At 54.6% G+C, this 66,090-nt stretch overlaps 5 protein-coding genes across 14 annotated transcripts in view; 2 read left to right on the top strand and 3 right to left on the bottom strand.

Moving 5' to 3' along the window:
- Nucleotides 1–15,120, bottom strand: part of DMKN (dermokine) — a 16,919-nt gene extending 1,799 nt beyond the window's left edge. The window contains exons 1-15 of one of the 7 annotated variants that reach the window (XM_021931024.2): nt 14,339–15,107; nt 13,898–14,098; nt 13,729–13,785; nt 13,079–13,129; nt 11,470–11,538; nt 11,198–11,248; nt 9,497–9,532; nt 8,744–8,797; nt 7,022–7,081; nt 6,834–6,881; nt 6,620–6,667; nt 3,773–3,829; nt 3,387–3,434; nt 1,790–1,837; nt 1,212–1,283 (exon numbers count right to left, since the gene is read on the bottom strand). In XM_021931024.2, coding sequence (XP_021786716.2) covers nt 1,212–1,283; nt 1,790–1,837; nt 3,387–3,434; nt 3,773–3,829; nt 6,620–6,667; nt 6,834–6,881; nt 7,022–7,081; nt 8,744–8,797; nt 9,497–9,532; nt 11,198–11,248; nt 11,470–11,538; nt 13,079–13,129; nt 13,729–13,785; nt 13,898–14,098; nt 14,339–14,668 — 1,230 coding nt within the window. In that variant the 5' untranslated portion in view covers nt 14,669–15,107. Of the gene's footprint in view, nt 1–1,211; nt 1,284–1,789; nt 1,838–3,073; nt 3,162–3,386; nt 3,435–3,772; nt 3,830–4,245; nt 4,388–6,619; nt 6,668–6,833; nt 6,882–7,021; nt 7,082–8,743; nt 8,798–9,496; nt 9,533–11,197; nt 11,249–11,469; nt 11,539–11,656; nt 12,651–12,694; nt 12,911–13,078; nt 13,130–13,728; nt 13,786–13,897; nt 14,099–14,338 lie in introns of those variants that run through there. The other 6 variants (XM_009194156.3, XM_021931022.1, XM_009194158.3 and 3 more) reach the window with 6 other exon arrangements.
- A 9,453-nt stretch (nt 15,121–24,573) lies between these two features.
- On the bottom strand, nt 24,574–43,407 carry SBSN (suprabasin). 2 transcript variants are annotated; one of them, XR_004180324.1, is made up of 4 exons: nt 42,664–43,407; nt 26,011–26,076; nt 25,863–25,907; nt 24,574–24,740 (listed from the first exon to the last, which is right to left on the bottom strand). XR_004180324.1 is itself a non-coding variant. In XM_009194166.4 (4 exons), the coding sequence occupies exons 1-4, from the start codon at nt 29,600–29,602 to the stop codon at nt 24,717–24,719; spliced, it is 1,989 nt and encodes a 662-aa protein (XP_009192430.2). In that variant the 5' UTR covers nt 29,603–31,730; the 3' UTR covers nt 24,574–24,716. The 2 variants fall into 2 exon arrangements, 1 of the variants encoding a protein (XP_009192430.2); XM_009194166.4 differs by lacking the exon at nt 42,664–43,407 and adding an exon at nt 27,749–31,730.
- GAPDHS (glyceraldehyde-3-phosphate dehydrogenase, spermatogenic) lies at nt 34,188–46,191 on the top strand. The gene is made up of 11 exons (XM_031659639.1): nt 34,188–34,468; nt 37,705–37,885; nt 39,206–39,302; nt 39,476–39,582; nt 43,230–43,320; nt 43,401–43,519; nt 43,856–43,937; nt 44,252–44,403; nt 44,572–44,734; nt 45,785–45,882; nt 45,970–46,191. The coding sequence occupies exons 1-11, from the start codon at nt 34,402–34,404 to the stop codon at nt 46,040–46,042; spliced, it is 1,230 nt and encodes a 409-aa protein (XP_031515499.1). The 5' UTR covers nt 34,188–34,401; the 3' UTR covers nt 46,043–46,191.
- Nucleotides 46,192–46,218: 27 nt separating this feature from the next.
- TMEM147 (transmembrane protein 147) lies at nt 46,219–48,388 on the top strand. Its single transcript, XM_031659640.1, has 7 exons — nt 46,219–46,688; nt 46,760–46,829; nt 47,390–47,449; nt 47,535–47,671; nt 47,808–47,892; nt 47,981–48,102; nt 48,186–48,388. The coding sequence occupies exons 1-7, from the start codon at nt 46,612–46,614 to the stop codon at nt 48,307–48,309; spliced, it is 675 nt and encodes a 224-aa protein (XP_031515500.1). The 5' UTR covers nt 46,219–46,611; the 3' UTR covers nt 48,310–48,388.
- Nucleotides 48,389–51,393: 3,005 nt separating this feature from the next.
- Nucleotides 51,394–64,970, bottom strand: ATP4A (ATPase H+/K+ transporting subunit alpha). 3 transcript variants are annotated; one of them, XM_031659638.1, is made up of 22 exons: nt 64,928–64,970; nt 64,694–64,837; nt 64,520–64,577; nt 63,844–64,049; nt 61,939–62,052; nt 61,481–61,733; nt 60,941–61,209; nt 60,140–60,338; nt 59,724–59,833; nt 59,509–59,643; nt 58,828–59,020; nt 58,086–58,261; nt 56,844–56,980; nt 56,608–56,758; nt 56,333–56,501; nt 56,089–56,243; nt 54,893–55,016; nt 54,256–54,401; nt 52,653–52,786; nt 52,219–52,320; nt 52,043–52,134; nt 51,394–51,843 (listed from the first exon to the last, which is right to left on the bottom strand). In XM_031659638.1, the coding sequence occupies exons 1-22, from the start codon at nt 64,937–64,939 to the stop codon at nt 51,815–51,817; spliced, it is 3,108 nt and encodes a 1,035-aa protein (XP_031515498.1). In that variant the 5' UTR covers nt 64,940–64,970; the 3' UTR covers nt 51,394–51,814. The 3 variants fall into 3 exon arrangements, with proteins under 3 accessions (XP_031515498.1, XP_009192433.1, XP_031515497.1); XM_009194169.3 differs by lacking the exons at nt 64,520–64,577; nt 64,694–64,837; nt 64,928–64,970 and adding an exon at nt 64,248–64,387 and having other exon boundaries at nt 63,844–64,047; XM_031659637.1 differs by lacking the exons at nt 51,394–51,843; nt 52,043–52,134; nt 64,520–64,577; nt 64,694–64,837; nt 64,928–64,970 and adding an exon at nt 64,248–64,387 and having other exon boundaries at nt 52,223–52,381; nt 63,844–64,047.
- Between the last annotated feature and the right edge of the window lie 1,120 nt (nt 64,971–66,090).

The raw sequence follows: 66,090 nt of genomic DNA, 5'->3' as shown, positions 1-66,090 counted from the left end.
AGGTTCTCCAGTCTGACTGTGGACATTCAGACTGTGGAGTTGGTTTCACAGCACATTTATTATCCTAAGTGTACTTGATCCAAGATGATATGGAACATGATTCCTGGGCACGTACTGGCCAAGGGGGTCAAAAGAGGATAGGCCTCCCTTCGGCCTGCCAGGTGGGTCGACATTGGCCACAGATAACCCGGCAGAGTGGAAGCCACAGGCAGTAGAAGCTGCATGTCCCTCCTCTCACCGGCCTGTAGTTTCTCTCAGTGGAAGGTCCACTCCCCAAGGCGAGGACTTTATTGTCGTGAGAGATGGAGATACCCAGCCTGCTGTCGCTTTGTCAGCCGAATTTGCACTTAGCATATTCATTTACTGATGTTACGAGATTGCCTTCATTGCAACAGAATGAAACCATATTTTCACGTATTTTTTCCTTTCATTTCCTTTGTGGAATAAAGCATCCATTTTCCCACCAACCATCCACTCCCTGGCTGGCCCCTAAGCGCGAGTCTGTTTTCCTCGCCCTCCATTCCATCTTCCCCCAAAAACGTCCACAGGGAGGGAACCTGTGAGGAAGAGCTGCTCGTGTGTTTTGCAGGTGTCGTGATTTTTTTTTTTTTTTCTAGACGGAGTCTTGCTCTGTTGCTCAGGCTGGAGTGCAGTGGTGCAATCTCAGCTCACTGCAACCTCCACCTCCTGGATTCAAGCAATTATCCTGCCTCAGCCTCCCAAATAGCTAGGACTACAGGCGCCCACCACCATGCCCGGCTAATTTTTGTGTTTTTAGTAGAGACGGGGTTTCACCATGTCGGCCAGGTGGTCTTGAACTCCTGACCTCGTGATCCGCCCTCCTGGGCCTCGCAAAGTGCTGGGATTACAGGAGTGAGGCACTGCGCCCGGCCGGTGTCATGAGTTTTTAGAGCCTATATTCTTCTTGGAGAGGGTGTTGGTTCTCAGTTTTCTCTGTTGCTGCTGCTCCTTTTTAACCTTTTCTGACTGGATGGGTGTGAGGAGCATTGAACCCTCCTGCCTTTCAGTTCCAAACTGTCTCAGGGAACCCGAGTCTCCCTTGCAAAAGGGTGGGGAGGCCTGGACTCAAAGAGAGCAGGATCCAGCCTCAGGCAAGGCAACCAACCGAGAGGACCCGGGCAGTGAAAGCCTCTCTCCCCATCCCCCATGCAGAGCCCCCAGTGGGAAGACAGGGCGGTTGCAGGTCTCACCTTTGCAGGGGTCTTGACTGAGTACTGCCCACCATAGGCAGTGGGATACGCATGCTGGTTATAATTGTAGTTCTGTGGAAGAAGTGGGCGTGGGGGTTAGAACAGACGGAAGAAGGCCATTTTGCTCTGGAATAAACATCCCACCTTCCTGCCTGGACCGAACCTTTCTTAAAACGCCTGCCTTCTCCCCTCGTGTCACGTGTTTTCTTTTATAGAATCTCCTCCAGCCAGCCAGGGCCCACACCCTCACCTGCCTTTACTGTCCTAGCCCAAATGGCCACCACCTTCTCCTCCTCCTCACCCTGCCCTCGAGACCTCTCCCAACTCTTCAAGTGTTACTTGGGAGATGAGGGTAGGAGACCAAGAAAAGAAGCTCCAGGACCTAACCCAGTGGGTCCGTGGCAGATGTCTCACCTTGGAAGTTACAGCTGCCACCTCCTACCAGCCTGCACCCGGCTGAGAACGCCATTGAATGGGGTGGGGGGTGGGGGCAAAGAGAATTTCAGATTGCCCAGACCTGGGAGCAAGGCCAAGGGGGACCAAGGGCCCTGCAGGGGAACCTGAGGACAGAGACTCACCTGATCGGCGCCGCCTGCACGTTTCTGCAGTGATGACGTGTCCGCACCCTGAAAGGAAGAAGGGGCCACAGTTTTTGCCTCTGCAGTCGTGCGGGCCTTGCCGGGCTTCCGGAGCCCCAGTTTCTCCCTCACCCCACCCTTTCCACGTGCTACCTATAGAGAAGGCAGTGAGCCTGGAGAAGCTGTTGGCCCAGATAGATAGACGACAGATTTCCACACTCAGCGTTGGGAGCCAGGGAGAGAACCAGGTTTGGCAACTCCTTCCCCACCCATGCCCTGGGAGAGTTGGCAGCTCCAGCCTGAGACTGAGCTATAACAAGTGAGTTGCAGCCACGCAGGCTCCTCTGGGGCAGACCCAGGCACCGCAGCCCACCCAGTTCGCCTTCTGCCTGTACCAAGTCCTGCTGCTATGCCCGTAGGCCCTTAGTCCCTGCACACCGATGCCATGCCCCACAGGGTGCTTGAAGGAGGGGTTGTTATCTGCAGAAGCTGCATGCTTAGGTTAGCTCTGGGCTGCAGGAAGCAAAAAAAGAGAAATACAAGAAAACAGATAAAGCAACTTAAGACACTGCAGATGCGCCGGACACCCCCAGCCCCAGCACAGGAGGAGAAACTAAGCGTTGAAAAGCCATCACAGCTTCTCCACTTGGACCCTCCGCCCCGCCACACACACACACACACACACACACACAAAGTGACAGTGAAGTCCTGACTCCAGCATTAACTCTGCCTTATCCATACCTGACCTTGAACCTAAACCCCACTGCAAGCCCTAACCCTGAGGTCACAAACTGGTTGACCATGGGCCTCCAGATATTTTTTGCTTGGTCCACTTAAAAATTAAATTAGTTACAATTAGAGATCAGCATCCTGGTTCTTCGTGAAACATCAGACGACCTGCCACCCTGTTCACACACGCATGTAAGACCGCACTCAGCTGAAGTCGACCTCCCCCTTCGCAGGGCCCCACCTGTCCAGCCTCATGTGCTTGGCACATGTAGACGCGGGAGCAGGCAGCCCTTACCTCAGGGCCCACGGGTCTCGTTTCTCAAAGGCTACTGGCCATGCACAGTTGGAGTGTGATCTTTGGCATGGTCCAGAGGTCCGGCCCATCCTCCCTGACCCAGGTCTTCAGACCCTCAGCAGCTGCCTCCACTAGACAGGGTCCTGACCCCTGCATACCACCCTCCCATTCCCCCTCAGCTGTCCTCCCCATGCCCCAGCCTAGGCCCCTTCTTCCCCACAACGCGGTCTCCCCGCACCTGCGCACCCTGTGGTACCCACCCAGCCGTGGCTCCCCTGGGTCCAGGCCAGGCCCAGCAGGAGCAGGAGCAGAGCAGAGGCAGTGGCCAGCTTCATGTTCGTGTGCTTGTGGAAGCCCCAGCTCTTGGCCTTGGCTTTTATCCTAGGGAGGTCCTCCCACCCTGCTCCTCAGTGACTCACAGCTTCTCCCTCTCACCCCGCCCCCACTTGGGATTGCACAAAGCCTGGGAAAGTGGGAAGGGAGGGGAAGAAACTGGGACAGACACCTGGGTCAGCGGCTCGCCCAGGGCCCCGAACCCCGTGTCCCAGAGCTGAGAAGTCCTGCCCCCCTTACCTCAATAATTGCTTTCCAGTTGAGGAAAGGAGTGTTGTGTTTGAAATCCTGTGGGGAGAAGGAGGGCGGAGTGGGCCGGGGAGGCAGAACCCAGGGGGTGGTCTGTGCAGCAAGTTGGGGTAGTCTCCAGATCTCGGGTAGGAAGGAGCTTTTGGGTGTGGTTTGGGGTTGGAGGAAGGTAAGCACGTGGGAGATTGAGGGTGTCAGCACTTGAGATGGTATTGGTGATAAGATTTGGGCGATAAGATTTGGATGAGCTATCTCAAAAATGAAAAGAGGGGGAGTTTGGAGACAGGTGGTGGGAGCAGAGGGTGGCTGCCTTGAGGGAGGCTTGGGGAGTCGGGAGGGCCAGGCCCCCATTCTTCAAACAGCAAGAATTCTCCTACCTCCCAGAGTCGGCTGAAGTAGAGGAGGGCTCGGGTGCTGGGGGGTGGGACTTTGTTCTGTGGATGAAAGGCAGTGAGCAGGTTAGCAGAGAGCCTGGGCACGCTCACCCACCCCTCCTCCTGCTACTGCCCTTTCTCAGCCTTCAGAACGTCATTGTGACTAAGGTTTGGAACGTAAGGAGCTGGGAGTCTTTAGGGACACCAGAAAACCATGTTTGGAAACACAGGGAGAGAGAGAGGCACTAATCAACTCTCCCTGTCCCAGAGCATACAATGTTCTCTATCCCAAGTCCCCCAGCCTCCAGCAGAACCTAATTCTAGCAAAACCTCAAGACTAGGACCTGCCTCCGAGCATCCCCTTTCCACCTGCCGGGCCTCCTCCATCCCATTTCCCAAAGCTGTGGGCTGCAGTCACCCCTTCCACACCACCCCGGACAACAGCGGAGACGTAAGAAAGGAGCAGAGACCAGGAGTTTAGGGCAGCTAAGGTTTATTTCAAGGGCAAGGGCTGAGATTAGTGATGAGAGAGTGGTGTTTTAAGAAGGGAGTAGGGGGCTCCCATCCATCTGGTGGCTCCTTGTCTGGAGGTCACGGAATGCGAGAGCTCCTCTGGTCCTGGGCAAAGAAATAGGTTCTTTTTTTTTTTTTTTTGGAAATGGAGTCTCGCTCTGTCACCCAGGCTGGAGTGCAATGGCACAATCTCAGCTCACTGCAACCTCCGCCTCCTGGGTTCAAGCAATTCTCCTGCCTCGGCCTCCCAAGTAGCTGGGACTACAGGCGCACACCACCACACCTGGCTAATTTTTGTATTTTTAGTAGAGATGGGCCACATTGGCCAGGCTGGTTTCAGACTCCTGACTTCAAGTGATCCGCCAGCCTTGGCCTCCCAAAGTGCTAGGATTATAGGCGTGAGCCACCGCGTCTGGCCAGAAATAGGTTCTAAAGAGAGAGCTTGAGGAACAGGAATTCCGGGACATCGTGAGCCGATGCAAGGGTATAAAAGACCCCTGCTCCGGAAATCTACAGGGACCTTTTTGCCCCGCTATCCAAACAAACCCAGATATCCCGGCGTGGGCTTGAGAACTCCCTGCCTCGTCAGAAACATTACCCTGTGTTCCCCTCTGCTCCCTCCTCACTCTGGCTGAAGTCCTCAGCTCCCTCGCCCCACTGTGGAGAGCGGGGCTCCACCCTCTGCCCTGCCCATCTCTGCCCTGCCCCACTTTCTAGGAGATCTGCCTCCTGAGGAGCTGGCCCAGATGAATCCTGCCTCACTGCCATCACTCCATCGACTGCCACCCTAGATGGGCAAAAATGGCACAGTGTCTGTCCTGGTTCTCTGGGAAGTGTCTGTATGTGCCCTGGCTCCCCATCAGACCCTAAGTTCCCTGTGACCCGGGAAAGAGTCTTGTTTCTACCAGAAACCGTTCTCTATGAAACAGAGAGGCTGGATGCAGTGGCTCACGCCTGTAATCCCAACACTTTGGGAGGCCAAGGCGGGCAGATCACTGGAGGTCAGGAGTTCGAGACCAGCCTGGCCAACATAGTGAAACCCCATCTCTACTAAAACTACAAAAATTACCCAGGCGTGGTGGTGGGCACCTGTAAACCCAGCTACTAGAGAGGCTGAGGCAGGAGAATCGCTTGAACCCGGGAGGCAGAGGTTGCAGTGAGCCGAGATCAAACCACTGCGCTCCAACCTGGGTGACAAAGCGAGACTTGGTCTCACAAAAAAATAAATAAATAAATAAATAAAAGAGAAAGAAACAGAGAACATGAATCCACTGTAGCTGGGTGGGAACATCTGCACTCTCCTGTCTCCTCAACCTTCTTCCTAAAACGTCAGACTTCGATTTTCCTGAGCCCAGTCTTCTTTCTTTTACATTAAAGGCCAGAAACTCCACTGCTCACAGGGATCAGTTGGGTGGCTAAAATGCCTGTGACAGGTAGGGACAGTCTGGCCACTAGAGAGTGACCCTCCCACCTATTCCCAACACACCCTACCTGGGCCAAGCAGCAGCTGTTTCTCAGCTCTCGCCTAACCCCATCCCGTGGAAATGGAACCCAGTGTTGCCAAAGTTTTTGAAAGAAACCCAAAATCCAAATCGTTATGTGAAGTCTCTCCATGTTTAAACTAATTCATATTCTTTAAAAAAAAAATAGTGGCTCAAAAACCCATCCTCTCATCAGCAGTCGCAGTTTCTGCCGGGGCTGTGTCTGTATGGGTAGTCTGTCTGTCCTTCCTCCCCTCCCTTCCAGTCCAGCTCCCTCTCCTCTAGAGGTGCCTCTGCTACTCAGGTATCAAAGCAGCCTGGCCAGGGGTTCCCCTGCAGGAGGGAAGTGTGGGCAAGGAGGAAGGAGGGAGGGGTTCTGCACCCCAGCTGTGTTTTTGTTTGTGTGGGAGAGACTAATGCCTGTCACCCTTGAGGCTGTCAGCCACTGCTGGTTCCTTTCTCTGGGTGTCCATCCTCTCGGGGCGTCTTAGCTCCGCCTTACTCCTCATTCTGTGTACCCTCTAGGAGTCAACCTACTCTCCCCTTAATCTTCCCCATCTCAAAGGGGAAACTGAGGTTCGGGACCTGCTCGGGTCTATGTGTTGAAGCAGCAAAGAAGCCCATTCCCTCCGCTCATCCTCAATCCCAACTGCTCTGGATTCTCCCCCTCTTTTCAGGCCTCCTCTGTCCTCCCTCCTCCACCCACAGTGTGTTTAGTTTTTGTTTTTAGCACTGGCCTAAATGCTTCCTTAGTAGCCAGCGTCACTGTTTCCCCAGCTCACCGAGCGGAGGTTTACCTTTCTTCCCTATACCCTCTCTGATGAAGATTGGGATCACACGGCCTTCCAGCCCTTACCTTGCTTATGGCATCCCAGTTAATGAAACCCAGCTTGGATTTAAAATTCTGCGGAGGAAACAAAAAGAATGGCCAAATTGAGTCATAAGGTAATAGGCTGAGAGAGGTCAAGGGCCACTGCTGACTGTTGGTTTAGAAAGAGGACCCCAGCCTGTAGGGCCAAGGGCAGGGGTTTTCCAAATGCAAGTTAACAGGGCCATCTCGCAGAACTCACCTTCCAGAAAGTGTCAAAGTTAAACATCCCAGGAGATGTCTCAGAGTTCTATGGAATCAAGGAGAAATGGGATGAGACAAAGAACTCACTTTGTGAGCCAGAGGCGGGAGATGTGAGTGGCAGGAGGGGAGGCGAGGATTGCGTGACACCATGGTCCCAGCCCAAGGTGGAGTGTCGCCTCCACTCACCACAGTATTGACTCCACCAACAGCGTCACCTCCTCTGCTGCCCCAGTTGGACCCTTGCCCCTGGGTGGGGAAAAGGGGGACCGATGTCCAAGGCTTATGCGTCCTATCATGCCTGCCACCTGTCAACCTGCCCCAGATTGCTTCATCCCCACCTCGGTCCAGGCTTCCTGTCCTCCTCTCTGTAAAGCCGCCTTCTCTCCCTTACACAGCACCTAAGAGTTCACCTAGGAAGGCCTTCTTAGAATGGCTTGCTCCCATGGAACCCCACTCAGTCCCCTGAATCTCAATATTCAGACTCTTGCCTTCACCCTTTTCTGTCCCCAAAACACCCCAAGTAATGAGATTAGTTGGCACGCAGTCCCACGGCACGCCAAGGACCGTGCATTATGCAGCATCTGCCTCCAGAGTCTGGACTCCACAACACCGTGGTCTGGTGGTGACACAGAAAGCTGTACGGTAACTGAAGGCTGTGTGAGTCAGGCTTCACTGTCCTCATTTTACCGGAGGAAGCTCAGGCTAGAAGAGGTTAGCTGACCTGCCTGAAGATACACAGATGACATGATAGAGCTGGTGGTGTTTTTAACATATATCTTAAATTTTTGGGGGGCCGGGCGCGGTGGCTCACGCCTGCAATCCCAGCACTTTGGGAGGCCGAGATGGGCGGATCACGAGGTCAGGAGATCGAGACCATCCTGGCTAACACAGTGAAACCCCGTCTCTACTAAAAATACAAAAAAAAAAAAAAAAAAAATTAGCCAGGCGTGGTGGCGGGCGCCTGTAGTCCCAGCTACCCAGGAGGCTGAGGCAGGAGAATGGCGTGAACCCGGGAGGCGGAGCTTGCAGTGAGCCGAGATCCGGCTACTGCACTCCAGCCTGGGCCACAGAGCGAGACTCGGTCTCAAAAAAAAAAAAAAATTATTATTTTCCTTTCTTTTTTTGTTTTTGTTTGTTTGAGATGGAGTTTTGCTCTTGTTGCCCAGGCTGGAGTGCAATGGCACAATCTCGGCTCACTGCAACCTCCACCTCCCAGGTTCAAGCAATTCTCATGCCTCAGCCTCCCAAGTAGCTGGGATTACAGGCATGCGCCACCATGCCCGGCTAATTTCATATTTTTAGTAGAGATGGGATTTCACTATGTTGGCCAGGCTGTTTTCGAACTTCTGACCTCAGGTGATCCACCCGCCTCGGCCTCTCAAATCCTCGGCTGGGATTACAGGTGTGAGCCACTGTGCCCGGCCTATTATTTTCTTTTTGTAAAGTAGAGACAGGGTCTTGCTATGTTGCTCAGGCTGGAACTCCTGGGCTCAAATGATCCCCACACCTCAGCCTCCCAAAGCGCTGGGATTACAGTTATGCTGATGCCTGGTCAGAGCTGGCTTTTGAAACCCCATCTTCTACCTCAAAGCTCAGTGACTTTCTCCTTCTCAACACTGCCTCCCTAAGTATGGAAATCCCCTTGACCATTCTTCTGTTACTTTTATCTGTTTTTTCCCGTTACAAAAGTAACATGGCTCTGATCCAAATCAAAAGGAAGGAAGGAAGGAATGAACCAAAGAGGGAGATGGGGATCCAAGACCCCTGTTTTGGTCTCCTGATGGTTACTGGACACAGATTTAGAGCAGCTTGCAAGAAGAAACTGACATTTTTGTTTCTTTTCCCAGGATCTTAACATGCTTCACCATCTGTTCTCCTAAAGCCAACCCTGCCTGCCCCTAAGCTCACCGGATTATTGTCTCCAGAGCCTCCAAGGAGGTGATTGCCCTCTTTGCTTACTTCCTAGGGAGACAGAAAATGGAGAGGAATTGATAGGGAGGCAGTCGGGCAGGGGGACGAGAGGGCAGAGAAGCAGGGTGTCAGCGAGGGGTTCCTGAATCGGGGGACTGAGACATGAGCATGACAGAGGACTTCCCAGAGCCCCAAGAAAGAGGTCCTTGTCTCAGGGAAGCTCCATCTGCCCTGCGATCTCATTTCGAGCTCCTGCCGGTTGGGTGGCTGCTCACTTACAATGTCCAGAGATAACATTGCCATCTCTGTTTATGTTCATTTCTGCAAGCCACCCAAAATCCATCAGGGAGGGCTTTGCCAGCAAGACATCTGAATTCTCCCCTGGCTTGGGAGCTGGAGTGAGCCAGGCTGTTGCACTAAATTGATTCAAACTGAAGGACCCTGTCTGGGCTGATCGGCATTAGTAAGAAAAGGGGATACTAGCTGGAGAGCCAGTAGCGGCTGAGGCGGCGTAGAGTAGATTGGCTGGTCCCCTCTTAAGGGAGAGGTGGGCTCCTCTGGAGTCCTGCTTTATCTGCTGTGAAAGGTGGTGAATTCCAGACCCATCAGTACTTCCTCGTTCCCAGAGCTCTCATGTAGACCTGGCAGGGATGTGGGACCACCTGTCTGCCAGTATTGCTCCTGGAGAACCTACCTCTATCCCACTTACTACTGGTACAGTCTCTGTCCCCAGGTCTGCCATCCTCTTACCCTCGTGTTGCTGGAAACTCCCTCTCCTCTGAAGTCCTGCAGGATGAGACAAAGAAACACAGACCCCTGTTTAAGATCCTGAGGCCACCTCCAAAAATTAATGTATTGATTTAATGATTCCTCTAACAATCCTAATGGCACTGTCTTTTGGAACCGGTTCAAACACTGACTTTTTTTTTTGGAAGGACAAAAGTCTAAGAATAGGTAAGAAAACACTGGAAAAGACAAATGGTAAGTGAAGATAAGAGGAAGATAGTAACATACTCTAAAGCTACCATAAATAAAGCAGTATGGTCCTTGTCTGACAGAATTCCCAGAAGCTCCCCAAAATACTAAGGTATTTACAAGAGGCATTTTAAATCAGTGGCTGAAGTGTTTGAATACATGGGACTGGGAATATCAGTGAAGCATTTTGGAGGAAAATTTTAGTTCTAGCTCATCAGTTTCCTCCTCTCTGTTTTTAACCAGTTTTCCCCCTCATAAAGGAGCACACAGCTCGGATACAAAGTGTAGGATAAGTCTGGTTAGATGGAGGGGTGGGACTAGACAGCATACGGGAAAACAAAGTCCAGATGCATCCCAGTTAAACTGAAAAAATGAAATTACAGGACTATGCATAGTGCTAGAAGAAAATAAAAACCTTAAAGCAGTACACCAAGAGCAAAAACCATAGAGGAAAAGATGGCTGCTTTTTGACTACTTATATACTTAAAACTGTGGTATATTAAACTAGAAAAGGCCGGGTGCAGTGGCTCATACCTGTAATCCCAGCACTTTGAGAGGCAGAGGCGGACAGATCACCTGAGGTCAGGAGTTTGAGACCAGCCTGGCCAACATGGTGAAGCCCCGTCTCTACTAAAAATACAAAAAAAAAAAAAAAAAAATTAGCCAGGGGTGGTGGCAGGCGCTTGTAATCCCAGCTACTCGGGAGGCTGAGGCAAGAGAATCTTTTGAACCCCGGAGGTGGAGGTTCCAGTGAGCCGAGATCGCACCACTGCACTCCAGCCTGGGCAACAGAGTGAGACTCCATCTCAAAAAGGAAAAAGAAAAAAAAAAAAACTAGAAAAAGGGTTACAAATGGGGAGAAAGTTTTTTAAAATCCAGTTTGTTCCCATAAAAGGTTAGTATCCCTCATAGATGATCTAAAAAGAGCTGTCTCTACTCAGCCCCAGCACCTCCGGTCTGGCCTTACTCCTGGCCAGGTGGGTCCTTTCCCACCAGCCTCACCCAGGAGCTTGTTAGCAACGCGGAGCTCAGCCCTACTCAGCCCTGTTAGAGCAACCCGCACTTTCACAAGATTTCAGTAACACTAACTCTCAGCACCACGGTTGCTGACATAAAGCCTACATTTCCAACATAACTGGGGGGGAATGTTCTTTCCAAAACACTCTGAATCCCCCAGAGTTCACCACAGTCTGTTCCCTGGCTGGATAGAGAACATTTAAGACAATTGTGCCAGGATCGGTTTACATGGGATTTCTCCCAGCCCCATCTGTGGTATAAGGTGAGGTATATCACAGCAAGATTTGCAATTAATTAGTACTTTGGAAATTGTTAGCATTTTTAGGAGTGCATTTTGGTTTCTTCTGCTGAAATAGTTCCCCGCAGACAAGGCAGGAGGGGGCTGAGCGGAGTTGAGTTAGGAGGAGCGGGCACAGTCCTGGGCAGGAACTGCAGTCCCCAAGAGACTTTGGCTCTCACCTGAATCCCAGATCCCCCGGTCCCGCGGGCTTCATTCCCTGGATTTTCACACTGCCGGGGGAAGAAAGTGGAGGCTTTCTCTCAGTCCCCTCCCAAACCAGTCCCAGCCCCCAAATGGGAGCATTTTAACCCTGGGGCGAGCCTCTTCCGCTCCACTCCGCGGCCATCCAGCCCCATCTCCGCGGAGCCTTGGCTCCTCGATCCTGCAAGTGACATCAGCTGCTCTCCTTTTTCTTCCCGCGGTAGGTGGGAGATTCACGCCAGTCACTCACCCCGGGTTTACGTCCGTTTCCTCCGCCGCTCCCACCGTGGTTGCCGGAGGAGGAGCCGGTACTGGATCCCTGCAGGGGAAAACAAGATTTCAAACGCTGTCCTAAAGGACCTAAAGGGGACCCAGTCGTTCCCAGCGGTGTTGCAGATTTGTTGGAACCCCAATCAGATTCCAATCCTCTTTCCAGCCTCCACACCTTCCCCGTCTTTAGCCTGTTGGTCGCTGCAGAAAGTTATTCTGAGCATGGAGAAAGCCAGGTGTGGCCGAGGGTATTCGGAACTATGCAATGATTTGGGGAACCTAAGCTGCTGCCCACCGCAGGCCAGGGGTGGAAACCCCTGGAGCCCGGCCGCGCAGCAGCCGCGATCCTGCCACCAGGGGGCAGCAAGTGGAAGGGACCCGAGAGCCCTCACCTGGGAGCCGCTGGAGCTGCCTTGGTCACCATTCCCAGAACTGCCCTAGATGGGGGAGAAGAGGATTGTACGGGGAGCGGGGCATGAGAGCAGCTCAGGTTATTTGGCGTCTTGTGTTCACGCACCTCCTCCTGTCTGACACCTTTCCCAGACCCCCGAGGAAGCCAGATGTGGCTCCCTCTCCAGCTCGACTCCAAGACACGGGATGGGAGACGCCATCAGCCAAGGGGTTGGACAGGCCATTGGCCAGGAGGCTGGAGGGACTGCCGGCTCTGGAGTCAGTGAGGCCCGGGGCCCTGGGGTGGCAGCTGCGGGGTCACAACGCCCCTTCCTGCCCTCACACTCCTGCAGGGGCCCCGTGTGTGAAGTCGTCTGCACCGTCGCTCTGTCAGCGTCCGTGGGTCTCCCGGATCACAGTCCTGCCCCCATTCTCCTGGAAGCTTCCCAGACAAGTGTCATATTCTCCCATGTCCCCCTCTCTTCTCCACTACCCCAGGATCTCCTGAGACTTGCCAAGTGGACTTGACTGCAAGGGCTTAGACAGGCGGGATAACGTCCCCACCATCACAGAGTGGAAAATAGGGATACAGAGTCAGAAGCTGTGGGGTGGCTCTGGCAGAAATGATAGTGCGCGTGTCAGGGGCACAGCATGGGTGGGGAACAGGAGGCTGAGGGAACCCCTGAGTGACGACTGCCAGGGAGACTGCCCATCCTGGGGCAGCGGCAGCTTTCAGAGAAACTTGGAGCCCTCTCCTGGCAGCGACCACTAGGGCCTTACCCCATCTCAGTCTTCCACAGAGGTGCCAAACTCACCCAGGAGGACTCACTGCCGCTGTCACCTCTACTGCCACCATTGTTGTTGCTGCTGCCACCATTGTTGCTGTTGCTGCTGCCACCATTGTTGCTGTTGCTGCTGCCGCTGTTGCCACTGCTGCCACTGCTGCCACCACCGTTGCCACTGCTGCTGCCGCTGTTGTTGTCACTGTTGCTGCCACTGCCATTGCTGCCCGACTGTGAGCCACTGCCTCCCTGAGGGGCAGGAAGGGAGCAGGGCCAGGATTAAAGACAGAGCACCAAAACAGGCCCCACCTCTCTCCCTCTCCACCCAGGCCAAATTCCATGGTGCCCAGTCTAAGGGGAGCAGAACTTTTCCATTTCCTCCTGGTGCAAAACTCCTGGTTGCCCCTCTCCACTCACCCCAGAGTTGCTTGAGCCTCCGCCTGAGCCAGATGGTGGGGGGTTAGTGCACTGCGGAGGGAAGGGGACAGTGAGTTTGGAGATGTCGGCCTCAGGCATGGACACAGGCCAGGCCTCTCCCGTTCTTTAGGGCTTGGCTTCCTTTCTCTTAACATGTTTCTCCCACCTCCCCTTCCCATCTGCCTCCTCCCTGGGCCCAGACCCAAGCCCGTCTCTTCCTCCCTTTTTTTTTTTTTTTTTTTTTTTGAGACAGGGTCTCACTCTGTTGCCCAGGCTGGAGTGCAGTAATGCGATCTTGGCTCACTGCAACCTCCATCTCCCAGGTTCAAGTGATTCTCCTGCCTCAGCCTCCCAAGTGGCTGGGATTACAGGCGCACGCCACACGCCCAGCTGATTTTTGTATTTTTAGTGGAGACAGGGTTTCACCATGTTGGCCAGGCTGGTCTTGAACTCCTGACCTCAGGTGACCCACTTGCCTCGGCCTCCTGAAGTGCTGGGATTACAAGCGTGAGACTCCTTGCCTAGCCCCATCTCTTCCTCTCACCCCAATCCCTCCACTCCCGCATCTTGCTTTCCTCTTTCTCTTTCCCCAGCTCTCCGTAGCCTGCACCCAGTGGCTTCTTCGTTCGTTCGCAGCCCCTTCCTCTTACCCCTTCATTCTGGTTGCCGCTTCTCACTGAACCATAGCCAGGCTGGGCCACAGCTCCCTGCAGAGAGGGTGAGACTGAGTGTAGGATCCAGAGGGACCAGAGAGGCACGTGGAGTGTGTGGGCTTGGAGGGAGGGAGGTGGCAGGTAGCAGGTCTGGGGGTGACTTTACCTGAGTGTTGGTCCCAAAGTTTGGTGGCCCTCCATTGCCTCCTTGACCCCAGGGGGCTCCCTGAGGGTTGGTTCCAAAGCTGCCTGCTGAGTTTCCAGGGTATCCCTGGCTCCACGGAGTCCCCAGACCTCCAGGATTGCCCTGGCCCTGGCCTCCAAGACCACCTTGAGAGCCAAAGGTGCCATGGCCTCCAGAAGTTTCCTGCAAGAATAACAAACCGGCACTTAGTGGGACCATCTCTGACCCTGACAGAGAAGAGCCAGAGCAAATTGTAGAGAGACCGGGAGAGGGACTGGCATAGAAGGGGGGCGGAACATAGAAGAAAGCTGCCCCAGAAGGCTGCAAGTAAGAGATCCATCCATCCTTTCAACCGTTTCCCAAGAATCTCAACCCAGAAGCCCACAGCCTCCCATTTCCACACCTGGCCCCACAACCACTCACCCAAGCACCGTTGTGACCGGGTGCCCCCTGCCAGGAGCCGTGGACAGCCTCTGCTCCATGTTGAAGGACATCCTCCACCTGTCTGCCAATCTCATGCCCAGGGTTTCCCAAAGCATGGGCTGCTTCCCCGACCCTGTTGCCCAAAGCATCTGCTGTGCCAAGGCCCGGAACCTGCCTGACTCCAGTGCCGACTGCCTCTCTGGTCCCTTGGCCAAGGGCCTCCCCAGTATTTGTCCCAGCGCTTTCCCCTCCACTCTGTAGGGGGCCAGCCTCCCCACTGCCCAGGCAGAGGGCCAGCAGGAGGCAGGCCAGGGACCCCTGGAACTTCATCTCTGCCCAGCCCCCTCTCTCTCCAGAGTGTCTTCCTCCCACCAGGGTCTCCTTCTTGCCGCCCTTGCTCTGCGTCTGTGTGCCCTCCTCTGTCCTCCTCCTTCCGACTCCCTGTCCTCCCTCTCTCTGGGTCTGCAGCCTTCTGTCTCCTGTCCTCAACTTCCCAGCCTTCCCAGAGTCCACCTCCCTGTCACTACTCCTTATACTAGATTGGGAGAAGGTGACAGGGCTGGGCAACCTGAGGTCCCTCCCCTCAGTGACTCAGGGCCCAGCCACCGATAGGGTAATGAGCGGTAATTGTGAGTCTGAGAGTCTCTGTCGAAACAGAGAGTGAACTGCATCAGGGAGGGAGGGAGAAACGGATGAGGTGATGCAAAAGGGCTCCCATTTCCCAACCCCAGGCATTCGGGGCGCTGGGTGGGGGCAGGGGCATTCAAGGAGACAGGTTGTCAGTGGCTCCTGGAGGCGGTGGGGTGGGGGCAGACTTAGAAAAGAGGAGTTACTGGCAGGACCCCACCAGGGGAGTAAGGACAGGGAAGCCCCAGGGGACAGGACCCACCCAGGCTCAGCCAGCCTGGCTCAGGGGCTCCAGAGTGACAGGCATAGCCCATCGTCGGCCTTTTTTGGTTTCAGCACCTCAGCCTCTCCTCTCCCTCTCCCCTCCCGCATTGCCACCTACAGGTGACTGCCCTGTTGTTCCTCCACACCTTCCAGCCCGAGAGAGAGACTGGCTGCGTGTCAGCTTCTGACGTTCTGGGGAGATCCCCCGGGGGGACCCTCAGTGTTGGGGAGGGAGGTGGCTGTCGCCCTTTGAGTGGTCAGCAGGGTGTCTCAGCGTTCGGGCTGCTCCAGGCTGAGAAAGCTGGGCGCGGAGCAGGACAGCCGGGCGTGCCAGCCACCCCCGGGGAACGAGTGGGAGGGAAGGCCAAGGGAGGGAGCCGCTGACCCAGGCGCCCATCCTGTTTACGCAGCCCTGGAGGGGCACGTGTGAGTATGAGCACCTATGAGGGGCGGGACTGGGCCAGCTCACCCCACCCATCCCCCAGGCCAGGGGCCAGGGCAGCAGTGGGAAGCAAGGAGAGGGTAGCATAAGGTCAGAAGTCATCCGTGAGTGCCACAGCCCTCTCTCCAGTCCCAGCTCGCGATACAGAACCTGTGAGCCTCCCCCTGCCTCACCTCTGCCCAGCAAATGTGGCTGCTTCTCTATTCCCAGGGGCCACAGGTTCTCCCACTGTCTTGTATCACTGGGGTTCATCACCCAGTTAGGAGGGGCCAGTTTCCATCAGCCTTTCTCAATGTCTCTCAGTCAGTCTCTCCCTCCTCTCTCCACCCCAATATCCGCACCCCAGCTTGTAACATCCAACACTTCTTACCTTGTAAACACAATCCCCATCTGTCCTCCTCAGCTCCTACTTCCCTGTTATTCCATCTCTTACTCTAATGATGATAATAATAATGGTGGTAATAATAACAACAATAATAATAATTACAGCTCCAGCTTATCAGCGCTTCTCTATGTACCTAGCATTGGACTAAGCACAAGCAGTTTAAGAATTATACAACTCTAGGAGATAGTTCTTTTTTTTTAGAGACAGGGTCTTGCCCAGGCTGGAGTACAGTAGCACACTCGTAGCTCACTGCAGCATGGACCTCCTGGGCTCAAGCGATCCTCCGTCTCACCCTCCCAAGTAGCTGGAACTACAGATGCACACCACCACGCCCAGCTAATTTTCTTTTTTTTCTTTTTGAGACAGTCTTACTCTGTTGCCCAGGCTGGAGTGCAATGGCACAATCTTGGCTCACTGCAACCTCTGCCTCCCAAGTTCAAGCGATTCTCCTGCCTCAGCCTCCCAAGTAGCTGGGATTACAGGCGCCCGCCACCATGCCAGGCTAATTTTTGTATTTTTAGTACAGACAGCATTTCACCATGTTGGCCAGGCTGGTCTTGAACTCCTGACCTCGTGATCTGCCCGCCTCGGCCTCCCAAAGTGTTGGGATGACAGGCATGAGTAAACAGTGGTATTACATCATACTTGCTGCAGCTCCTGCACTCTTTGTTTTTTGTTGGTTTATTTGTTTTGTTTTGAGATGGAGTCTCCCTCTGTCGCCCAGGCTGGAGTGCAGTGGAGTCCACGCCTGGCCTCCAGCTAATTTTTTAATTTTTATTTTTGTGGAGATGAGATCTTGTTGTGTTGCCCAGGCTGATCTTGAACCCCTGGGCTCATAAGATCCTCCTGCCTCAGCCTCCCAAAGTGCTGGGATGACAGGCATGAGTAAACAGTGGTATTACATTATACCTGCTGCAGCTCCTGCACTCTTTGTTTTTTGTTGGTTTATTTGTTTTGTTTTGAGATGGAGTCTCCCTCTGTCGCCCAGGCTGGAGTGCAGTGGCGCGATCTCGGCTCACTGCAACCTCCACCTCCCAGGTTCAAGCAATTCTCCTTCCTCAGCCTCCCAAGTAGCTGGGATTACAGGTGCACACCACCATGCCCAATTAATTTTTGTATTTTTAGTAGAGATGGGGTTTGACCATGTTGGACAAACTGGTGGCGAACTCCTGACCTCAAGTGATCCGCCCACCTCAGAGTCCCAGAGTGCTGGGATTACAGGCGTGAGCCATCGCGCCCGGCCACGTGCCCTGTTTGTTAAGAAGGAAGATTAGCAAGGATGAAAGAGGTGTTCTGACTCACCAGCACAACTGGACACGGGGTCTTTCTCAAAGGTAGGTCCAGGCCTCAGGAGAATAACACTAATAATAAATTTTTTCAAAAAATAAACATAAATGAAGTCTTTCTCTTTAACACAGTCAGAGAGCTTAAAAGAAAATTGAGAAGAAAGTAAGTTTCTCCCTGTATGATTCAGTTATTCAAAGCTGTGTCCACGGATCACCTCAATTCTCCCACGCCACCAACAGGCCCGTGTTCTACTGCTAGGAAAAAATTGCCCTCAGACGTCGCCGGACCTGAGGAGCCATCGCAGGTCAGCCCTAGGGCATCCTTATTAAATACCTAGTGTGAACCAAATAAAATATTAGGTGCTTTCAGATACATGATCTCATTGAATCCTCAGTATGACCACAAGAGATTAATATTATTTCCATTATACAGATGAGGTAACTGAGGCCCAAGTGGCTCAGCATCACACACAAAATCATATGTGAAAAGACTGTGGTAAAATAGAGTTGTCAAAACTTGAGCCAGGCACTTTGGGAGGCTGAGGCAGGTGGATCATCTGAGGTCAGGAGTTCAAGACCAGCCTGGCCAACATGGTGAAAACCCCGTCTCTACTAAAAATACAAAAATTAACCGAGTGTGGTGACAGGCACCTATAATCCCAGCTGCTCGGGAGGCTGAGGCAAGAAAATTGCTTGAACCTGGGAAGTGGAGGTTGCAGTGAGCCAAGACTGCACCATTACACTCCAGCCTGGGCAACAGAGCGAAACTCCGTCTCAAAACAACAACAAAAACTTGAGCCGGTTCAGTCTGACTCCAAACAGCTCTCTCTCTTCCATCACCATGCCACCCGTGTTCTTACGCGTGATGGCACCCACAAATCTGACATGCCTAAGTCATGTCCAAGGCCCTCTGGTCTCAGCTCTTCTCGTTAATTCACCACATCATTCATTCAGCAAATATTTATGACTACCTGCTCCGTGACACGCCTATTCCGGACACTGGGGATACAGCCTAGAAACCATTCTCCAGCTAAGTGACACCTCGTAATCCCAGCTCATGCCTGCAATCCCAACACTTTGGGAGGCCGAGGCAGGTGGATGACTTGAGGTCAAAAGTTCGAGACCAGCCTGGGCAACACAGAGAGACCCCATCTCTAAAAAATGTTTTTGAAAAAGTAGTTGGGTGTGGTGGTACACGCCTATAGTTCTAGCTACTCCAGAGGCTGAGGTGAGAGGATCGCTTGAGCTCTAGAGGTTGAGGCTGCTATGATCGCACCTCTGCACTCCAGCCTGGGTGACAGAGTGAGACCTTGTCTCAAAAAAAGCATTCTCCTTGCAGAGTTTACATTCACGGTGAGAGAAGTTGGGCAATAGGTGACAGAGAGGTGTTTTAAATAGGGCACTCGGGAAAGGCTCTTTGAGATGTGACCTGTGAGCTGAGCCCTGCAGGGAGTGGAAGAGTGAGCCGTGGGGATTAGCTGGGGCTAGTGGATTCCAAGCAGCGGGAACAGCCATGCAAAGGCCTGGAGGCAGGAGCCTGCCTACTGTATTTGAGGACCATTGTGGCTGGAGCAGTGTCGGGATGGGAGAAGCTAAAGTCAAAGAGGGAAAGATCCTGGGGTCTTGGGGACTATTATGAAGACTGACTTTTTTCTTTTTTCTTTTTTCTTTTTTGTTGCTCAGGCTGAAGGTCAATGGCACAATCTCAGCTCACCACAACATCCACCTCCTGGGTACAAGCGATTCTTCTGCCTCAGCCTCCCAAGTAGCTGGGATTATAGGCGCCTGCCACGATGCCTGGCTAAGTTGTGTATTTTTAGTAGAGACGGGGTTTCGCCATGTTGTCTAGGCTGGTCTCAAACTCCTGATCTCAAGTGATCCACCCACCTAGGCCTCCCGAAGTGCTGGGATTACAGGTGTGAGCCACCACACCTGGCCAACTTTGACTTTTATTTTTACTCTGAATGAGGTGGAACCAGCCAAGGGTTCTGGGCTGCCATGGGTGCTAACAGCGTTCACCTAGGGAACAGATGGTTGGGGGTTGTGGAGTACAGAGACCAGGGAGGAGAGAAATTGGAGGCTGGACTCAGTCTAGTGGGAAGATAAGGCCTTGGGGGTGGGTGAGGTCTCTGCTCCCTTCTGTGGGAACCAGGTCTCAAACTGGCACCTACAGTCTCACCTCTTCCACGGGGCCTATCCCAGAGCCTACATTCAAACCCTAGCTCCACCGCTTACTAACCATGATCTTAACCCATCTGTGCAACAATTTTCTCATCTGTAAAGAGGGATGAATGTGAGAATTGAGTGAAGCAATACAAGTAAATTGCTTAGAGAAGTGTCTGCCACTCAGAAGCACTCAATATATTTCTCGGCAGTGCTGATCACATTGCTGTGGCTGGAATGCTTTCTTGGCAGTTGTTTAATCTTGAGACACACACATGCACACATCCTGAAATGCCAGATACATGGCTCACGCCTGTAATCCCAGAACCTTGGGAGGCCAAGGAGGGAAGATTGCTTGAGCCCAAGAGTTCCCAACCACGCTGGGCAACATGGTGAGACCCCGTCTCTACAAAAAATACAAAAATTACCAGGGTGTAGTGACATGTGCCTGTAGTCCCAGCCACTTGAGAAGCTGAGGCACGTGGATCGCTTGAACCCTGGAAGCAGAGGTTGCAGTGAGCCATGATTACGCCACTGCACTCCAGCCTGGATGACAGGGCGAGACCCTGCCTCAATTAAAAAAAAAAAAGTGCCAGATACAGAAACTTACTTTTAAAGAACACTCATTTGGCACCACAACAGGGTGGCTCACACCTGTAATCCCAGCACTTTGGGAGGCCAAGGCGGGCAGATCACCTAAGGTCAGGAGTTCGAGACCAGCCTGGCCAACATGGTGAAACCCCATCGCTACTACAAATACAAAAATTAGCCAGGCGTGGTGTGCGCCTGTAATCCCAGCTACTTGGGAGGCTGAGGCAGGAGAATCTCCTGAACCCGGGATTTGGAGGTTGCAGTGAGCCAAGATCGTGTCACTGCACTCTAGCCTGGGCAACAGAACAAGATTCTGTCAAAAAAACAAACAAACAAGACAACATTCATTTGGATGTAGCCCCCTCCCCGTTCCTGGGAGTCGCAAGGGCAGCAGGCCACTTCACTGCTAGAGATGTCCAGCAGGGAAGTGCCCTTGAACAGGAGCCTGGCCTTCACCACTTACTAGCTGGGTGGCCTCAGGCAACACGCTCCCTTCTGTGCACCTCTTCTTCAACATCTGTGAGGGCGATGATCATGGTACTTGCCTCCTAGGTGGTTGTGGGGATGAAATGAATCATGCCTGTAAGTGCTTAGCACAGACCCTATAAAAGATGCCCAGTGAGAGCCACACCCAAACTCCTCTCCCTGTTCTTCAACATCTTCAGAAACCGGCCCTTCCTCTCCGTGTTTCTCCCTAGCCTGGCTCCACCCGTCTCAGGCAAAGCAGCCTGTGTCTTGCTCACGTTCATTCCATGGCCCTTCCCAACCTGCTCAAGCCAGTGGCTTCCCTTCTGCTTTTGGCAGACATTGACGCCTGGCCTTGACATCACTGCTTGAACCTCTTCGTCTGGGGGAAAATGGATAGGATATTTGTAATATGATTACAGATTGTCGTAACCAACAGGAAAAACAAGATCAGGGCTATGAGAGAGAGTGACAGGGTGGCCGTAGCTCAGGTTGAGCGGTCAAGGTAGCTGAGATGCATAGGGTCGGGAAGAGCCAGTATGGGGGGCCGAGGGGCATGGAAAGTGTTGCTAGCAGAGGGAGCAGCATGCAAGACCTTCAGACAGGAGAGAGCCCAGCCTCTTTTACCCTCAAAACAGACTCAAAGCTCTGCTTTTTCAGAGGCCTCCCAGGACTGACTCAGTGTCTATCAATTATCTTGTATCTCTTTGGTATTTTCAGGACCCCCATCCAAGCAAACCCAGCAAGAAAATGTGCCTGAAAAATAGTCAATCAGCCGGGCGATGGCCAGGCACGGTGGTTCACACCTGTAATCCCAACACTTTGGGAGGCCGAGGCGGGCGGATCACCTGAAGTCAGGAGTTTGAGACCAGCCTGGCCAACATGGTGAAACCCCATCTCTACTGAAAATACAAAAATTTAGCTGGATGTGGTGGCGCGCACCTGTAAAGGAGGCTGAGGCAGGAGAATTGCTTGAGCCCGGGAGGCAGAGGTTGCAGTGAGCTGATATTACCCACTGCAATCCAGCCTGGATAACAGAGTGAGACCCTGTCTCCAAAAAAAAAAAAAAAAAAAATATATATATATATATATATATGTGTGTGTATACATATATGTATGTATATGTTTTTTAAATAAAAATAAATAAAGTCAATGAAAGCTTTCATTTCACAAAAGAAAGAGTCCCTTGAACTTTGCCTTTTCAAAAGCCGCCACTGTAGGATTCCTTTAAGTAGAGCCTCCCCCAATACCTGTGAAACGAAGTCCAGCACAGAGCAGACCCTCACTCAGTATGTGACATGAATGGAAGGTTCTATTTACATCAGTGCAGCAAGCAGGTGGGTGCCGTGGCTCACACCTGTATTCCCAGCACTTTGGGAGGCTGAGGCGGAAGGATTGCTTGAGCTCAGGAGTTCAGGACCAGCCTGGGCAACATAATGAGGCCCCCATCTCTACAAAAAAAAATTTAAAAATTAGCCAGGCATGGTGGTGTGTGCTTGTAGTCCCAGCTACTTGAGAGGCTGAAGTGGGAGGATTCCTTGAGCCCAGGAGATTGAGGCTGCAGTTAGCCGTGACCCTGCTACTGAACTCCAGCCTGAACAACAGACCAAGACTCTGTCTCAAAAAATAAAGAAGACAAAATGCAGCAAACATAATGTTTACAGTTTACTTTGAAATGCATCAAAAATGTCTAATATGGGGCTAAATGGACAGATGTGTGATCAAGCAAGTATGGTAAAATCTAAGTGGTGAGAATGTTGGTGTTCACTATAAAACTCATCTTTTCATGATGTTTGAAATGTTTTCAAAATAAAATATCACAGGGGGAGGGAAGGAGCATATGTAACGAAATTATGGTATTCCACAGAATAAGGGAAAACGCAGTGACTATAAAGTGAGGAACCTCACGTTTTTTGCACAAATGTAGGCCCCTCCCCTTGCCAGTCATTGAGCTCTTATTGATGCGTGGCTTTGTGTGTTTGCATTCACATTCTGTTTATAGGCCTTGCCTCCGAGGAAAGCTGTGAATTCCCTAAGGGCAAGAACACTGTCTCTTAGTTCCAGTCCCCCACTGACGGAATTTTGGAGCTGGAAGCAACAGCTGTGGAATCCCTGCCTCCGGGAAATACGCTGCCTTCAGGCATCTTGCTCCTGGTTGGAACGCAAGTCTCCCAGCGCCCAGGCTAGTGCCTGGGAGTGTTATACAGAGACTTCACGGGGAACCATGAGAAGTCAGGTGCTGGCGATAGACGGAGCCAGACCCAGGCCTGCTGTTTTCTCTGTGGGTGCCCTTGTCCCACTGAGCTGCAGCGTCCTCATCCATACAGTGTTGACGAGAAGAGGGCTTCTGCCTTTGGGTTGTGGGAGACTTAAAGAACATGAACGGGCCAGACGACGTGGCCTTGCCTGTAATCCCACCACTTCGGGAGGCCAAGGCGGGAGAATCCCCTGAGCCCAGGAGTTTGAGAACAGCCTGGGCAATATAGTGAGGCCTTGTTTTTTTTGTTGTTGTTGTTGTTTTTGCGACGGAGTCTCGCCTTGTCGTTCAGGCTGGAGTGCAGAGGTACAATCTCAGCTCACTGCAACCTCCACTTTCCAGGTTCAAGTGATTCTCCTGCCTCAACCTCCTGAGTAGCTGGGATTACAGGCACCCACCACCACACCCAGCTAATTTTTTTTTTTTTTTTTGTATTTTTAGTAGAGACAGGATTTCACCATGTTGGTCAGGCTAGTCTCGAACTCTTGACCTCGTGATCCGCCAGCCTTGGCCTCCCAAAGTACTGGGATTACAGGCGTGAGCCACTGCACCTGGCCAAAAAAATAATTTTTAATTAGCCAAGTGTGGTGGTGCATGCCTATAGTTCCAGCTACTTAAGAGGCTGAGGCGGGAGACTCCCTTGAGCCTAGGAGTTTGAGAACAGCCTGGACAATATAGTGAGACTAGTGAGACCCCATCTCTAAAAAAAAAAAAAAAAATTTAATTAGCTGAATGTGGTGGTGCGTGCCTGTAGTAGTTCCAGCTACTCAGGAGGCTGAGGTGGGAGGATTGCTTGAGCCCAGGAGGTCGAGGCTGCAGTGAGCCATGATCGCATCTCTGCACTCCAGCCTGGATGAAAGAGCAAGACTCTGTCTCAAAAAAAAAAAAAAAAAGAGAGAGAATATGAACAACTCTGTACCTGGTACCTTGAGTCTAGCAAGTGCTCTATACTCAGTAATTGTAATCGTTGTTCCTCTGGGCTTTGAATGGTGCACAGATCTGAAAATGGGGCCTTCTGTGCCCCCACTCAGGTGGCTCCTGTCACCAACATGTCTTCCACCTGAGCCTTCCATCCTTCCCCTTCCTTCCCCTGAGAGGATCCCCGGGCCCATCCCATGTCTCACTTTTCCTGTTCACCGATTCCCCCTCTCCGCTGCTGCCAAAGGGCAAAGACCTCTGTTTTTCCAGAATATCCTTTGTAGCTCTTCACTGTCTGTCTCCCTCCACTCACTGACTGTGTAAACTTGGTCATGTTTCTTAATGTGTGCAAGCCCCCACGTGCTTCTCTATAAAATGGGGCAATAACAGTCCCTTTCACCTAACTGGGTGGTTGGGAGGAGTCAATGATGTCATGCAGGTAACGCACCTGGCAGGCAGCCTGGCATGTCTTAACTGCACAATAAATACAAGTTATTGTTGTTATTCTTTTGGCACCCCACCCCCTTGACTGAGGATGCTACCTCCTGGACCCAGACCATTCTCTCCCGGTGTGTCTGTCCCCACCAGTGGCCGGCAGTGCTTTTCCCTGCACGAGTCCTCCTGCCATTAGCCAGCACGAACTTTGCGCCCCAGTAAAGTGTAGTTTGCACCCATTACCTGCCCTTTTATGGCTGATCAGCCTGAAATCTCCAGCTCAACCCACGCTGTGCATCAGACACCCCGACTCCTTCAGCAAAGTAACAAGACAAGACAAGCCCCTCCCGCCTCCCGGTCCATCCCTCCTTAGGGAGCCCAGGGGACCACGATGAGACAGCATAGTGTATCGAGTTTATTCACAAATCCCAGTACAACCCCCTTCAGGGACTCCAGAAACCTGTCCCCCACCCCCAGACCCTCCAGGTCATGTCAGCTGACGTGACAACGGCAACATTAGTCTCCCAGCAAGGGCAGGTGCCCGTTTAGGGCATGATGTTGGCGACGCTCTGGAAGAGAGAAGGACAGCAGGGTGAATGCTGGGTCCACAGTCATGACGAGGGCCTGAGACCTCAGCCCCATCCCTCAGGAGAAGCGTAAGAGGCACTGGCTGCTCTGGCCCCGGAGTTAGGTTCTGAGGAACAGCTTTAGGAAGACAGCATCTAAACTTAAGAACATGAGGAAGCCAGCTCCCGCAGCCAGAGGGGCTGGGGCCTCTGCAGGAACAAGCAAGCCTCGTGTGTTTAACCTCAGAGGATGCTCTGCAGCCCCCATAGCCCCGGATGCACAAGGTGTCCTCCTCCGTGACACACCCTCACCCTGGCCTGCACCTGGTCTCAGGCAGCAGATATAATAAATGCAAAAAAAGCCTGGGCACAGTGGCTTATGCCTGTAATCCCAGCACTTTGTGAGGCCGAGGAAGGGGGGATCACTTGAGATCAGGAGTTCGAGACCAGCCTGGCCAATATGGTGAAACCCCCATCTCTACTAAAAATACAAAAATTAGCTGGGCATGTTGGCGCACATCTGTTAATCCCAGCTACTCAGGAGGCTGAGATAGGAGAATCACTTGAACCCAGGAGGTGACGGTTGCAGCGAGCTGAGATTGCGCCACTGCACTCCAGCCTGGGAGATAGAGTGAGACTCTGTCTCAATAAATTAAAATAAAGAAAGAGAGTCAGGAGGTTACTTTGAGCCCCAAGTGGGAACAAGGATTCCACAGGAGCCTCTACACTGGGGTGACCTTGCACCAGGGAGAGGACAAAGCCACAGGCTCCCCCTCCCAGCATGAAGCAAAGGCATTTGCAGCAGGGTGGGGACAGGAGGGAAGCCAGTCAGGAATGAGGACAGGGAGAGAGAGGGAATGAGAACAGTCAGCAGCCCCTCCCTGCTCCCTGGCTCCCAGGGGCACCAGGGCCCTGGAGGTCTTCTCTGCCAGCTTGTGTTTGCCTTGGTGGAAATGAAAAGCACCCAAAAGATGAAGGCAGGGTGCAAAGGGGAGGGAGCGGGTGGAGAGAGGGAAGCCCAGGACTGGGTATCAGGTTGGAGGGTCCAACAGACACTGGGAAGGGATCAGGGTGAGAGTGTCTATCAGGACGCAGAGCAGAAAGGAGACACCGTGTGACACTCACCCTCCACAGTGCGGGAAGGTTGATGAAAGGCGTGTTGACCGAGGCCTGCAATCCAAGGACAAGAAGGTCAGTTTCCAGCGTCCGACCCACAGCCACGCTAGGGAACTCCCAGGGGCCTTCTCTCCCCTACCCCGGAGTCCGCACTTACCCCAGAGGCTAACGGCGTGGTTGTGGCCCCTCCTTGATGGCCGGAAGATCCGCCTTGATGTTTGCCCTGTGGACAAAGCCCAGACTCTTGTTACAAACCCTTAATCCTGGGGGTCTCCCAGTTCCCTTTCCCCAGTGACCTGGTCCCCTCCAGGGTGACTGGGGCTGGGGTGGGAGGCACAGCTTAACCCACTGCCTCCTCACTATCCAGAAGAAAACCCAAAGCCCGTGCTCCCGTGGGCATTCTGCCTCCTGCTACCTTTTCCTCCCCAAAGCCCCTTTTCATTTCCTTAACGAAGTGCCCTCAGTCACGGAGGAGGGGCTGGCGGAAAGGGAAGGTAGAGGACCCATGCCATTAGCAGGACCTAGTTTCACCTCAGCCCTGACCTCACATCTACCCTTCTATGCCCTGTCTAGCTGCATCCCTAACTCCACTGATCCTCATCCTTAACCCAGCCCCAGACACTCAGCCATGCACCCCAGCAGCGCCCCCAACCCCGGTTGCTGTTGCGAGCCCCAACTCCCACAGTGCACCTCTGCTCGCGGCACCCTGCAGCCTGCCGTGCCCACTCCTCTACTGCACCGTTCCTCCCCACCCTGGCTCTGTCTGGCGGCAGATGCGGCTCTGGGCTTTGAGTTCGGAGCCAGTCACATCTTGCAGATCCCAGGACCCCTCATGGAGCCTGGAAAGTGAGGGCGCACAGGAGTCCACCCTCTCCTGCTCCCCACGCTCCCTTCTTGGTGTCTGTTCTGTTGTGAGTGGCGCTATTTGCCTGCCTCCAATCTCTGTTCCCTCTACATATTTTATTATTATTATTTTTTGAGACAGAGTCTCACTCTGTTGCCCAGGCTGGGGTGCAATGGCACGATCTTGGCTCACTGCAACCTCCGCTTCCCGGGTTCAAGGGATTCTCCTGCCTCAGCCTCCTGAGTAGCTGGGATTAGAGGCGCCTGCCACCACACCCGGCTAATTTTTGTATTTTTAGTAGAGACAGGGTTTCACCATGTTGGCCAGGCTTGCTCTTGAACTCCTGACCTCAAGCGATCCACCTGTCTCGGCCTCCCAAAGTGCTGGGATTACAGGCATGAACCACTGAACTCGGCTTCTGTTCCCTCTACATAAATGGGTGAGAGAAACCTTCCAGAAAAACTCTCCTGGCTGGGCAGTGTAAGGGGAGAAAACGCTGGCCTGCCCTCCGCCAAAGCTGGGCACTAGCCACAGGACCTTGGCATGTCCCCTAACTTCTCTGAGCCTTTGTTTCCTTATCTGAGAATCAGGGCGCCAGCAGCCTCATCTTGACCACATCAGAGGGTAGTTACGAAGATTGCACAGGCCAAGGCTCATCTGCAAAAGCTGTTCCTCATGCTCACTCTCCTCACCAGGTTTTCTCAACACTCAATGCCTTTGCAGTGAGTGCCTATACTTGATCTTGATCTCAGGAACTGTTTCCCATTCCCCAGGAGGGGCTTCACGGTCCCCACTTGAGGCCCCCCTAACCAGGAGTGCCCACCACCCTGTCTGATACATGCTTTGCAGATAAGGTGGCTCACCCTATCTGACCAGCTACCACCAGCTCCTTTGTAAGGGAGATGGGGAAAGGGGAGAAGTACAGTGATACAGCTGCCCAAGCTTCTTTCACCAAACGAAGACTACATGGAGCCCCTCAAATGTCCCAGGGGTTTAACCTTTCCCTCCCCCAACCCCCATGTCCCCCATTTCCCCATCCCTGTTCACCTACATTCAGCAGCTGGTTGGCCTCCTTGCTGGCTTGGTTGACCCCATTATGAGCATTCTGCAGCTCCTTCCCGGCCTGGCCAGCAGCATGGTGGGCACCTTGGCCAAGCTTCTCCACTTCCTTTCCAGCCTGGTCAGCAGCATGGTTGACCCCTTGACCAAGTTTCTCTGCTTCCTTCCCAGCCTGGTGGACCCCAGTGTGGAACCCTTGGACCGCTTTGTCTGCTTCTTTTCCGGCCTGTTCAAGGGTATGGTGAACTCCCTGGCCAAACTGCTCTGCCTCCTTCCCAGCCTCGTGAACCCCGGTGTGGAACCCTTGGACCGCTTTGTCTGCTTCCTTTCCAGCCTGGTCAGCAGCATGGTTGACCCCTTGGCCAAGTTTCTCTGCTTCCTTCCCAGCCTGGTGGACCCCAGTGTGGAACCCTTGGACCGCTTTGTCTGCTTCCTTTCCGGCCTGTTCAAGGGTGTGGTGAACTCCCTGGCCAAATTGCCCAGCCTCCTTCCCCGCCTCATGGACCCCGGGTTGGACACCGTGGACTGCTATGTCTCCCTCTTTCCCAGCCTGCCCTGCTGCATAGTGAATGTCGTGGCCAAACTGCCCCGCCTCCCTTCCAGCCTGACTAATGCCATGATGGAGGCCTTGGACCGCTCCGTCTCCCTCCTTCCCCACCTGCGAGGCAGCATGGTGGACTCCCTGGCCAAACTTCTCTGCTTCCTTCCAGGCCTCATTAACCCCGTGGTGGATCCCATGGCCGAGCTTCTCTGTTTCCTTCCCAAACTGACTGGCAGCATGGTGGACCCCCTGGCCTAACTTCTCTGCCTCCTTCCCAACCTGACCAGCAGTATGGTGGATTCCCTGGCCAAACTTCTCTGTCTCCTTCCAGCCCTCACTGAGACCATGATGGACTCCCTGGCCAAACCTCCCTGCCTCATTTCCCGCCTGCCCTGCAGCATGGTGGATACCCTGGCCAAACCTCCCTGCCTCATTTCCGGCCTGCCCCACAGCGTGGTGGGCCCCCTGGCCAAACCTCCCTGCCTCATTTCCGGCCTGCCCCGCAGCATGGTGGGCCCCCTGGCCAACCTTCTCTGCCTCCTTCCCAACCTGACCAGCAGCATGGTGGGCCCCCTGGCCAAACTTCTCTGCCTCCTTCCCAACCTGACCAGCAGCATGGTGGATCCCCTGGCCAAACTTCTCTGCCTCCTTCCCAACCTGACCAGCAGTATGGTGGATCCCCTGGCCAAACTTCTCTGTTTCCTTCCAGCCCTCACTGAGACCATGGTGGGCCCCCTGGCCAAACCTCCCTGCCTCATTTCCTGCCTGCCCTGCAGCATGGTGGATACCCTGGCCAAACCTCCCAGCCTCATTTCCAGCCTGCCCTGCAGCATGGTGGGCCCCCTGGCCAAACCTCCCTGCCTCACTTCCCGCCTGGTTGGCCCCGTGATGGACCCCATGGTGGATCAGTTTGTCTGCCTCCTTCCCAACCTGTCCAGCAGCGTTGTTGACCCCATGGCCAAACTTCTCTGCTTCCTTTCCTGCTTGTCCAATACCATGGTTGATCTCATGGGCTACCTTGTCCATTCCGTGGTTGAGCCCCTGGACGCCTTTGTCCAACTCCTTGCCGGTGTGGCTCCCCATGTTGCTAAGTCCGTTGAAAACCTTCTCCACTTCCCTTCCAGCGTGCGTGATTCCACTGTTGATGCCATCCAGGGCCTTGCCCACCTCTCTCTCTGCATTGCTCAGCCCTCGGTTGATCCCTTCAATGACCTTCTCAATGGGGTCATCGCTGGCCGCCCATCCAGGCAGGGCCCCCAGTAGCAGAAGGAGGGAGCAGGAGCTGACCAGATGTGCAAGATGCATATTGCTGGGAAGGTCGGGGAGGACGCAGAGAGGAGCCTGGGAAGCCACACTGCTATTTATTCTCTCTCCCTCTAGCCCTCTTCTCCACCCCTCATGACTCAATTACCCCTGTGAGGCACTGACTTGGTCCTCAGTCAAGGAGGTGTTTCCCAGGGAGATTTGGAGTTGAGCAATGGAGAGGAGGAGGAAGAGAGGGTGAGTCATGGATGGAGAAGAACTCTGGCATCTTTGCTTCTTGCCCTCCACCCCAGAGATGGGTGTCTGCCCTTCCAACCACCTCCTCTTTTCATTCCTCACCCACTGTCCAGGACTCCTCTCTCTCAAACCCACCTTCCACCACTCTCTGTCCCTGGGATGCAGGGGATTCCTCAACACCTCACTCCTCTCAGGCATCTAAGCCTCCAGCTCCCCCAGCAGTGAGGGGCTACAATGATGGGAGGCACCGTCTGGAGAGGGAAGAACCCTAGGGGGTTTGAGGGAGTCATCAGACCTCATTCTTGTGGGCCGGCCCCTGCCCTTCACTCATTCCATTCCAGCCACACAGGCCTTCTCCCTGTTCCACAAACACACCAAGCTCATTCTTGCTGCAGGGCCTTTGCACATGCTCCTCTCTCTGCCTGGAATGCAGAACCCAGATCTTTACATGGCTGGCTCCTCCTCATCCGTACTTGACTTAAATGCCAACTTTGAAAGAAAACCTCCCCTGACCATAACATGACATTAATTATACTCTGTAGTATCACCCTTTTGTTTTCACAGCAAAAAAAAAAAAAAAAAAATTCTGAAATTATCTTTATTTTTTATTGCTTGTCTCACCTACTAGGAATGTAAATTGGTCATGTTGGTCACTGCTGTATTCATAGCTTCTTGAACACTGCCTGGGGTTCAGTAAATATTTATTGACTGGACAAATGGATAGATTCAAGGAAGCCAAAGGAAGAGACTCCAAGCCCAAGTCTGGGTTTCACAGGGTGCTGGAGGGAAGGGCGCCTGGGTCGCCAGGACAGCATAGGGTCTCTTGGGGAGTGTTGCGGATTTTGGAGGCGGGATCCCATTCCTGTCACAGAACCCAGACCGCCTGCCTCCCAGCCCTTGGGCAAGGGCAGGGGGCTGATTGCCATGAGCTGGAACAGGACGCAGTGTCTCCTGAAAAGCCGGTCGAGGCAGCCACGGGGAGGGGCCGAAGACCCGGGGCAGCAGGAGCCTGTGAGACAGAACCTGGGCTGGGGCCAGGCGCTCATCCTTCCTGCCCTCCCTGCATGGGCCCTCCTAAGCCCCAACCTGAAGCTCCAAGCGTTGACATTTTGGCTCAGGTTGGAGGGGAAACAGCTGAGAGTCTGACCTTGGGCATGAAAAGGGCATCAGAAGGAAGGGCAGGTGGTGGTGGGCAGGCTTGGGGCAGCAGATGGATCTAGGAGCCAGTTTGGAGGAGGCTAAGACCAGAACAAGAGCCAGTGGGTGGCTACAGTGGGTGCAAGGGTGAAAGATATTTGGGTTTTGGTGCCAAGGGGAGAGACTGAGAGAGGGGTGGAGGTGGGATTGCTGGTGGGAAGGCCAGGCAGGAAGGAATGTGCAGGGTGTGAGCAGCTGGAGGTGGCAGAGCTATGTGTGTGGGTGCCCAGGTGTGGCGAGCATCTGCACGTGTTTTCAGGCTTTGCTCAAACAAGAGTGCTAAGGCCCACTCCCCTCAGAGGACCCAGGGTTCCTCTCCAGCTCCTGGACACTTGACTCCACCCAAAGACAGGCATCTCAGGACAGATACCCAGAAGCTTCTGCCTTCTCTGGGCTCTGCCTATAGAGGGTGACTAAGTGTGCCACCTCTCCAAGCTTGAGTTCATCAAATCTGTTTCCCGGTTTCACACTCCAGGGAAAAAGCCAACTTCCTGGGCAAACTCAGGTGTGGTTTTTCTGCCCTGGTCCAGGGCCGAAATGATGGAGTTTCCTACACCAGGAGGTGGCTGGGCAGAGAAGAGTGGGTGATGAGTGTCAGAATCCTAATCCACCCGGAGATCAAGAGGTGGCGTTTCTCCCACTTTGAACTGTGTTCCATCTTCTTTTTGTTTTTTTGGAGGCACAGTCTCGCTCTATCCCCCAGGCTGGAGTGCAGCGGCGTGATCTCAGCTCACTGCAACCTCTGCCTCCCAGGTTCAAGTGATTCTCCTGCCTCAGCCTCCTGAGTAGCTGGGATTACAGGTACACGCCACCACACCTGGGTAATTTTTGTATATTTAGTAGAGACGGAGTTTCACCATGTTGGCCAGGGTGGTCTCAGACTCCTGACCTCAGGTGATCCACCTGCCTCGGCCTCCCAAAGTGCTGGGATTACAAGCGTGAGCCACTGCACCCAGCCAAAATCAGCCCTTTTTTAATCCTGGTTTTGTCGATGTTATATTTTTCACCTCCTTGATTGTACACCAAAATGTAGCCCCCTTTGTTTAATTAATCATCTGTGTTTTGGTCTCAGTTCATTAAAACCTCCTCACCTGTACACCCAGTTTACTTTCTTCTCCCAGGCTATCAAAGAAGGAGAACCTCCCCCTGCCCCAGTCCCATGGCAGGTGCTTGGCAAATGAATTTCCCATGGATGTTGGCGGAAGGAAGAGGTTATATCATTCTGCCCCTTCTTGCATCCATCCCTCTCTAGGATGGTGACTCCTTCCTGGCGCAAACCCCGACTCCCCCTGAATCTTGGTCACAGCTGCGTGTCAACCTGCTGTGCGGGTGAGGGTGCCTGCCTGTGAGTCACTGAGGTGCAAGCAAACCCCTACCCCGGGGCTGCAGGGGAGGGAGCTGTTTGTCCACTTGTTGTTTGTCAGATGTTTATTGAAAACCTGCTTTGTGTTGTTCTAAGCGCTGGAGGCACAGTTGTGAACAAACAAACAAGAACGGGAGCCCTGTGAGGGGCTTAGAGCCCAAGGGGGAGACATTGAACAAACAAACCAATCAATAGATCATGACAAACGACATGAAAAGCTGCAAGGAAAAGAATGGGTGCTGCGAGAAGATGTGACGTGAAGAGTGTGATAAGATTGGCAATCAGGGCCGGGCAAGGTGGCTCACGCCTGTAATCCCAGCACTTTGGGAGGCCCAGGCAGATGGATCGCCTGAGGTCAGGAGTTTGAGATCAGCCTGGCCAACATGGTGAAACCCTATCTCTACTAAAAATACAAAAAAAAAAAAAAAAAAAAAAAAAATTAGCCAGGTGTAGTGGCGCATGCCTGTAGTCCCAGCTACTGAGGAGGCCGAGGCGGGAGAATCACTTGGATCCAGGAGGCAGCGGTTGTGCTGAGCCAATATCACATCATTGCACTTCAGCCCAGGCAACAAGAGAGAAACTCTGTCTCAAAAAAAGAAAAGAAAAGAAAAGATGAGCGACCAGATGAAACCTCAGGAATTGACATGTATTCATGCAGGCATAGTTTATTGGGCTAATGCCTTTTTCTGATTTTCAGACAGGGTCTTGCTCTGTCGCCTGGCTGGAGTGCAGTGACACAATCACAGCCCACTGCAGCCTTGACCTCCCAGGCTCAAGTGATCCTCCCACCTCAGTCTCCCTAATAACTGGGGCGACAGGTGTGCACCAACACACCTGGCTAATTTTTTTATTTTTTGTAGATACAGGGTTTTGCCACGTTGCCCATGTTGGTCTCAAACTCATGGGCTCAAGTGATCCTCCCACCTCGGCCTCCCAAAGTGTTGAGATTACAGGCATGAGCCACTGTGCCCAGCTCACAAACACCTTTTAAGTGCCAAACACTTCTCTTGTCAAGGGGATATAGAAGTGACAGAGATGACGTCCCTGGTCTCTCAGAGCTTACAGTCTAGTGGGCAAAGACAGTTGGCAAGAAAACAATTTTTAGAGAGACATGTGTTCTAAGGAAAATAAAAACATAGACAGTGTAGCCCTAGAGAAATTTTGCACATTGGAACATAACCCAGAATGGAGAAGTCAGACAAGGCTTCCTGGAAGATGGGCAGAGATTGGGGGGAAGGGGGTGACGGCTGACAGTGACAGAGAAAGGAGGGAACTTAGATGGGGAGTCTAGAAAGCCTCTCTTAAAGGGTGGGAAACCAAGAGGCAGCCAAGGGAAGCCCTGGGTGGGTTTTCCAGGCATATGGAGGCAGCTAGAGTCACCCCGGGGGGAGAAGCCAAGGAACAGTATGGAGCCTGTGTACTTCAGGAGACAGAGGAGGAAAAGGCTTTCAGGACGGTGTAAAAGGTGCAATTCCAGGCTGGGTGTGGTGGCTCACTCCTGCAATCCTAGCATTTTGGAAGGCTGAGGTGGGAGGATCGCTTGAGCCCAATTGTTCTAGACCAGCCTGAGCAAAAGAGTGAGACTCTCTCTCTACAAAAAAATAAAAAATAAAAATAGCCTGCCGTGAAGGCTGCACATGTAGTCCCAGCTACTCAGGAGGCCGAGGTGGGAGGATCGCTTGAGCCCAGGAGTTCAAGGCTGCAGTGAGCCATGATTGCACCACTACACTCCGCCTAGGAGACAGAGTGACACCCTGTCTCAAAATAAATAAACAAATGATAATTTGAAAAAGTGGGATTCCATGCTGATATCCCATGCCTCTACGGAGATGAGACGCGGTGGTCTCAGGCCTCTGGCTTGGGCACCGCCTCCTGGGTGGCGTCACTGGATACTGTGACGTCACTGGGTACTGTGACATCACTGGGCATTGTGACATCACGGCAAGAAGCCCCGGACCCACCAGCCCTGGCGCTCCGCACGCACCTCAGTAACATCGCGGCAGGTCCCGGGGCAGCCAGGCCAATGATAACCTTATAAGAGACCATGTCGAAGCGAGACATCGTCCTCACTAATGTCACTGTTGTCCAGTTGCTGCGACAGCCGTGCCCGGGTGAGGGAAGCAGCGGAGGGCGCGGGGGAGGGGTGGAAAGGGTAATGGGGAGCATCTGCACCCTCACACCTGTGCCGCATCCCAACCGCCCTTCCTGGCGTGTGCACCATCTAGGGACAAGGGGTATCGTCTGCCCTCCCTCCCTCCACACCCGCCAGTGTGCTGGCAGACTGGGGTCTACCGCGATGGCGGGGAGACCGGGCCACCGCCCGCAGGGCTGGGTGGGCTTTGCGCCGCTATGAGGCGGTGGAAAGAGCAGAAACCAGCGCGCATCGGAGGCTGCAGCCTGAAAGTGGCGGAAAGTGGGAGGGCTTAGGAGGGGCTTATGGAGAACCCAGGGGTGCTGGGCTTCCACGTAAAAGTGATGTTCATGGTGCTTTGCGTGAGGTGGGCTTTGCCCTCCCTGTGATGCACAAAACAAGGACACTTGCAACCTTGCCGGGGACGTACTGACCACTTCGCAGGCGAGAGCTCAGGGAAGCCTCACCACCACTTGAGAAGGCCAGTGTGTGCCCGCAGTTTGCAGAGCGGACAACAGAGGTTAAGAGAGGGCAAACTACTTCCTCAGTCTCTCAACTAGGGCGGCGCTCGCACACACACATACACTCACTCATTCTAGCCGGAGGAACCAGGTCTTCCGGGTGGGCTGCCCCCATTCCCACACTGTTCCCTCACTTCCCAGGGGCGGGGGCCGCAGGGGTAGGTGTGGCCGGGATGGGGGCAGGGCTTGGGTCCAGGAGACCCTGGAAGACATAGGAGCAGACAGGCTTAACAGCCATAACAGCCATGAGACTTGAACCCCTGCCCTGCGCATCACTGCTCCGTGGCCTCGGGCTTTATTTTCCCCTCTGTAAAGTGGGTTTCTAGCGCATGCCTCTCGGGACTCAGTGGGAGGACAGCAGTGAGGAGCTCCGCACAGCACCCAGCTAGCCCCCAGGCTTTTCTCTAACCCAGGGACCCCACCCCTACAGTGGAGGGGAAGAAAGTGCAAGGCTGGGGGTGCTGAGAGAGGAGGAGCATCTGAGTTTTCTTCGGAAAGGTCACCCATTGGGCTCCGATTCCCACCCTGAACCAGATGTACAAATCCCCTTCCTCCGATAGCAGAAACAACCCCCAGGGATTCTAACATCCTCAAGGTCACCGATAAACACTAACACCTTCATGAACTTGGACAGCCACTGGAAACACCCACAGTCCAGCCTCAGGCCACAAGGTCTGTGGCAGCAGGGAGAGGTCAGGGAGACAGACAGGCCAGCTGGCCCCCAGCTCCCAGCCCCACCACCTCCCAGATGCCTTTGATGTGGTGCCAAAAACTTGGACTCCCACTATCCCCTTCCAGCCCCTCTCTACCCTCTGCTGTCTCCCTTTCCTCGTGAATCTGCGTAGGATCAGACTTCCCTCCTCTATTAAAATCAGCTCCTATGTGTGGGCCTCGAGATCTCACTGAGCCCCAACGTGGAGGATCAGCCCCGAGAGGTTCATTAACTTGCTCAAGTCCACAGAGGAGCAGGTCTGTGTGGACTGAGCCAGGCTTGACTTACCAGCTTGAAACTCTCTGCCACCAGGACCCCTGAGTCTCCACTTCTCCCCTCTTCTCAAGCCCTCCTCTGTAGCTCAGGTGGCTGCTACCTCCAGGCGCAGGTGTTTATAAGTGCAGTCTGGGAGTGGGAGTGTGTGTGGAGAGGTGGGAGCCAATGCGAGCTTCCATGGGCTTCACAGAGTATGATACACGGCACTCTCTAAGCTTGCCTGGGGATAAGAAATGCCTGGAGTGCTTATTTTATTTATTTATTTGTGTGTGTGAGACAGAGTTTCACTCTTGTTGCCCAGGATGGAGTGCAATGGTGCAATCTCGGCTCACCGCAACCTCCTACTCCCGGGTTCAAGCGATTCTCCTGCCTCAGCCTCCTGAGTAGCTGGGATTACAGGCATGTGCCACCACACCTGGCTAATTTTTTTTGTATTTTTAGAAGAGACAGGGTTTCTCCATGTTGTTCAGGCTGGTCTCGAACTCCTGATCTCAGGTGATCCACCCACCTCGGCCTCCCAAAGTGCTGGGATTACAGGTGTGAGCCACTGCTCCTGGCCTGGAGTGCTTATTAAAAACAGAATTTCTGGGCCTCCATACAGACCTACGGAGTCCGATTTTTCTAGGAAGAGCCCTCCTCAGGTGATTTTTTTTTTTTTTTTTTTTTTTTTGAGACAGAGTCTCACTCTGTCGCCCAGGCTAGTGTGCAGTGGCACAATCTCGGCTCACTGCAACCTCTGCCTCCCAGGTTCAAGAGATTCTCTTGCCTCAGCCCCGCTAGGAGCTGGGATTACAGTATTTTTAGTAGAGAATGGGTTTCTCCACGTTGGTCAGGCTGGTCTTGAACTCCTGACCTCAAGTGATCCACCCACCTTGGCCTCCCAAAGTGCCAGGATTACAGGCGTGAGCCACCACGCCTGGCCACTCTGATGATTCCTATCGTTGGAACAGTTTGGGGACCACTGGGCTAAATCAATTATTGGACAAGTTCGGGGAACAATCTCCAAAATACTAATGCATGTCAAACGTTTCCTGGGCTTGGTCATAAGCACTCCATGTATTACCTCATTTAATCCTCACAACAACCGTCTAAGAAAAGTACTATTATCTCACCTTACAGAGGAGGAAACTGAGGCACACAGAATGTCACCCCAAGCGATCTATGTTGAAAGTACATACCCAGGCCGGGTGCGGTGGTTCACACCTGTAATCCTAGCACGTTGGGAGGCCGAGGTGGGTGGATCACCTAAGGTCAGGAGTTCGAGACCAGCCTGGCCAACATGGTGAAACACCACCTCTACTAAAAATACAAAAATTAGCCAGGCGCCATGGCAGGTGCCTATAATCCCAGCTACTCGGGAGGCTGAGGCAGGAGAATCGCCTGAAGCCAGGAGGCGGAGGTTGCAGTGAGCCGAGATCAGGCCACTGCACTCCAGCCTGGGTGACAGAGCAATACTCCGTCTCAGGAAAAAAAAAAAAAAGAAAACGAAAGTACATACCCAGTGAATTAGAATCTCAGGAAAGAGCCCTTGGGGTTGATATTTTAAACAAGTTTATTCTGTAGAGAAAGTGGGTTTGGGAAACACTGGGCTAAATAGTTGGTCACTAGGGGCCAGGAACCAGCAACAGATTCTGGGCAGCGAAGACAGTTTGTTCTCTTTCACTTTGGTGGTCGCGCAACCCATTTTCCCTCCCTTTCCCTGCATAGTGACCAGACCACCGCCTCCACCTGAGCCCAAGGTTGAAATAGAGCCCCAGCCACAACCAGAGCCTATACCAGTCAGGGAGGAAATAAAGCCGCCGCCGCCACCATCGCCGCCTCCTCGCCCTGCTACTCCTCCTCCTAAGATGGGGCCTGCGCCCCGGGAGCTGACTGTGGGCATCAATGGGTGAGTCTACTCCAGCCCCTGATCAGTCTGAAGCCTTAGAGCCCAGCCCTTCCTCTGGCTGCTAACTGGAGGCACCTCCACATTGCCCCCCATCAATGCTTTCATTCCGACAACCCTGGAGAAATAGCCCAGAGTAAGGCAGACAGGGCCCCACGCCCAGCCCACATTCTGGTGGGGAAGACAGTAATCAAATAAAGAAACGACATTGTTCAGTAGAGTGTGCTGGGAACAGCGCAGAACCCAGTGGAAAAGTAAGGCTGGAGAGGGCAGCCTTTGCCAGTGATCAGGGAAGGCCTCAGGGAGAAGGTGTCATTGGAGTTGGATCAGAGTGATGAGGCGCAGCCAGCTCTCAGGACACCTTGCCAGGGAAGGAGTCTTCCACACAGCGGGACAAGCAATGATTCTGGGGCATAGGCAAGTTCCGTGCGTTCAGGGACAGCCAGGAAGTCACAGTGGCTGGTGTCCACCAAGCAAAGGAAAAAGGAGGGAGGCCGGTGGGAAGCCCAGCAGGGCAGCTGCTACACCACAGTGAGGAATGTGGATCTTGTTTTACTAATGGACAGTCGTGGATGTTTTCATGCCAAGAGACGTAATCTGTCTTGAAGCTTTAAAAGATCCATCCAGGCTCACACCTGTAAACCCAGCACTTTGGAAGGCCAAGGCAGGAGAATCCTTTGAGACCAGGAGTTTGAGACCAGGTGTTTGAGGCCAGTGTGGGCAACATAGCGAGACCCTGTTTCTACAAAAAAAAAATATTTTTAATTGTTTAATGAAAAAATAAAAGATCCATCCAGCTACAAGGTTAAGAATAGGGGTTAGGAGCCAGGCACGGTAGCTCAGGCCTGTAATCCCAGTACTTTGGGAGGCTAAGGCGGGTCTATCAACTTTAGGTCAGGAGTTCGAGACCAGCCTGGCCAACATGGCGAAATCCCGTCTCTATAAAAAATATAAAAATTAGCCAGGTGTGGTGGTATGTGCCTGTAGTCCCAGCTATTTGGGACGCTGAGGTAGGAGAATCACTTGAACCCAGGAGGTAGAGGTTGCAATAAGCCCAGATAGCACCACTGCACTCCAGCCTGGGCAAAAGAGCTAAACTCCGTCCCCCCAAAAAAAAAAAAAAAAAAAAAAAAATAGGGGTTAGGGAATGGATTGGGAGAGGGAGCTGAAAAAGCAGTGAAGGGGCTGGTGAGGTCATCTTAGCAAGAGATGACCATGGCTGGCACAGAGGTGGTTGCCTTCTTCCCCTGGATTAAGGATTCCCGACCAGCCTCCTCTCCATTACCCCCTCTCCCATCCCTTCCTCTGTCTGTCCTCGGCCAGATTTGGACGCATCGGTCGCCTGGTCCTGCGCGCCTGCATGGAGAAGGGTGTTAAGGTGGTGGCTGTGAATGATCCATTCATTGACCCGGAATACATGGTCAGTAGCTGGCAGGGGGCAGGAACAGCAGGGTGGGACTAGGGTGGGAAGGGGGCTCAGGGAAGCCATATGGAAGGCTCTCAGCTGCAATGTGAGGCCTTCACCAAAGAGGGGACTCTCTAGGGATCCTCGCCTTGCCACCCCAAGACTGGGAGCCATTCCATCGCCCACAGGTGTACATGTTTAAGTATGACTCCACCCACGGCCGATACAAGGGAAGTGTGGAATTCAGGAACGGACAGCTGGTCGTGGACAACCATGAGATCTCTGTCTACCAGTGGTAAGGAGAGCATCTGTCTGATGCACGGCTGTGACATAGTGAGACAGGGGAGGTGGAGGTGGCTAAAATGGGATTCCAGCCTCTCACATGGGGCTCTGAAACCACCCCCAAAATTGCATGTGCATGCCTCTAGGTACTAATTTGAAGAGGGGAAGTCTCAGATAGGTCCTTCACCCCTAAAATGGTTAAGAAGCACTAATCTAAAAAGATGTTTCACTGTACTCAAGAATGCTTTTTATTTTTATTTTTTTTAGGGACGAGGTATCACTCTCTTGCCCAGTATGGAATGCAGTGGTGTAATCATAGCTCACCGCAGCCTTGACCTCCCGGGCTCAAGTGATCTTCCCACCTCGGCCTCCTGAGTAGCTGACACAAGCCACCATACCTGGCAAATTTTCTGTAGAGACGAGGTCTTGCCATTTGGCCCAGGCTAGTCTCAAACTCCTGGCCCCAAGCAATCCTCCCACCTTGGCTTCCCAGAGTGCTGGGATTACAGGCACGAGCCATCACATTTTGCTTTAACACACATTGGTATGTTTTCTCGTGGGCATATCAATATGTCCAGAACTCAACTCTTGATTCTCCTTCAACCCCACACCTATTCAGCTCCCACTGACCACTGTTGGTCAACTGTGCCTGAATTCTAAAGGGAAGAAGGTATAATGAGGCTTGTGCGAACATCCGAACATCCATTCCCATCATGGCCTGAACCAGTGTTTCAGGTTTACTCTAGAATGCCCTGGGCCGAGAGAAGGGCTGCATTCGGTTAGTTGGGGGAGCTTAGAATTTTATTTTTGGCTGACATTCACCTTTCTAATGTAAACTATTAGCCACACCTGGCTCTGTGGCTGCCTGGGGCTTTTACACACACACACCCACAGGCACGCACACATGCACATACACACAGGCACACTAGTGAACCCTGTCTGGGCCCAGGCAGGGTCTGCAGCCTTCCCAGCGCCCCTCCCCACAGATCTAATCTCAGCCCTTCTGCTTGTAGTTACTGGGGGTAGGGTGAGTGATAAAGAAGCAGGGATGGGTGCAGGAAGTTTGCGGGTCGGGGGCAGAGACTGGAGAGTCAGTGAAAACGGAAGAAAGCTGCTTAATCCAAGTTTGAAATCAAGACAGCAGAAACAACTCCAGCACCATAGTTATCACGCAGACTTCAACGTGGCCACCACCATTCCTGCCACTTGGAGTCATCCCCCTTCCCCACCTAGCTGCCCCCTCCATCCACGGCCCCAACCCGGGTGGTGCCTTCTCTGGTCACTCGTGCAATGCAATGCGGTTCCCCACCCCTCCAGCCCCCTCTCCACCCCTGCACTGTTGGGCTGCACAAGCCAAGCTGTGTGCCTGCACTCTGCCCTGCGCTGCCGCTAGCTGGCTGGGTGACCTTGGGCAAGGGACCAAACTCGCCTGAGCCTCAGTTCCCCGATGTGATGGGGAACCCACCACAGCGGTAGCTGGGAGCACGAGTGGAGTGAACACATGTTTGTGGACACTTAAACAGGCACTTCCCACAAGGCCATGGCCTTGCAGGGAGGGCTCTGTCAACTGGTGCCACCACAGTTGCTCTGGCATTAGCAGGTACAGGCCCTGGTAGACATTCAGAACTTCCTTTGAATAAACAAATGGAATCCTCAAAACAGCCGGTGGGCAGGAGGCTGGGGCCCATGGCAGCCTTGGGGAGGGCCTGGGGTCTTCTGGGGCACATTCCTTGCCTCAGGCCAAGTCAGCAATTGCTGCAGAGGAATCAGAAGTGTCCCTAATTTGGAAGGCAGGAAAGGGGGGTAGCTGAGAAGAGCTAGTTGGGCCAGATGATGGAAGGCAGACTGACAGAGCAGGAGACAGGAAGAGGATAACCATGTACTATGGCCTTGCGGGGCGGCCGATTCATCCATTCATTCAGGCAGTGGAAACAGGAGTGCAGACCCGAGCTGGGGCCAGCCACCTGCACTCCAGCAGGCTCTCCCTCTCACTCCCCTCCCCTCCGCCCCGACAGCGGTAAAAAAATGCAAAAAATGACAGTGGTAGCACTTCCTCATTGGGTTGTGAAGGTTACGTGAGTTTAATACAGGTAAGGCACTTAGAATATGGGCACCGGACAGGTGTTCAGTAAACACGTATAAAATGGCTGACTTAAAAAAAAAAAAACATGAGGCCAGGTGCAGCAGCTCATGCCTGTCATCCCAGCATTTTGGGAGGCTGAAGTGGGCGGATCACTTCAGGTCAGGAGTTTGAGACCAGCCTGGCAAACACAGCAAAACCCGTGACCATTAAAAATACAAAAAACAACAAAAAACTAGCCAGGTGTGGTGGCAGGTGCCTGTAACCCCAGCTACTCAGGAGGCGGAGGCAGGAGAATTGCTTGAACCTGGAAGGTGGAGGTTGTAGTGAGCCAAGATCGTGCCACTGCACTCCAGCCTGGGTGACAGAGTGAGACTCTGTCTCAAAAACAAAACGAAACAAAACAAAACAAACAAATAAAGAAAACCCATGAGGCCAGGCACGGTGGCTTACACTTGTAATCCCAGCACTGTGGGAGGCCAAGGATCACTTGAGCCCAGGGGTTCTAAAGCACCCTGGGAAACAAAAGTGAGAGCCCATCTCTACAAAAAAAATTAAAATTTAGCTGGGCATGGTGGTGTGCGCCTGTAGTCCCAAGCTGCTCGGGAGGCCAAGGCAGGAGGATGGCTTGAGCCAGGAAGATCAAGGCAGCAGTGAGCTCTGATTGCACCACTGCACTCCAGCCTGGGCGATAGAAGAAGACCCTGTCTCAAAACAAACAAACAAACCCCACAAACATTGATTGAACCCCCCATTGAGGGGAGCAGGCTCAAGGGCAAAAGAAACAGACCCACACGACCGAGAATCACAGAAGGAAAGCGCTCGGTTACTCGCGATAAACCTGGGAAGGAAGAAAGTGGAATACAGTTTATTCACTTAATGCTTGTTTGCTAAAGCCAAGTAGGTAACGGCAATACTAGATGTTTAATGTGTTTCAAATACAAACGTTTGTCAAAATACCAAGTAAAAACGTAAATTTATAAAACAGGAAACCAGAAACCTCCCCCCACTTACCTTTCTAATGTAAACCATGAGCCACTGCTGCCCCAAGGCTGCCTCAGGCTTCAGGCGTCCTCCAGGAGCTTTCTCTTTAATGCAGTGTCTGTTTTCAGGGACTCTCCTGGCCCTTGGCAGCCAGCTTCCTATTGCAGGAACTGAGGATCTAGGAGGGTTCGTGGCGAGGTTGTCGGGGTTGGGGACCAGAAAGCAGCCGGGCAGGCCTCACAGTCACAGAGTCCACATCCCGGGCAGCATACGGAGAAAGGGTCTGAGCTGGCTGCCAGCAGTCAGGGTTGGCGCCTCTGAGGAGGTTGAGGGCTGAGTTGGGGAGGTCACCGCCTGTACCCAGGCATAGCAGAGGTGGTGCAATCAACAAAGGGAAGCTGGTCCGAAGCGGGGCAGTGGTGAAAAGCCAGGCCAGCGGGGTGGAGCTCATCTGGAGCAAGTAGGTATGTCGGTGGGGGACGCAGGTAGTTGCAGGTGGCCGGCATCTGCTCAACCTTTCAAATGGTGAAGGCCGTGGACTATGAAGGTGGGGCTCAAGCAGGGGAGACTGACTCAGCCCTGCCACTACCCCACAGCAAGGAGCCCAAACAGATCCCCTGGAGGGATGTCGGGAGCCCCTACGTGGTGGAGTCCACAGGCGTGTACCTCTCCATAGAGGCAGCTTCGGTAAGCCGGGGAGAGGTGTCCAGGGCCAGCTGGGGGGATGATGGCACCAGAAGCACCTGACACCCGCGCTTCCTCCCCAGAACCACATCTCAGCAGGTGCTCAACGTGTGGTCATCTCCGCGCCCTCGCCGGACGCACCAACGTTCGTCATGGGTGTGAATGAAAACAACTATAACCCTGGCTCCATGAACATTGTGAGGTAAGGGGGGCAGCGACATCCTGCAATGTGTGGAAGGGAGGGTAGACTCGTCCTCCCCACTCTCAGCTCCACTGGATTCCTGGTCACTCGGCTTCTACTTCTCCTTCCCGAAACTATCTGCTAAACATGCATGACTTCTGGAGGAGAAGCTTGGGGAGCCTCCCCAGCTGCATCTCGGTGCCTCCTTCAGTCTGACGGCGTCTGCACAGATCCCTCTCACCCTCATCCTGACGTTTCACAAAACCAAGTCTGCGTGCATACCCCAAGAGGGGTAAGGGTGGAGGGGTGGCTCTGCAACTCACCTCACAGTGCCCGTGCACACCTTGGCTGTTGCAGCAACGCGTCCTGCACCACCAACTGCTTGGCCCCCCTTGCCAAGGTCATCCACGAGCGATTTGGGATCGTGGAAGGGTTGATGGTGAGTTGAGGATGAGGGGCTGGGGCAGGATGGCAGGGAAACCCCAACCTTTTCTTCCCAGGCCTTGCTTACTATATGGAGTTAAGAGGGAGAGATTGGTTTCGGGAGGAGAGGCCCACCAGTGCGGAAGTCTTTTAAAACACTGTACAACCCTCAGTCAAGGCTGGACCCTGGCCTGCACACGTCCCCTCCTGTGGTCTGTGGTGGTGGCCCCACCAGCCTCCACACCTAGGCCACTACCCTAGTCCTGGAAAAAAAGAGGTATGGGAGCTTAGGACCATGAAGGCCTCATCTTGGTCCTTCTCTTCCCCAAGACCACGGTCCATTCCTACACGGCCACCCAGAAGACAGTGGATGGGCCATCAAAGAAGGCCTGGAGAGATGGGCGGGGTGCCCACCAGAACATCATCCCAGCCTCCACTGGGGCTGCGAAAGCCGTGACCAAAGTCATCCCAGAGCTCAAAGGGTATGAGGACAAGAAGCTGCAACCAGGGTGGGAGCATACCCCGGGAGGACTGGACTGGCCCTCAGTCCTTAAGGGGAAAGCAGGAGCCTGGCCCGGCCACAGGGCAAGGGGGATTGGAGGGCAACGTCCCTAAGTTCCGACTCCTGTTCTTCATGGGGGATTCTCCAGGAAGCTGACAGGGATGGCATTCCGGGTACCAACCCCGGATGTGTCTGTTGTGGACCTGACCTGCCGTCTCGCCCAGCCTGCCCCCTACTCAGCCATCAAGGAGGCTATAAAAGCAGCAGCCAAGGGGCCCATGGCTGGCATCCTTGCCTACACCGAGGATGAGGTAGGGGCTGAGGAGAGGAGACCCTGGGAGGAGCCCTCTGGGGAGGGACATGATTTCCACTTGCCAGGGAGCTGCTCTCAATGTGTCAGGACAGAAACTGCAGGGCGGGAAGGGAGATCTCCCTGCCTCAGGGCCTTTGCACTTGCTGTTCCTTTGGTCTGGAATGCTTGCCCTCCCAGATGACCACACAGTCTGTCCTTACTTCCTCCAAGTCTCTACTTCAACATCCCTCTTCAGCAAGGCACCCCCTCAAAAGACGTTCTTTCTGTGGCCCTATTCCTCACCTGAAATTTCTTGTCAGTCACTGTTGACCCCAATAGTGTGTGCATTCCAAGAAACCAGGGATTTAGGGGCTGCGTTTTCACTTTTCTGGCTCCAACCTGGCAGACAGCAGGTGACCAATACATGCTTAGTGAACAAAAGACAACAGTTCTCATTTTTTTCAATACTTGTTCAGGGCCAGGCCATGGCCAGGTGCCTTCTCTGTGAGGAGTGGATGCCATGGTCATGGTGGACCCCGTACGTCTACCTTGGTGCTGTCTCCCTGCATTAACTCCTGCAGGTCCACTTTCCCACAGTCGCCAGGATCTTTTGTTTTAATGGAATCACACTGCATCACCCATTTTCAGGAGTGAAAACACTCCTGTGGCCTTTCCTGACACTAGGGCTAAAACCCTCAGGTTCTCCGTTCCTGCAGCTCCTTCCACCTCAGACACTGTGTTGAGGGCCAGAGCCAGTGAGATCTTCCTAGTCATCTAGACCCAGGCTCATGGCCACCCCTCAGAGAGGCCCTCCATACTGGCCCATTTCAAATGCTTGCATTATTCCTAGGAAAGGGATGTACTGGTACAGCATGAGGGTGTCTGTGACCTGTGCCCTCCGGTCAGACCCCAGTAGAGTGCCTTGGTCCCTGTCCCCAGAGACTGAACACAGTAGGGCTACATCAAATATAGATGAATGCATGGATGGGCGATAGAGCTAAGAGCACTGTCAGCTCCTGGAGGTCCTTGCTCTGCCGGACACACTTATCTTTGAAATTCTAACGCCCAGGTCGTCTCTACGGACTTCGTCGGTGATAGCCACTCGTCCATCTTCGATGCTAAGGCCGGCATTGCGCTCAATGACAATTTCGTGAAGCTAATTTCATGGTAAGGGGAAAGGAGCTGGAGACTTGCAGGGGAACTAAGGGGTGGTCGGAAGGAACCCCCTTGAGCCTACGAATCCCTCCTCCACAGGTACGACAACGAATATGGCTACAGTCACCGGGTGGTCGACCTCCTCCGCTACATGTTCAGCCGAGACAAGTGAAACGGAAAGGTCCCTTCTTTCCTTCCCAGGGGCCAGGGCCGGTACATGTGCCTCCCGTTCCTGCATCTGGCTGCCCGGGGGAGGAAGGGCACCCGGGGCGGACGCCCCACGCCGCTGGGTCCATGGTGAAATAAAAAACAGTGCTCACAGCTGCGTCCCGTATTTCTGCGCCGGTCACGGCGGGTTCTGATCCGGGTTTGAGGCCCGCCCCACCCTTACTCGATCGCCTGCGCCCACGGGCGAGGGGTCGCGCTTGACGTCAAGCCGGGTTCCACTTCGGGAGACAGGGACAGCGATGGTAGCGGGAGAGGCCCCGCATGGCCGGAAGTCACTCCCCACAGCGCTGGGCCGGGAGCGCTGGCAACCGGGCCCGGCCACGGGCGCTCTGACGTCACTGGGCGCGACGCCCCGCGCCGGGACTACCGATCCCAGAAGGTCGCGCGCGGGCCCCCGCCAGTCAGGTGGGCGCCAGGCCCTGGCCGTGGCGAAAGTACCGGCGGAGCCGGAGACCCGCTGCCGGAGACGCCGCCTCGCGATCCCCGCGCGGGCGGGACGGGGCGGCCGGCGTCATGACCCTGTTTCACTTCGGGAACTGCTTCGCTCTCGCCTACTTCCCCTACTTCATCACCTACAAGTGCAGCGGCCTGTGAGTGCGGGAAGGGCGCGGGGCGGAGAGGGCGCGGGGCCCGGGCCGAGCCTCACCTCCCGCTTCTCCAGGTCCGAGTACAACGCCTTCTGGAAATGCGTCCAGGCTGGAGTCACCTACCTCTTTGTCCAACTCTGCAAGGTAAGGGCCGCCGGACTCCACGTGTTCTGGCCCCCAGGCTCTGCAGACCCAGGGACCCGCCCCCGTTGCGTATCCCCCGCCACGGTGGGACCGCCCTCGGGACTCAGCGTAGGGAGGCGTCAGGATACCTAGAAAGGATAGACTTTAAAGAGGGCACGACCTGAGAAGAGGCCTAAAAGCAACTTTTGCGTCGCACTTAGTAAAACTGAGAAAACGTCAGTAGTGTGGTTGGCTAAGAGGTGGGTTTTTTTGGTGCGATTAAGAGTGATCACTGATTCCCTACATGCTGTTAACACTGCCCAAGGAGCAGCACCTTCAGACCTGACTCAGATGCCCTATGATCACCCAGAACTCCAACTTCCAGCCCCCTCGGGGACCCGGGGACCTATCCTCTATCTCCCCCATTCCTGTAATCTTGCCACCATCTGGTGGTTCCTCTTCCAGATGGGTCCCCAGAACCTGTCCTGCCCTCCTCATACCCACGAACTTCCCACAAATCCCACGTGGTTTATCTTGATCCCCTCACCTTGAAGTGACCTCTTTCTGCTTTCTCTTCTCAGATGCTGTTCTTGGCCACTTTCTTTCCCACCTGGGAAGGCGGCATCTATGACTTCATTGGGGTGAGAGGGGCCAGGGAAGGGCAGGGCATGCAGGAGTGGGGCTTCCTGTCCCCTGTGCTTACTTAAGCCTCAACCTGACCCGCAGGAGTTCATGAAGGCCAGCGTGGATGTGGCAGACCTGATAGGTCTAAACCTTGTCATGTCCCGGAATGCCGGCAAGGGGGAGTACAAGATCATGGTTGCTGCCCTGGGCTGGGCCACCGCCGAGCTTATTATGTCCCGGTGCGTGCAGCAGCCTGGAACCCAGACACCTGAGAAGGGACACCTGGGTTCCACGGGGGTGCTGGAGGGCAGGGGCTCACAGCCTGGTACTGAAGGTGTCTGGGTACTGGAGAATCCCATCCTTTGCCTTCCTCAGCTGCATTCCCCTATGGGTCGGAGCCCGGGGCATTGAGTTTGACTGGAAGTACATCCAGATGAGCATAGACTCCAACATCAGTCTGGTAGGCAGTCCTGCTCTCCCACACACACATTTCTGCTGGCGGCCATACTCCTATCGAGGCCTGGCCCCAACTTTCCGCCTCCCTCCAGGTCCATTACATCGTCGCATCTGCTCAGGTCTGGATGATAACACGCTATGATTTGTACCACACCTTCCGGCCGGCTGTCCTCCTACTGATGTTCCTCAGTGTCTACAAGGCCTTCGTGATGGAGTGAGCTGGGTGGGGTTTAGGGCTGGGTCCAAAGTGGGGTGGGTTATCTAGTCTCCCTCCCTCATGGTGACATTTTCCTGCAGGACCTTCGTCCACCTCTGCTCACTGGGCAGCTGGACAGCCCTACTGGCCCGAGCAGTGGTAACGGGGCTGCTGGCCCTCAGCACCTTGGCCCTGTACGTCGCCGTTGTCAATGTGCACTCCTAGGCTTGGTGTCTCAGATATTGATGTACCCTTTCCCTGCCTCGCTTCAGGTTTTAGTGAAGTAAACAGTATTTAGAAAGTTGCTGCTGCCTCCATTTCTCTCTCTCTTGGGAACTGTCTCCCAATACCGTGCCCACCTGGGTCCCAGAGGCCCTGGTTCTGGCTTAGGAGCCAGGTAGACAAGCTGGAAGCTAGCCAGTCACTGGCTTGTCCCATGTCCTGTTCCTCAGGCTCCTAGTTTGTCAGGAGTAGACAATGTTTGGATGATCTTTGAGCAATGGCAGAGGCCAGGGCCCTCAGGGAACAGGTGATAGAGGGGAGCTAGAATCCAAGAGAAGGCCCTTGGGGGCTCTTCCTCTCCTCACAGCCTCAACCTAGGCCTCCCCACACAGGTCCTTCCCGGGCTGGTTACCTCTGAGGCTCCTGGCCCCAGTGTCCCCCTCCAATCCATCCTCTGTATGGCAGCCAGGGGATCTATCTGAAACCTATCTAACCGGGTCATCCTCCCGTTTGCAACCACTTGCAACCCCTTGTTACACAGCGGACAGTCCAATTGCTCGGCCTTTGGTTTTATCCAACCAGCAAAACCAGCTTTTCTGAAACTGCTCCCTAGAATAATTTGCCCAGCCAGATTCTTAACGTCGTTCAAGCCATGGGGTCAGCATGGGGCTAGGGGGAGAGTTGTGACTGTGAGCTCCTCAGTTCTATGGCCCTCAGCTCAGATCCCAGCCTGAGCCTTCTCAGGGTGGAGTGGAGAGACAGCTGCAGCCAAGGAGCAGAGCAGTGGGGCCCCCAGCTTCGACATTGTCCTGGATGTCCCCCTCCACCCTCAGCCTTCCTTGGTCCACTGAAGCCAGCTCCCCGCCTCTCTCTGAGGGGGATGTGTCAGAAGTTTTGAATGTCATGTTTAAGCTCCACTTTGATGCACACCTTCCCCACTCAGGAAGATGTTCCCTAGCCCTGATGTTCCCAGTGGGGTGCCCCAGGGAGTAGGTTAGGGCAGTTGCCCCTCCTCTTCCTCCAGGCTGTTGAGGTTCCATATGATTTTTTTTTTCTTTTTTTTTTTTTTTTTTGAGACGAGTTCTGCTCTGTCGCCAGGGGCTAGAGTGCAGTGGCCATCTCGGCCCACTGCAAGCTCAGCCTCCCCGGTTCACGCATTCTCCTGCCTCAGCCTCCCGAGTAGCTAGGACTACCGGCGCCCGCTACCTCGCCTGGCTAGGCATATTTTTTAGTAGAGACGGGGTTTCACCGTGTTAGCCAGGATGGTCTCGATCTCCTGACCTTGTGATCTGTCCGCCTCAGCCTCCCAAAGTGCTGGGATTATAGGCATGAGCCACCGTGCCCGGCCCATGATTTTTTTTTTAAGGTTAGGCCTAGGAAAGCTCGCTATGACTGTCTCAGTGTTTCCGGAGGGAGCATTTGCCCTCAGACAGGGCAGCCGCCATCTAGGCCCACTCTTTCTCATTGTTTGGAGTAAAGACAGGGTCCACGGGTCTCTTGGGAGCTGGGAGTGATTGATCGCTTTGACTTTGATGTGGAAACGAAGTAGATGGGGCAGTCTATCTGGGTGGACTTGTGACAAGGTCACTTTCTCCCACACTTCCATGCCCCACATAGCTCTTCACATACATTGAGATAAGTGTAGGTTGCAGAAATTACCAGCTGGAATAATCCCAGCTTACATGGGGTTCAGGGAGAGAGACTGGAGTGGTTAGGGCTGAGTTGGCAGAAGACGGTGAAGCCTGGGCAGTTGGACTGTGGGGAGCCAGGCTGCAGGTGATCAGGGTTATGATGGGAAAACACCGGGTTGTGGGGATCCAGAGGAGCCGCCTGGCCTGCCGTGGAAGCAGTGCGGGCTCCCCTGAGCAGAGGACATGTGAGCTGAGACCTAAAGAATGAGTGACTGGGGCAAGGCAGAGGTAATGGTCTTGAGGTCATAGAGGAGGCCTGTTTTTCCCAAGGGAACATAACTGCTTGGAATGAGTTCAAGGAGGCTTGTGAGACTACAGAAGCTGGCAGGGGTCAGATCACAGAAGGCTTTGGGAACCATGGAGAGCTCTAGGCAGAGGAAGGACAGGGTCAGATTTGGCTTTAGGAAGCTCTGCATGGCTGTTGTCTGGAGTGGGAAGGCTGAGGCCAGGAGGCCAGGGCTGGACGAGAGCGGGGCTGGTGGGGTTAGGGTAGCGACTGGAAGCCAAGCGGAGGTGTTGGTGATCAGTGGGCTGTGTGTATTTATTTACCGGCAGGGGGCGCCGTGGGGTGGTAACAGGTAAGGGAGGAGCAAAGAGTTCCAGGATAACTGGAGTTTGGGGCCTGTAAGCCCGAGGGTTTACCACGTTTCCAAGGGAGAAGGGACCACACTGATGAGACAGTGGGACTATCAGATTGGGTCAGTGCATGGGTACAGGTATGGGGGGTATGGAGGATGATGAAGAGGCCAGTGTAGGTCACCTCCGACGCTGGGGGAAGCTGGGGACAGATGTGGACCTCACGGCAGAAACAACTGAAGCCACGCGGGTCTGGGGGGCTGTGGTCACAAGGAAGGAGAAGCCCAGGACCTAGCCAGAGAAAGCTACATAAGAAAGAGGAAGAGAAGTGAACAGAGGGGCTGGGAAAGGAGCAGCAGAGGTGGGAGGTGGGGGGATGGGGTTAACCTTTCAGGTGAGGGGTGTGAGGAGGGGACCTCCAGGAGTTGTTCAGGAACTGGCCATTTCTGGGACAGAGGAGTAAGCAGGTAGACTCAGAGAGGAGACACTGGTGGGGGGTGGGGGATGCTTGATGTGGAAATGACTTGGGCCCCCTTGTGTATGGGAGCCCCCAGGAGGGAGAAGGGTGCTAAGAACAGAGAAAGCCCAGAGGTGATGGGGGGTGCCTGTGGTCACGGCCCAGCTTGCCTTTAGATGCCATGACCCTGGGCAAAGAAATAGGAATCATTTCCCCCAAGGCAGGTTTATTGAGCACCTACTGTGTGCCAGGCTGTGTCCTAGGCACTGAAGGTATAGCCCTGAATAAACAGCCCCCATGTGTAGGACTGTGGAAGATCACAAGTACTAATGAGAGACGCTGAGGACAGTGCCTGGCACCGGATACAGCACAGTCAGCGTGAGCTGGTTTTATTACCATCGCCCAGGACACAAGCATGTCTTTAACGAAGGGCCCCCGGGCAGCCCTCCTGCCTGGACTGGAGTCCTGAGGACAGAAACACCCTGCAGGAGCGGCCAGCTGTACTCCCTGTCAGAGCCCCACCGCCACCGCAGGTGGGGGCTTTCCCAAGGCCAGCTCAGAGGACTGCCCAGGTGCTGCTGCTCCGGGAGGTGCAAACTTGGGGATGGGGGAGGGGAGTGGGCAGGTCCCTCCAAATGTGGGGTGCCATGGGCTGCAGAAGCAGATACTGGTGGGGCTGGGACTCTTGGTTGCTCAGATGACTTGGTGGCTGTCCAGAGGCTCCCACGAGCCCTGCCCCCACCTGCTGTGGCAGTTGCAGGGATGCTTGAAGGCAGCCGTCCCTCTAATAGTAGAGTTCCTGGTCCCACCAGCCTGGGAGAGAGAGGGAGAAAGGAGACTCAGTGCTGGGGGTGCCACTTAGGCAGGGCCAGGGGCTGAGAGGTCGGAGATTGGTGCTGGTTGCTATGGAGGGTCAAGGGCTTGGAGGCCAAGTCTTGAGGATCAGAGGTGGGTGCAGCTGCTCGAAAACGTTTCAGTCCCCTGCCCCCAGGCCCTCAGTCTCCACACTCACTCCCTGGGCAACAGCGAACTCCAAGCTTCCGGATCTCATCATAGACGAAGATGAGGATGCCGTAGGGCAGGGGGACCAGCCACCACTGGAACCTGAAGGCACATGGCAAGGTGAAGGCCATCCCAGGCCTGTGCCCCACAGCCCCCTCCCTCTCCTGGCCCCTCACAGCCTCTCACCGAATGGGCATGAAGTTGAAGATGTTGGGCATGCCGGGGCAGTAGCACAGGAAGCAGCCGATGCAGACCTGGAACACGATGGCGATCACCAGGATCTTATTCCTGGGGATGGGCAGGATAGGACAGGCCATTAGGAATTGGGGACGTGATGCCAATCAGGATACTGTGGGTCAAAGTAGGTCAGATGTCAGCAGCAGCAGGGAGGTGTTCTACACACTGAACACTGGAGTGGCCCGGGCCTCTCAGCACCACCCCTTTAGTGAAATGAGGGGGCCATTGGGAGGAGCTGTTGGTCAGTTAGAAAAGTTTTTTGGCATGTCAGCGTCTGGCACCGGCACCCGCTAGCATTTGCCGGCTGTTCTGAACCACAGTCAGGATCTGATGGGAGTTGGGACCAGGGGTTGGAGGGCAGGAATGGGGCCCGCCAGGGACACCTGAAGAAGCCTTGCTGGAAGGCAGAGAGGCGGCGCGTCTTGCGGATGAGGACATCGGCGATCTGGCACACCTCGATGCTGATGAAGAACACGGTATAGCAGGTGTACTGCTGGTACAGGCGCTGCCCGAATGTCTGCAGGCCAGGGGCAAACAGAAACAGCCTGAGTCCAGCCTGAGTCTCGGCGGAGAGCCTCTGCAGCCCACCGGGCATAGGGTCCCAGGGCCGTGAACCCCTAAATGCTGTCTCTGCCTTGCATCAGAGGGTGGGAGGTGGGGGGAAGGCGAGAGGCAGAGTCTGTCAGGTGTGCAGGACCCCAGACTGGGGCCCAGAAACCTCAGCCTAGCAGAGCTTAGATGACAGTGCCGGGGAAAACAGTAGGCTGGGCCGACTGCTTTCATAGTGGAAGTGGGAAGGCACCCAAAAGAAAGGGCCTGGGAAAGGGGAATTGAAATCCTCAGATGGGATTTGCAAAGTCCAGTGACTCCAGGGGCCAGGCGGATGGCAAACATAGGTGAGGCAGGCACCGCAGGCCTTTGGGGAACAGAGGGCACGTGCCCCATTTAAAGGGGGCAGCCACTATGCAGCCCATTTCTTCAACACAGCTACTTCTTTTTTTTTTTTTTTTTTTTTTTTTCTGAGATGGAGTCTTCGCTGTATCACCCAGGCTGGAGTGCACTGGTGCGATCTTAGCTCACTGCAACCTCCAAATCCCAGGTTCAGGAGATTCTCCTGCCTTAGCCTCCCAAGTAGCTGGAATTACAAGCATGCGCCACCATGCCTGGCAACACAGCTCCTTCTAATACCAGCTAACTGTGGGGATCCCCGACTGCTCCAGTGTTGCACGTGCATTAGCTCATTTAATCCTCTGGGTAACCCTAGGAGGTAGATCAGTGGTGCTGGAACTTGAACATGCATGAGAATCCCCGCAAGGGCTCCCAGAGGGCTGGGATAGAGCCTGAGAATTTGCGTTTCAAACAAGTTCCCAGGTGATGCTGATGCTGCTGGTCTGGGAACAAACTGAAAACCACTGCAGTAGACTTTGGTATTCTCTCCACTTTGCAGGTGAAAAAACAGGCACAGCGAGGCAAAGCAACCTGCCCAGGGTTACACAGCTTGTGAGGAGCAGTACCAGACCATGAGTTCAAGCGGTCTGGCTTCAATGTCTATCTTAACCATGACAGAAAATGTTTAAGGGAAATATCCTCATCTGTATGGAACTCTACAGCTGAACTAAACACATCTGCTGGCCAAATCTAGCCTCACTGTGCTCCACACCTTCATTAAAATGGGCCACATGTGCAAATACCCTGTGGAGTGATGCTGTAGGGAAAATAGCAGACTAGAGGCCTGGTCCCACATCTGAGATGATGCATTAGTGTCAAGGCAGAGACACCCATCTGCAGTTGCCATCATCAGAAGCAGGAGTTTGCAGCTGGAGATGGTGGGAAAGGTCCTGGCCTCCAGAACTGGCAGGGAGTCTGGGTGTCCGGGATACTGTGGCTGAACTCAGTCACATGTGGAGGAACAAGTGGGCTGCACATAAGGCAAGTGGCCCTGGGAAGGAGGGAGCCCAGGGATGGGAGGGGTGGGGCGAGGCTCACCCACTCCTGGCCGTAGCTGTCCTGCAGATCTTGTAGGTGGTGGTCCTCCCACTGCGCCCGCAGCCCCACGCACAGCAGTGGGAACCAGCCCTCCTGGGCCATGGCCGTGAAGTAGTCAGTGAAGCCAGCAAAGGACTGAATGGCACCTGGAGAGAGGCAAGGGGACACAGGGAGACAGAGATGGACACAGAGACAGGGACATGGGAGGAGAGGGACATGGAGAGACAGGGACACAGATACACAAAGGTCAAGGACATACAGAGACGGACACGGGAAGAGAGACAAGGATATGAAGAGACAGGGACACAGATACACAAAGAAGGTCAAGGACACAGAGACAGGAACGCAGAAACAGAAAGAGACACAGAGGCAGAGAGAGACAGAAGCAGGGACAGAGAGAAAAAGATACATCCAGGACCCAAAAAGACAGAAATAGGCAATGACTCAGAGACAGAGCAGGGACACAGTGGAACCAGAGAGATCGTCACAGACAGAGACATGGAGGACAATGGAGACCCAGGACCAAATGCAGACACCGAGATCCAGAACCAGCCAGAGCCCAAGGCAGAGCCTGGGCAGGCGAGCAGCCCAGCGCAGAGCCCCCCACCTCCAGGCTCCCTGGCCCATGGGCACCCACCAATCTGGAAGTAGGAGTAGGCAGCCAGAGGCTCGTTGACCAATCTGTCGCGCTTTGGGTTGCGTGGACGCAGGTGCATGATGTCGCTCTCGGCTTTTTCATACGCCAGGGACACAGATGGGAACTGGCCAGGAGTGGAAGGAACTGGGACTGAGGGTTTGGCTGGGCCCCTGTCCCCTCCACTGCGGGTCCCCCTTCCCCCACTTGTGGGCAGGAACAGGACTGAGGTTAGCAGGCAGGACCTGCAGGGACGGCACAGCCACACCAGCCTGGACAGCCTGGGCCCCTGGTGTCCATCTTCATAAGAACATCTGCTTTTATCTTCTCCCTCTGTCTCCCTCTCTGTCTTTTTCTGTTCCTCACTCTGTTTCTCCGTCCCTGTCTCCGGTGTAATTCTCTTGTGACTGTCTCTGCTTTTGTGCGTTTCTGCGTTACTCCCTATCTCTGTGTATCTTCAGTCTCTTGGTGTCACTGTGCCCCCTTATCTGCTTGTGCCTAGAGTGGCAGCAGAGCATACTGACAACGACCACAGGCTGTGGGACCTGTGACTGCCCGGACTCAAGGCACAGCCAGGCCACTTATTTGCCCAGTGACCTAGGACAAGCCACTCTACCTGTCTATGCCTTGATGAGCTCATCAGTAAAGTAGGGGTGATAGTAACAAAACTCATCTCATAGCGTGGTTAGGAGTACAATATTAAGGAAATGATTGTGTGTCTGGCCCAGAAAAAGCACTATGTAAATGTTACCGAATAAATACCTGTCAACCCAGCCATACCTCTGTCTGCATTCATGACCGTATCTGTGGCTCTTTTCCATCTGTCTGCCATGGGGTCTATCTGAGGGCATTTATTTGTCCATGTCTGTTTAGGGGCACGTGTCTGTGATTCAGGTTAGGCTAGATACCTGTTCTGTTTCCATCTCTGTCTGCGTATCTGTATCTGAGTCCCCGTGTGTGCATGTCGGCCCGGGCCTACCTGAGTGTCCGCCTGTGTGTGCATGGCTGTAGGTCTGTCCATTTAGGTCTGTCCACCTGCCTGCCACCCATGTGTCCTGCACTGGCTGTCATTGCACACACAGGTCTTGTCTGTCACTCTGTGCCCAAGAGTGTCTGTGGTGGTCTCTGTCCCTCCTGTCCATCTGTGGGCAAGTGTCTCTGGGCACCCTGTGGATGGGTACCCTGGGCTATGGACTCACAATGTCAGTGCAGAGTTCGATGAAGAGGATGGTGATGCACCCGAGGGGCAGGGGCACGCTGACGGTGATGTAGATGAGGTAGGGCGTCAGCTCCGGGATGTTCTTGGTCAACGTGTAGGCAATAGACTTCTTCAGGTTGTCAAAGATCAGTCGACCTGTGGGGTCGGGCAGGCACCTCAGCCTCCTCACAGCCCTCTCCCTCCTGTGCCCACACCGCCTACCCCCTCCCTGGCCTGGCCCGGACCCTGCTCCACGCCTGTCACAATGGAGGCGAAGTTGTCATCCAGCAGGATCATGTCAGCTGCATTTTTGGCAGCATCCGAGCCAGCGATGCCCATGGCTACTCCGATGTCTGCCTTCTTCAGAGCTGGGGAGTCATTCACACCATCCCCTGTGACGGCCACAATCGCACCCTGCAGGCAGCAGGTGCAGGCGGGTGGGCGGGTGGTCAGTGAGAGGCCGGCCCAGGACCAGCCCCGCCCCTCTGCCCGCCTGTCCGCCCTCATCAGCAGGGCTCACCAGCCGCTGGCAGCTCTCCACGATCACCAGCTTCTGCTGGGGGCTGGTGCGCGCAAACACCATCTCAGGGTGGGTGCGCAGGGCTTCGACCAGCTCCGATGGGTCCATGTCCTTCAGCTGCATGCCATTGATCACACAGGCACGGGCGTCCCTGGGGAGGAGATGGGAAGACCTCACTGGGACCTTAGTCTGTGCCAGATGTGGGGAGAACCCCGAGAGGTCTGGGGGGGGCTTACTTGCGATTAACCTGGTCCACAGGCACACGGAGGCGGGCAGCGATGTCCTCCACCGTCTCACTGCCTTCCGAGATGATGCCCACACTGGCTGCAATGGCCTTGGCGGTGATAGGGTGGTCACCCGTCACCATGATCACCTGTAGGTGGAACCAGTGGATCCCTGACCCCTTCAGATCAGCCCAATCCCCCGTCCTCCCTGGGAGACATCTGCTGATACACGTGTTCATTTACTTGACCAAGCGTGACCACCTGCTACATGTCTGGGATATAGCAGAGACAAAAGAGACAAAAATCCCCGTCCTTGAGGAGCTGACATTCTAGTGCGGGTGACAGAAAATAAAGAAATGAATTATATAGTATGTTACAAGGTGGGAAAAACATATTAAGCTTGGTGGAGAAAATGGTGACTCGATTTTAAGTGTACCCAGGGAAGGGCTTATTGAGAAGGTGACATCTGAGCAGAGACCTGTAAGAGGCGAGAGAGTTGGCCACATGGAAAGCTGGGGGAAGAGTGCTCCCGGGAGAGGGAACAGCAGGTGCAAAGGCCCTGAGGTGAGGACAGGCCCAAACTGTCGGAGGAACAGCAGGGAGGACAGCATAACTGCAGAGGAGTGAACAAGCAAAGAGGGCTAAGGAACGAGCTTAGAAAGGTAACAAGGCCCTGATCTAACAGGGCCTTAGAGACATAGGAAGGGCTTGGGCACTGCCTGCCTGGCCTTGGGTTTCCCACCCTTGTTTTGTGTTTGGGGAACCACTCCTCTCCCCTAGACCATCGGTTGCAGTGAAGTCCCTGGCTAAGACTGGGCAAGAAAGCCCAGATCTGGCCAATCAAGGTCTTCCATCCCCCAGCCACAGTGACTGGCTCAGGGATGAACGAGTGACCCAATCTGGTGCTACTGAAAAAGAGGCACTCTCTTTTTATGGGGTGGCTAAACAGGTGGGAGTTAAGTTCGAGCTGCTTGAGCAGGGGTGTGTGTGTCCCCAAGTGGAGGGAGTGCTTGCAAATAAAGCCAGCAGAGCGAAGAGCAGAGCTGAGACATGGAGAAAGGAAAATTCCTAATGACCCTGAGCTCCTGGATCCAGCTATACCTGAAGCTTAATTCCCCAGAATTTTTCAGTATCATAAACCAATGCATTTTTGCTCAAGCCAGTTTCAGGTGGGTTTGTCATGGGGTTCTTCAACCCAAATCCTGCTGCCATCTTCTGTCCTCACCCCACTTGTTCCTCCCCACAGTGGCATACCCGGATGCCTGCCGTGCGACACTTGAGCACAGCATCAGGGACGGTGGCCCGGGGTGGGTCAATCATGGATACAAGTCCCGCAAAGCAGAGGCCGCTAGATGGAAAGTTCATGTCCTCCACATCGAAGGCATAGCCGGGCGGGTAGTCCTTCTCATTCAGGTAGAGCTGGCAAAAGCCTGGCCAGAAACAGGGAAGTCAGGGAGGAGCCCTGGGCAGACCCTTCCTTAGCAGGGCCAGGAAATGAGTAAAATAACCAGGTCCCTTGCACCAAACATCTATGGATGCCTGACCCTGTGCTAACCCCTTCACTCACATTATCTGAATCTACCCTCACAACCACCCTTGAGGCCCATTCTCATCTTACAGATGAGGAAACTGAGGCTCAGAGAGGGGACATTTCTTGCCAGAGGTCACACAGCAAGTAAAAGGCCCAGAATTGGACCACAGATCTGTTTTCTAGGGTAGAGGCAGGGAAGTTTAAGGCGTCAGGACAAAAATTGGGAGAGGTCAGAGGTCAGGATAAGGATGAAAAGTCCAGGTGAGGACTGGGGTCAAGGTAGAAAGTGAGGACAGACAGGGGTCAGGACTGGTACAAGGAAAGTCAAGGGTGAGGCTGTGGACTGGGACAGATCAGCCAGCAGCCAGGGATGCGGACGGTCAGGACTGGGCCTGGCGGGGTGGGCAGGGTCTGTGCTAGCTCCTCCTCCCACCTAGAGTCTCCTCCCCTGCCCAGGGATCTCACCGAGCACGCGTTCGCCCAGGCCTCCCAGGCTGAGGTAGGCGGTCTGGAAGGCTTCGCGCCACTGCTCGTCCAGCGGCAGTTCCTGGCCCTTGATAAGGATGGAGCTGCAGCGCTCCAGCACGCGCTCGGGGGCGCCCTTCATCACCAGCAAGTGTCGCGGGTCCCGCGGGTCCTCCAGAGTATGGATGGACAGCTGTGGGCGGGGAGGGGCGGGGATATGGGCGGAGGAACGGGGCGGGGCTGAGGAGAGGGGCGGGGCCGAGAGCTTGGTGCGGGGCCTGAGAGCTGCGGGCAAGGGTGAAGGTGGAAGATGGGGGCCTTGTGTAGAGAGGTCCTTGGTAGAAGGTGAGCTTTAAGGCGGGGCTAGGCGCATATTTGGGGTCCTGGGCACAGGGAATGAACAGAATTAGGGTGCGGAGTTGCGGGCTGGGGGCGGGATTTAGAGAGCGAGGTGCTCCTCATGGAGAGTCCCGCCGAGGAGAAGCTGTGGGCGGGGCTGGGTGGTGAGCGGGACCTTGCCTCTGGTGGGCGGGGCCATAGGCAGAGCGGGAGATGGGGTGGGGTTTGGCTGCGGAGAGAGGAAACTGGGAGCGAAGCCCCGTGTGGCCCGCCTGATGTGGGTGTGGCCTGGGGCGGGGCCCGAGATGCGGGACCAGGCCGTGGGCGGGGCCGGCTGCGCACCTGGAACTTGTTGGTGGAGTTGAAGGGGATCTCGCAGACTTTTGGGAAGCGGTCGCGGTAGCCCATGGCGTTGCCCAGCGTCAGCTCCGAGAACTTGAGCAGCGCCGTCTCCGACGCGTCTCCGATCACGATGCGCTGGAAGCGGGGACCGGTGTCAGGGGCGAAGCCGGCTACACTTGCCTCCCGGGATTCCCTGGAGGCCCCCTGGCTCTCACCTTGGGCACGGGCACTGCATCCTGGCCGGACTTGAAGGCAGCGCGGTTGCACAGGGTGAGCACCCGGCACAGCGCCCGCCACGTCTCCGAGGACTGGTCAAACGTCTGCCCTGCAGACCAGGCGTCCAGGCTGGGTCCCGCATGGCGGCTCTCCCGGACCAGAACAGAGCCCCCTCCTCCTAGGCTCATGTCGCGGGCCCCCTCCCTAGACCTGGGTGGGATTGGGTTCCACCCAACCCTGAGGGACCCAACCCCAGGATGACCCTTCCCTCTAGACCCAGTAGCGAGTCTCCTTTGAGACCTGGAGCCGAGCCGCCCTGCCTTCGTACAAAGCCCTCACTACCTCCCTAGCCCCCTTCAGGTCTCCACCATCCACCAGATCCTGCCCTGGCGCCTGTGCCCTCCCTGCCCCACACCTGACTGGTCTTCTGTGGTGTCAGCTGTGTGGATGTGGTTGTCAAACCACAGATGGGACACAGTCATGCGGTTCTGAGTGAGAGTCCCTGTCTTGTCTGAGCAGATCACTGAGGTGGAGCCCAATGTCTCCACCGCCTCCAGGTTCTTGACCACGCAGTTCTTACTGGCCAGGCGCTTGGCTGTCAGGGACAGGCAGACCTGGGGAAGGGGTGAGCACCGCAGGCTGGGGATCCACCCTTGCTTCCAGTCCTCTTCCCCACCTCACAGAACCTGGAAGGCTTTACCCCAGCCGCGGGATTGCGTGTGCAACGTGCTTCTGCAAAAACCAGGTGTTTGTTTCTTGGCCCCAGCTTTTGTTGAGCCTGTGCTTTGTTTGGGACTCCTTTCCCAGTCTGCCCAGATACAGTAGCCAGGCCCCTCTCTGAGCTGTCCCAGCTGAGGTTCTGAAAATTCTCTTCACACAATCAAAATGAGAAGAGGAACCTTCCCCGCCCCTTCCCGGGGGCTGGTCTGGGGCTGGGTGCTGACTGTGGAAGGTCCTGTGACATGCTGGCTGCCTGCACAGGACCTCAGCCTCTTCCAGTTAAGGACCTGGCCTCATCGTCTCTGTACCCTCCATGTGTGGCAGGCTTGCATCAGGATGCACTTGCTGAATGAGTGGATGATGGGAAGGTGGGAGAGTGGATGGGAGCTGAGTGAACAGATGGACAGGCAGGGAGGTGATGGGGGAAGTGTGGAGGAAAGAACAGATGGTTGGGTAGGCCCCTCAGCTCCCTGCATTCCCACCTGCCCGCACTCACTGTGACAGTGGCCAGCAGCCCCTCAGGCACATAGGCCACCACGATGGCCATGAAGAAGACCATGGCCCGCAGGAAGGTGTAGCCAATGCACATGGCCACGATAAAAAACGTAGCACCGAAGAGAATGGCCAGGCCCGCGATGATGTCCACAAAATGCTCGATCTCGATAGCGATGGGCGTCTTCTCGTTTTCCACCCCCGACGCCAGCGACGCGATACGCCCAATGATGGTGCGGTCGCCTGTGTTCACCACCAGGCCCTGCGCGGTGCCTGCAGCGGGGCCAAGGAGTGACTCAGGCATAGGGGGCAGCAGTGGGGTGTGCACTGCCGTGTGAGCTGACGGACAGTCAGTCACCACCAGTGGAGGATGTGACCTGGGGAGAAGGGAGCGACAGTGGGAGACAGAGAAGCAGTGTGCCCCGGGGAGGTGGCAGTCATGCGGGGGAAAGACAGGGAGGCAGAAGCCCCCTGTCCTAGAAGGTAGCAGGAGAGGGACCGGTGGAGGCAGCAGTTACTGGGCAGGCACGCCCAATAGACAGACCCTCAAGGCACATGGTGGAGAAGAAGGCGATGTTGCGGGTCTCCAAGGGGCTCTCGTGCGTGCACTCGGGTGAGCGGGTCTGCGGCTCGGACTCCCCCGTCAGTGAGGAGTTGTCCACCTTGCAGCCCTGGGCCGCCAGGATGCGGATGTCGGCGGGCACTCTGTCCCCGCCTTTCATCTCCACCAGGTCGCCCACCACCAGCTGGTCAGCGTTGATCTGGAACTTGTCTCCATCGCGGATGACAGTGGCTTGCTGTGGGGCAGGGATGCCAAAGTTGAGGTGGACTTTGAGGGGGTGGGAGCTGCTGCACATGGGGAGGTAGAGGATGGAGAGAACTGGGACCCATGGGGAAAGATGGAAGCCACGGATGAGGGGCAGGTTGAGCCTGATGGGAGGAGGCTACCCGAGCAGTCTGGAGTCTCTGGGATCTGGAGTGGCTGGGTGCTGGGGAACCCACCTGTGGCACAAGGTTCTTAAAGCTGGCGATGATATTGGTGCTCTTGAATTCCTGGTAGTAGCCAAAGCAGCCGGTGACGACAACCACAGCAATGAGAGCGATTGCCAGGTACAGCTGGGGACAGGGACAGGGCTGGGGTTATTCAGAGGGGCTGGAAGCTGCCTACCTGAGGCCACCCGCCTGCTCCCTGGGGCTCTGGTGTTCTTGGTTTTCCCCATGCTTTTCCCCGCCTACTAGGAAGCTCATGCACCATTCCCTGTAGCCTTTAGCCCCCTTCCCACGTCCCTCATACCCCACACTCGGCCTGCCCTGTCTTCTCAGTGTCTTGTGTTCCTGTGTATATTTCATATCCTCTGGCCCTGAATCCTCAATCTTCCGTGTCCCCATATCTGTGACTTGTGCCCCATATCACTGTGTGCCTTGGTCTGACACATTCCCTTCTCCTGTGTCCCCAAGCCTTGCATTCCCCATGTCCACTGTCCCATGTCTCCTCCTGTCCCCATGGCCTGTATTCCCCGTGTCTCCAGTTTCACATCCTGGGTTTTCCATAATCTGCTGCCACCTTTGTGTCCCCTGGGCCCCCTTGTCCCTGCATCCTCACATCCCCATCCCTGCATGTGCTGCAGACCTTGTATGTCATGGTTTGTGTCCTCCGTGGCCATGGCCCCCGTGTTCCAGCTCCCCAGTCACTGTGTCCCGTGTCTCCCATGTCTGCGTATCTCCAAGTGCCCATCCTGTGTCCCACAGCCATGACTTTTCGAGCCTCTGTCCGATGTCACATGTCCCTGAGTCCCCATGTCCCTTGCCCTGATCTCTGCCATATGTCCAATGTCCCTTGCCTTGCACCTCCATTTTCTCTCTGTCTCTGTGCTTCTATGTCTCATGTTTTGTGTTTCTCCATGTGCTGTGTCCTGAGGCTTGTATCCCTGCCGTGGTGTCCCATGTCTGAGTCCCAGGGTCTCCTGTTCTGCATGCCCCAGTCTGTCCTGTGTCTGCACTGCATGTCCTCTGCTTCCAAGTCCCATCTCTGTTGTTTTTTTTTTTAAGATGTAGTCTCACTCTGTCACCCAGGCTGGAGTGGCAGTGGCACGGTCTCGGCTCACTGCAGCCTCCACCTCCCGGGTTCAAATGATTCTCCAAGGCCGGGAGTGGTGGCTCTAGCCTGTAATCCCAGCACTTTGGGAGGCCGAGACGGGCGGATCACGAGGTCAGGAGATCGAGACCATCCTGGCTAACACGGTGAAACCCCGTCTCTACTAAAAAATACAAAAAAGTAGCCGAGTGAGGTGGTGGGCGCCTGTAGTCCCAGCTACTCGGGAGGCTGAAGCAGGAGAATGGTGGGAACCCAGGAGGCGGAGCTTGCAGTCAGCTGAGATCGGGTCACTGCACTCCAGCCTGGGTGACAGAGCAAGACTCCGTCTCAAAAAAAAAAAAAATGATTCTCCTGCCTCAGCCTCCCGAGTAACTGGGATTACAGGTGCCCTCCACCATGCCCGACTAATTTTTGTAATTTTAGTAGAGACGGGGTTTTGCCATGTTGGCCAGGCAGGTCTCAAACTCCTGACCTCAGGTGATCTGCCTGCCTCAGCCTCCCAAAGTGCTGGGATTACAGGCGTGAACCATGCGCCCGGCCTCCAAGTCCCATCTCTTACGTATTGCATTACCATACTCTTTATGCCTCCACCTATGTCCCCATACCCGAGATTCACCCCAGTGTCCCTGTGTCCTTAGGTCTGCCCCATCCATATCCCAATGTCCTCCACCTGCCGTGACCCCTGTCTTGAGACTGCCTTTCGTGTTCCTCTATCCCCATCCTCCTCTGCCCCTCTTGTCCCAAGTCCCATTCTCAGTGTACTGCATTCCCAGGTCCCCATGTCCCGAGCCTGCCCCCGCAACATGTCTCACATTGTCGTCGGTGGTGAGGTCCCCCTCACTGGCCTGGATGGCAAAGGCGATGAGGCAGATGGCGGCAGCCACCCACATGAGGCACTGCAGGCCCCCAGCCAGCTGCCTCGCAAACTTGACATACTCTGGGGTGCCCCGTGGTGGCCGCAGCGCGTTGGGCCCGTCCCGCAGCAGCAGCTCGGCAGCCAGGCTCGCAGACAGGCCCTGGGACAGAGGGATAGGGCGAGGCAGTGCCGGGGACTTTCCTCCACATGCACACCCTGAAGGAAGCCCCCTGCCTCGGTTTCACTTCCCCAGCTCGGTCTGTCCTGCTCCTTCTCATCTCTTTGTCTCTTGGTTCCTGCCCCCACCCCGTCTCTCCCTCCCTCCTTCATCTCTCCCTTTGTCTGTCTCTCCTCACTCACCTTTCTGTGTGTCTCTCTCCTGCTGCTCTCTCCGTATTTGTCTCTGCCTTTTCTGTGTTGCTATCTCTTTTCATCTACTCCTCTCTCCATCTCTGTGTCTAACCCTTTCTCTCTAATGCTTTCTCCCTTCTCTCCCTCTCTCTCCCTCTCTCCATCTCCCTCCCTGTCTCTTTCCTTCTCTCCCTCTCTCCCTCTTTCTCCCCTCTCCATCTCCTTCCCTCTCTCCTTCCCTCCCTCCCTCCTTCCCTCTCTCCCTCTCTCCATATCTTCCTTGGTGGCACTGGTCTGGTATTTCTGTTCCAGCTCCGCCACTGACAGCTGGTGGTCATTCTGTGTGGTGGGGTGGGGCAGGATGCTTGTTCTGGGCTCTCCTGGCCCCCTCCCCACCCACTTGCCTGGTTACCAGCCCACCCTCCAGCTCCCGCCCCTCCCCAGCCAGAGCTCACAATCTCCATCTCCTTCTTCATGTTCTCCAGCTTCTCCTTCCTCTTGCCACCCCCGCCGCCCGCCTTCTTCTTCTTGCTCATCTTGGCAGCCATGTCCCCGCCAGGGCCAGGACCCAGCTCCACCGAGTAGAGCTCGTAGTTCTCCTGGGGATGGATGGGATGGAGGGAGGGAGGCCTCAGATTCCACTGCAACCCCTGTCCCCACCACACCCCGGACCCCTGGGCCCCACTCACGGCCTTCCCCATGGTGCCTGGTGCCTGTGCTCCCACCCGACAGAGCCTGGGCCCGGACCAGTCCTGATATACCCGGGGAGGGCGGGGGGGTGGAGCAGAACCGCCCGACCACAGCTGATTACAGGGCTCCTTGGGGTGACCTCTAGGCCTGGGTGCCTCAGGCATTCCCTCCTGGGCTGCTCCCCCTGCCCAGATCCCCCCATGTCAACCTGCCCTGAGATCAGGGAGCCCCTGGGAACAACCTCAGCAACAAGAAGAGCAAACACAAGGTTTGTTCCTATGGGCATTGTGCTGAGGGCTTCCGTGTGCTAACTTATTTAACCTTCCAATAACCCTTTGAGGCGACAAGACCCCTTACAGATGGGGAAACTGAGGCATGGAGGGGTTGAGTCACTCTCATATGGCTCCGTCACAGGCTAGGATATAATGGAGTGAGAACCAGATCGGCTGGCTGCAGAGTGTCCTCTTTCAGTCTAAATAGCACATGCCTGAAGAAGCATGGAAGAGGAGGGTACTCCCACACTTCTTTTTTTTTTTTGAGATTGAGTCTCGCTCTGTCACCCAGGCTGGAGTGCAATGGTGCAATCTCGGCTCACTGCAACCTCTGCCTCCTGGGTTCGAGCGATTCTCCTGCCTCAGCCTCCTGAGTAGCTGGGATTACAGGCACGCACCACCACACCTGGCTAATTTTTGTACTTTTAGTAGAGACAAGGTTTCACCATGTTGGCCAGGCTGGTCTCAAACTCCTGACCTCAGGTGAACCACCCGCCTTAGCCTCCCAAAGTGCTGGAATTACAGGCAGAAGCCACCACACCCTGCGGTGCTTACAACACTCTCTATGGTGGCTGAACGTTTACTGAACTCAGACTATTCACTGTGGGCTGGGTATGCTCTGTGTGTCACTCGAATGGTTTCCTTAGCATCTAACAGCAGCCCTGTAAAGCGATGTTCTCTTCTTAGCCCCCACCAGGGACTTTGCAGAAGATTTCAACATCTAAGAATTAGGGACAGGGTTCCAGCCCAGGCCTGACCCCAGAGCCTGGCTCTTGTATGGCACCACCAATGGAAAAACCCGAACTTCACCACAGCAGCACCATACACATGCCATGTTCTGCACGTGTGACCTCACGGGTCTTTGCAAAAAAACCCTGTGCAGGCGGCAC

The sequence above is a fragment of the Papio anubis genome, chromosome 20 (genome assembly GCF_008728515.1).
Source record: "Papio anubis isolate 15944 chromosome 20, Panubis1.0, whole genome shotgun sequence".
Lineage (NCBI taxonomy): Eukaryota > Metazoa > Chordata > Mammalia > Primates > Cercopithecidae > Papio > Papio anubis.
Note: the sequence above shows the minus strand (reverse complement) of the source record. Positions and strands in the feature narration are given on the sequence as shown.

What these genes read in the sequence shown, in the direction of transcription:
- SBSN (XM_009194166.4), bottom strand. Translation starts at nt 29,602, where the DNA reads ATGCATCTTGCACATCTGGTCAGCTCCTGCTCCCTCCTTCTGCTACTG. An exon ending in CCACGCCGTTAGCCTCTGGG is followed by an intron (nt 25,908 to 26,010) that starts GTAAGTGCGGAC and finishes CTTGGATTGCAG; the next exon opens with GCCTCGGTCAACACGCCTTT. An exon ending in ACCTTCCCGCACTGTGGAGG is followed by an intron (nt 24,741 to 25,862) that starts GTGAGTGTCACA and finishes TCTCTCTTCCAG; the next exon opens with AGCGTCGCCAACATCATGCC.
- GAPDHS (XM_031659639.1), top strand. Translation starts at nt 34,402, where the DNA reads ATGTCGAAGCGAGACATCGTCCTCACTAATGTCACTGTTGTCCAGTTG. An exon ending in TCATTGACCCGGAATACATG is followed by an intron (nt 39,303 to 39,475) that starts GTCAGTAGCTGG and finishes CATCGCCCACAG; the next exon opens with GTGTACATGTTTAAGTATGA. An exon ending in TCTCCATAGAGGCAGCTTCG is followed by an intron (nt 43,321 to 43,400) that starts GTAAGCCGGGGA and finishes CTTCCTCCCCAG; the next exon opens with AACCACATCTCAGCAGGTGC.
- TMEM147 (XM_031659640.1), top strand. Translation starts at nt 46,612, where the DNA reads ATGACCCTGTTTCACTTCGGGAACTGCTTCGCTCTCGCCTACTTCCCC. An exon ending in GCCGAGCTTATTATGTCCCG is followed by an intron (nt 47,672 to 47,807) that starts GTGCGTGCAGCA and finishes TGCCTTCCTCAG; the next exon opens with CTGCATTCCCCTATGGGTCG. An exon ending in TACAAGGCCTTCGTGATGGA is followed by an intron (nt 48,103 to 48,185) that starts GTGAGCTGGGTG and finishes ATTTTCCTGCAG; the next exon opens with GACCTTCGTCCACCTCTGCT.
- ATP4A (XM_031659638.1), bottom strand. An exon ending in TGAAGAAGGAGATGGAGATT is followed by an intron (nt 64,578 to 64,693) that starts GTGAGCTCTGGC and finishes CCCACCACACAG; the next exon opens with AATGACCACCAGCTGTCAGT. An exon ending in CTACTCCTACTTCCAGATTG is followed by an intron (nt 54,402 to 54,892) that starts GTGGGTGCCCAT and finishes GCCTCTCTCCAG; the next exon opens with GTGCCATTCAGTCCTTTGCT.